The sequence below is a fragment of the Ambystoma mexicanum genome, chromosome 3q, assembly GCF_040938575.1.
Source record: "Ambystoma mexicanum isolate Mex_15411 chromosome 3q, UKY_AmexF1_1, whole genome shotgun sequence".
NCBI classification, from domain to species: domain Eukaryota; kingdom Metazoa; phylum Chordata; class Amphibia; order Caudata; family Ambystomatidae; genus Ambystoma; species Ambystoma mexicanum.
The window spans coordinates 1,132,102,459-1,132,174,547 of NC_090926.1; positions in this window are offsets into that span (position 1 = coordinate 1,132,102,459).

Here is a 72,089-nt window from a genome sequence, read left to right on the forward strand (position 1 = left end):
ATCATTAAGACAGAGTCCGTGTTGAGCCATCCACACTTGGATGGCATTGATAGCGAGGGCGTCAGCAGTGTAGTCACCTGAGATAGGGATTAGTATTGGGTGTCGTCAGCGTAGTTGGTGTAAGTGACACCCAGATAGTCCAAGATATCGAAAAGGGGCTTGGTGAACACGTTATACAACGTGGGTGAAACACAAGATCCTTGTGGCACGCCACAGGAGACAGGTGCTGGTGGGATGGCTGCAAGTGGAGAGAACACGCGCATTGATCTATTGTCTAAAAAGGAGCTAATCCAGGTTGTAGCTTTATCAGAGAAATATACAGCTGATTTAAGGTGGTGGCACAGAATTTCATGATTGACGAGATCAAAGGCCGCTGAGAGGTCCAAAAGGAGTAAAAGGGCAAGTTTGCCTTTGTCTTTTAGATCTTCAATCTGTGTTTTTAGATCTATGAGGGCAGTTTCAGTGCCGTGACGTGGCCGAAACCCAGATTGCCTAAGTCCCAGAAGTTTGTTGGATTCAAAGTAATCTTGAATTTGTAGATATGCTGCACGGTCGAGGATTTTTAGTAAACACGGGACCGTGGTGATTGGCCTGTAGTTTGTGGGAATGCTAGCGTCCAGGGTAGGTTTTTTCAATAGGGGGATGACCCACGCATCCTTTAGATTGTCAGGTACAATCCCAGAGCTAAAGAAAGAGTTGATGAGCGTAGTAATGAATGGCGCTAGGTCATGAAATGCTTCCTTGATTATGGGTACCGGGCAGAGGTCGCCTTGGCAATTGAACGGTTTATGGCTGGCAATGATCTTTTCCACTTCGGAAATGGAAAGTGGAGAGAAGCTGAAAGGAGTCAGAGAATCCAGGTTGGAGTGGTTGAGGGTGGGGATGGGTAGTGGGTTGGATTGTAGGCTCGTTTGTTTGTTATTGATTTTGATTTGGAGAGTGGCAATCTTACCTAGGAGAGCCTCTTGGATTTTGGTGCACCACGTGCTGTCTTTGATGCAGGTATCTGGTGCAGTGACAGGAGTTTCAAGTTCTTTTAGGATTCTAAACAATTCTTTAGTGTTGGATTTGGCTTGTTCGATACGTTTATTGTAAGTGTCTTTTTTTGCCTGTAATATGGCTTCCTTGTAATTAAGGGTGGCCAGGAAGAGACACAATTGGTTGGCTGCGGACTGGTTGCTTTTCCAATATGATTCCGCAATTCGTTTTTCTTTGCACAGGGTTCTGAGCTGGGGTGTGAACCAAGAGTTCAGGTGGGCTCGAGGTTTGGGTTTTCTCAGTGTAGACGGGGCGATGATGTCTAAGGCTTTTTGCATAGCGAGGTTAAAGGTGTCAACCATAGTCGTGGGGTCAGAGCATGAGCGAACCTGGTCATTGAGAGCAGGAAGGAGGAGGGGGAGGAGTCTGTCACAGGTGATGTCGCGTTTATTGCGGGTGGCAGTAGCCGGTGCAATGATAGGAGAGAGGCTGGCAGGTTTGGACTGAATGTTAAACGTAATTAAATTGTGGTCAGTCCATACATACTGTTGGTTAGAGATGATAAGGATGGGGCAATTGTGGGAGGCTAGCCAGTCGAGGGTTCTGCCCTTAGCGTGGGTGGGTTGGTTGATAAGCTGTATGAATCCTGCATTCATAAGCATATTATCAACAGTCGTGGCAGCAGTGTCATTGGGATCAGTAAGGCCAAGGTTAAAGTGCCCTAATATAGAGACTTGGGATTTGGTTTTGGTATTATAAGTGATGATGTAAGAGAGGTCATCAGCGAAGGCGGATAGTGGTCCTGGTGGCTGGTAGAGTAAATGGAAGGTGATGGAATGGTTGGGGGTGACGGCTAGTTTGGCTGTCAGTGCTTCCATAGAGGAGAAGTGATGCACAGTGGAGAAGTGGAAGTTTAGAGCATTCTTATGGATAATGGCAATGCCACCACCTTTGGACTGATTAGAGTTGCGATCATGTCTGATAATATTGCCCCTGGAGGGATGGCCAGGGAGAGTAGTGGGCCGGAGGCTGCGTGAAGCCAAGTTTCGGTGATAGCCATGAAGTCAAGGTAGAGAGTAAGGATAATGTCAGCAACTTCTAGAGCGTGTGCCATGAGTGATCTAACATTGATTAACACACCTTTAATATTGCTAGTGTTAGGGGGGTTGGGGTGAGGTGATGATGGGTTTTGCATGTGTGTGGACGAAGTGGAGGTCAGAAGCTATTTGTTAAGATGCACAGAGTGATGGGAGGCGTGCATGAGTCGCGAACCAAGTCTGGCATTTCTCAAGGTGGTGGAGCAAGGTTTGTTAGGTGAAGGTCTGGACGCAAAATGTTGGAGCCATAAGGCAGGGTTGTTAAGGTAGGGTTTGGTGTGGTGAGCGATGGAAGGCATAGTTATGGTGTTGTGAGGGTTGGGGTAGCGGGAGGAGGCGATGTAGTTGAGTGCGGTCCTACCGGGGTGCCGTGTGAGGTGTAGTAGGGTGGGCAGTATTCTTGCAAGGAGAATGGTGAGGGTGGAGGGCATGATGGCCTAATACAGTCTTAAAACAGGTGCCTACCAGAGCTACAAAGGGGTAGTTCGGGTAGAAGTACTGTCGGAGGCAATTATACACAGTGGCATGCACACAGTGTTAAACATCAATAACAATGACCACGGTAGATACAATGGTATGCACAGAAAGTAGGGCAGCAGTAATCATGGTAGCGGTGAATTAGGGTACAGATACCTAGGTAGCTGGATTCAATTATAGCAAAGGGAGCCAAAAGGCAATAGATTAAAAATGCAAAAGGGCAGAACTTCAATGCATAATCCAAAGATACCTAGATTCGATTTTAGCAGAGGGTGCCAAAAAGGCAATAGATTAAAGATGCAAAAGAGCACAATTTCAAATGTCATGACAACAAACACATAAGTGTGATTTTCGTTAGTGGAGAGAGCGTAGTAAGGATGTGTTTCAGATGGGTTTCCCTAACTCAACTCAAAAGGGTAAAGTTCAGGCTCAAACATCAACATTCCTTATTGTCCATAGCTGCTTGTTCACTATTGGGCTACTGGAGAATTCCTCCCTTCACCAGGTATTTTGTAAACTCAATTTCCCAGAGAGTGACTCCCTTCTGCAGGTGAATGACTTTCAGTATCTTTCGTCCATTCACAGCCAGAGGAAATGACTCCCTTCCCCTGGACTCTCTCTTCACTTGGCTTTACTTTTTCACAATGCCAGGGACATGATTCTGTCCCCTGGCCTTCCTTGGCTTTGTTCTCACACTCTCATGGATCTTTTCCCAGTTCACAACACCAGGGGGAATGACTCCCTTCCCCTGGCCTTTCACAGGCTTATTAATACAATTCACAACAGCTGGGTGAATGCCTCCCTTGCCATGGCCCTTCTCATGCTTCATGTTACAGTTCACAACCGTAGGTTGAATGTCTCCCTTCCCCTGGCCCTTTTCAGGCTTCTTGTTACAATTCACAACAGCCGGGGGGATGCCTCCCTTCCCCTGGAACTTCTCATTCATGCACTGCCAAGAAAAAGATAGTTTGCAAAATATCGTCTAGTCTTTAGCAGAGCTGGTTCACTATCCTGCCAGGGACTGTCACAAAGAAGATGAGTGACAAAAGTTCTTATGGTTTCTGGCACACCTAGCTCACACTCCTGCCAGGTACTGAAGAAGATGGCTTAGCTAATTCTTCTTGCTTTTTGGGTGCGGGTTCAAGACCTGTATTTGGGTTTCTTTCCCAGGGTTTCCCTACTTACCACTGCGTGGTACACCTGGAGTTGTCCACAACTGCCTTGCGCCCTCACCACCATCCCAGCAACCCAGATACCTTTTGGGATCTTGCTGGTTTCCTCCGGTTGGTCTGGGGCTCTCTGAATTCCAGCTTCGGTCTTCCCCTGGCTTCTCTGGCTCTCTGACAGGCTGCAGCGTTCCCACAGCATGTCTCATCCTTCCATGTGGGCATTAGGATTTCCGCGCACCCTCCAGGTTCTTCTTGCGCCTGGACCGTCTCCTGGCCAGGCTTTCATCCCGTTCCTCTCTGCTCCACCAAACAAGGACGTCCGGATTCCCTCTTTTCTGACGCACTTGCTTGCTTCTTCCCCATGCTCCGCTGACCCACTTCCTCGCTAGCAGTTTTGCCAGGAAGGGTTTCTCTCTTTGGTAAGTCCTTAGTTGATTTTTATTTTCGACTTATCAAAACAACTAGAATTCACATGTACGTTTGTTGAACCCTTTTAGGGTTACCCCCATTCCTTCCCATCCCAGTTAATCTTGGGTTCTCAGTCACAGAAACAAATGTAAGTATGCGCAACAGAGAGTTTAGTGAAAGGATAGGAAGATGAGTAGGAGGTGAGTGAAGGTGAAGAAGGTTTGTCATACTGTGTTTTCCTTGGATGGTCGTCCTTGTCCCCATGGGAGTGTCTCAACACAAGATCCTCCAGCTGAATACCACCCCCAGGCGGACTAGCAGTAGCGGCCTCACTTCCCTGGCCTCATGGGAAGGGGCTACCCCTCGGAAAGAAGTAACAACATCCAAGGATACGTCACAATAAATGTCTCATATAGTAAATAGAATAGTTTAGGAGTTTGTATAATATGGTAGGATAGCTCAGAGGCAATATGCTCGCCTTGGAAACAAGACGCCACGCAGCACCACAGGTTCGATCCCCAGGTCAGTGCTTAGAAACCTCTGGGTATTAAGCGCGTTATAAATAACTTATCATATCATGGTAGAGCTTTGTGTTTTGATTTTTTTTTAAGTTTTAAAAAGTAAGTTAAAAGTCAAACGTTACACATATTTCACATACACTTGCTCTCATTTATTCCCATCATATCCTGCTGTTGCAGGCCTAGGTTTCATAGTCTCATGTGCCTTCTTGCTGAATCTCCTGGAGCAATACAATTTTAGAGTTGCAGGAAAAATGCTGATAAAAGTGATGGAAATTCCAGCAGCGGCACTTTTCCTGCACCAGAAAAACACAGGTTTGCTGAAGGGGGCACTGATTTACCTCCAGCCCTGAGCTGCCTGTAAATTAGGCCCCACCGGCAAAACAATGCAGCAATTTCGGACTCCATGGAATATGGGGATTTCCTGCGGTTGTAGACACGTGAAATATCCCAGAAATACCGGGATATCAGGCGCCGGTAACAGTATGGCAGTTTCCCGGAATTACCGGCAGGATACTGGGAAACCTTTAATGAGGCCCCAGGCCTCATCTCTTTTTTTACCTCCTTGGCCAACAAAGTCTTTCTTACTGGATGGCCTGCACCACGCTCCAGCGATCTATGCATATATCGTGCCATTTAACAAATGAGACAAGCCACCTCCACCTCACTAAAGCAGGTGCTCCCAAGGGGCCATCTTCAAATAAAAGCAATGCAAAAAGTGCAGGTCAGAGACAGTCAGACTCAAGTGCTTACAGTGTATATGAACATCACCCTCCACCTATGGCATGCACACTAAGCATGAATACACTTTTGCAAATGTGTAAGTTTTGTTTTCTGCTAAATGTACTTTAGATAGTAATAAAGTCTCTACCTCTGTAAATAAGCATTTTATTTTCTGCTAAATGGAGATAGCAAGTATAAAAATGTGAACATGGAGTCATGTTTCTCACTCCTCACTTCGAAAAAATATATTTGTGCGAATTTCTTCACTGACCTATACGCGTGTGATAATTTTTAATTGTAGCAAAACTTAGTGGGGAAACTTGATCTGCTACATGAATAGTGCAGGGACACAGGCTTGTGGGAATAGTGGGGAAAAATTGAAAAGTTTGTACCTTGGCCTAGTTGCATAGTAGAAAACTTCACAAAATCCTAGCAACAGGAAATATATTGCCACACCCCTAATGCAACATCCTTGAAATCCCTCCATTGTCCACCAATTGAAAAATGCACAACATTCAGAATCCTTTGCCTTAGGTCTTTGCCATTCTCCCCCTGGAACAGCCTCCCTGCCTCTCTGAAACTTGAGGAGAACCATCTCTGGTTCCGGAAGCACCTCAGGAGGTTTCTCTTTGCTTCTGCCTTCTCTCTCCCTCTACCCTACCGATCTCTGTCTGTTTCTGTATCGGGCATCTGTCTACCCTCTGATTTCGGGCCCAGATCCCTTGCCCGCCCTGCGACTTACCTGCACTGCCACTGGCAATCCTTGCACTTGGATCTGTATCTGCAACCCTACAGTCCCCTCATCTGCACTTATTTGACACCCGTTGTCTGCGCTTAGGTCATGCACTTGTGACCCGATGGTCACACTACCTTTTGCTGTTTTGATCCTGTATTTTGCATTTTCCACTCCTCCCCTGCCCCTTGCACTGTCCCCTTCCCTCTCCCCTGCACTTGTGCGCTATCAATGTCACTGGGCCTAGTAAGATCGTTGTTTTATCCTCTACTGTACCCCCTCCCTTGCCTCGTCACGCCTTGAAACACTTGTGTATGGGCGCAATATAAATAAAATATTATATCATATCATATAGATCTGATGGGGGCAAGGCCCATAATACCTCCCAAGACTAGCACCTCCACTACATGCACTTCAAACAACCTTAGATCATGCAAGAGCAGCTCAACCAGCCAGGCCTCATTTAGATAGAAGGAGCATGGGTGGAAGAGTAATTGGTTCCAGGGCTCCAGCCTCTGGAACTCTCTGGTATCTATGGCTAATCCTCATGTCTGGGACTGGGAGATGGGAATGGAGGAGACCCAGGGGCTGGGCACCACTACCTTCTCAATGTTGAAGACGCAAGGGGAGATACACAGAGGATACCTGAAGCTCGCCTTCCATCACAATCCTTTGAAAATATGCCTTCATACTTAGATCCTGACATATCTTTTAATAGCTGAACAGGCATGTGTAGGGTGAGAGAAGGGGATCCCAGAACAGTGGACAGCCTGTGAGAAGTAAAGGACAGGCAGAAACAAGCCCCTGTCCTTCTCTTCTGATCGGAAACGAGTCCAAATTGGAAGTATTCTTCTGTAGTATGCGAGTCTTTGTCCCGCGTTCGGTAGGGATAATAATGAAATTTTGATCCGTGCAAGTTGAATTTTTATCTACTTCGATGGCACACGTGGCACTTGTAGGCTCAGTACTGGAATATCTCCGACATCTGGCCCGGGATCTGGAATCCTTCTGAACTCGTTTTGAGTCATATTTGGGGCTCCAACCATTGAGAGCATTTGACACTGGAAATCAGTTGTTATATTGCAATAATTGGTTTTCCTGATGAAGACGTTGGTTTAATTATCCTCAAACGTCGAAACCGGTAGAAGAACATCCGGGGATGGGATCTGTCATTTTTTGTTGAATGCACCCACTCCGCGGAATAGAGCACATTTTGGACAATTATTGTGCTAATACATACTGAATGTGGATGAAATGAAATGTCAAAGATTATGTGGGGCTAATCAATGAAGTGCTACTACACATATATATTGCACCAATTGTTTGGTCCAAATTTTTATTGTGAATGAATGAGGTTGATAGATTTGAGGTACAAATGATGGTTTGATTGTTGAAGAATGTTGGTTGTGTTAGGTTGTTTTAGAATCTGGTGTACCATGCTCTCCTGCAACATTTATGTAATTTAATGTGTATATTAATAGATGATTAATTCATTGAAAAAATAATGTATCTTAGTAAATAAAATTTGATACCTTTATAAAATAAAAAAAACCTCTGGACACATTTTTCAGTATACCCTTCTCTTCTGTAAAGACAGTATGCTAGGCTAACCCTTAGGTAATGTGCAAGAAAACTCAAATGTACTAAATCTGACCAACCTTTTGAGTGTAAAGACCCCCTTATTAGACAAGGAATCTGACACTACAGTAGTTCATGATAGATCCTAGGCTTCCCTTACACCAGCAGGCCAGCAGGAAAAGCAGAAGAACTTAGTGGACCTTAAAGTTGTGGAATGGAATAAACAGAAAACAAATGCACCCCAACATCAATGCACCGCAGTGGCTGTCCCAGATTAGGAACCCGCACTTGCATTCACCCTTGAAACTTAGCCAGAATTCTCGTTCATTATCAACTCACTGCCAAGGAGCCTGTTGGTATCAGCTTCACAATATCCCATGCATCACAGAACTTCCAACATTTATCCATTGTGCATCAGAAGCCATTTTAACTCACGCCACACTGTGCTGAACTCAGAACAATGTCATCGGATTCCAAGACGGAGCCTGAGTAACTGCCTGGGTAACTGCAACTTTAGGGAGTGAACCTCTGCAGGGCCCCACACATACATCAAACACCTGGTGGCCACATTGCAATTGTGCAAGCGAGTACCAATCCCCCCCTCATATATTAGGCATTGATCACTCAAACAAACCAGGCACTCCTGCAGGTGTATGAATTTGGGATGCACAAACAAAGGAGTATGGGAATTAAGGGTTGAAGGTGAATGGATTAGGCAGTGTATGGAGAAGCAGCAGGAGGAAAGAGACTGTAAGGAGGAGGTGGAGGGAAATAAGGATGATTAGGTAGCAGCCTGGAGGGACAGGGGAGATAATCAGGCGAAAATGAAGGACAGGAAATGTTTAGGGGTGAGAGGAGGCATCTAGAAAAAAGGAGAAGATCACCAGGAGAAAAGAATGGAGAGGGCGTGAGTAAGCAGGCAAGGAGCTGTAGGGAAGTGGTGGGAAATCAACCGAGGGAGGTGGAGGAGGCGTGAAACAGAAAGAGGAGGGATTACATCTAAGAGCCTCTGTGCTTTCTGCAATACTGCAAAAGATCTCACAAAGTCTAGTGCCTGCCCCGATTCAGACGATCAAAGACATTAGAAGACGTGCTGCCAATATCTTCTGTGGACAGAGTATTATATCTTGGGATCTACGACAGCCAAGACATCGTCAGATAACTCCAGGAAAGAAGTGCAGCGCTATAGTGACTTTTTGTGTTTCCACTAAGATATGGGCACTTAAGGGAGAGAGGGAAGTACTGATGATTCTGGACAAAGGTTACTGTCTTCTGTTATGGTGAACACTAATTTGACAAACCCATTTAAGACCTTTTTCCTTATTTTTTCAGTTTTTAAGGTGAAGAATGGTGGTGAGGAACCTCCAAGCATACTTGTCTTCTTAAAAGCTACTATTTAAAGAATCATCTCTGGATCATCAGACCCTCCTCTTGGGATTCAAGGGGGGCTGTGCCCACTCTATGTGCCAGAATGTCACACAAATGAAAGGCCGCTCAATTTTCTGCAAACCATATCACTTGACTTTTGAAACATTCCTACAAAGAGCACCCAAAGGCAAGATATACAATGCTCAACAAAATAAATGAATACATAAATAAATAAATGACACATCGAGCTGCAAGATAAGCCCTCTAAGCACATCAATGAATTTCCTTTTGTTATCTTATGTTATCTGTATTTCATAAGCACAGATTATGCTTCAGCATGGGCACCATGCTGCAGAGATACAAGAAAACTCTATGTGGCAGGTTTGGCGGAGAAACAGATAGGGTAGGAAACAGGTATGTTTTTATTTGGTGTCGAAAGACCATATGCCGACTGATGCTATGAAGATATTCTGAGCTCCTGTTCCACAGCTTTATTGGTTGGCCCATGAAGGTCCTTCCTCAAATTTACTTATATGAGAGTAGCAGGAACAGTCAGAAGATATTTTCTTTCAGATCTTAAGGTTCAGGTAGGATGATGGTTCTTAAAGGTCTTTTAAATAAAGCACAGGCTCTCAGAGTAGTAGTCCTGGTGCATGCATGGTGCCTTCAATTTGATATTCCTGGCCACCGACAGCCAGGCAAATTGGGGCAAGGTTGGAGAAATATGTTCTCAATGTGGTCATAGTTGCATTCTGAATATGTTGCAGTGTATTAAAGGCATAGCTGGGTAGACACAGGAAGACAGAATTACCCTAATCTAGTTGTGTGGCAGTATAAGCATTCACAATGGATTTGTGATGGGGTGATCATCTTAAACAATGTGCTGCTGCTGGAGTAAAACAATTTCCAGAGGTAAAAAAAAATGGAAAAATGTAAGGCAGTAAAAAATAACCCAGAGCTATAGTCCAAAGCATGTTCTTCCATCTCCATCTTGTGACTTTGTCTAGGTTTTGAAAAGTGTATGTTAATTTGTACAATTAAACAGAGAACATTGGAAGGTACTGATTTATTCTCCTTCACATTAGTTCCTCACCATCTTTTTCCTGCTGCCCAGGTAGTTCAAGAGGAAATTCGTTCTTGTTTGGATACAAGGGAGTAATCATCTGGATTAGTTCAAGTGGTAATTTCAAAGCTGATGTGTTCCTTTTTTGGGAGCAGACTAGTATGGCGTTTCTTGTACACACAAGCATAATAACCTGTACTTGTTACATGTACTTAGCACAGAACATGTCTCCATCATGAACCCTCTCAAAAACACAGCTAACCTTCTTAATTGTACTTTCTTCAGAGAGGAGCTCTTTCTCCTTCTTCACTATTGTGGTTGATCTGATCCAGTGAGGAAACTGGAAGCATTGAATAAGTCTGGTATGCACATTGGTGTGGCGTACATCATTTCATAAGACATTTTACCATTACATGGTGTCTGGCACTGTAAATAATGTTTACTTCCCATTACCAAAGGCAAGTGCTCTACCAATTACCCCTAGGGGAAGGGATGCACTAACTCAGAGCCTGTTTAATAATTGTATTCACTCTCCCAAGACCCCCTGTATTCTGGGTGAAATTGGTTGCAAGAATGTCAAGATATATCTCCAGCATGACAGGGATTCTCTTAAGGTTTTGCCTCATTATCAGCTTGGTGTGTTTTAGGTGCTATCATAGCTACAAGGAATCACAAATCCCCATTGACTTCTTCACAAGCATCTTTCCTCTGGGAATGATCCAGTTGACTTTAGTAGGTAAGTTTACTACTATTTACAATTAACCACTCACAAGCAGGGACGCAGGGTATGGGAACAGACATCTATGCTAAAAGTCTTTATACCGCCAATTGGACTTCCTAAAAATCTGCCCACCAGCAGCCCCTGGGAAATTCAAAAGTCAGCTCTCCTGCTCACAAGGGACCAATGTAGTCCATGTACACATTTACAAATGGTACTGTTGCCATGATGAGCAATTAGCAATATACATATTTGGATCTTATCTCAGCAGTGTCCCCCGTATCTGTCCAGTAAAAGCTGAGCTGTTGCTTCTATCCTAAAGTGTGCAGTAGCCATTCCGGCATGAGTACTGGTTATTCATTTTACCCTGTAATGACCGTTTACCCTTTCAACAAGGCCTACAAATTGTGTGGGAATTGTGACTATTATTGTGTTGTATTTAAGAAAATAGGGATATGTGTTGGGGAATCCTTTTGGATTAGAACAGCTTGCTTCTCAGAAAGGTTTTATGATCTTATCAACGTGTGCAGTGAAACATGACGAAGCTGCAATCACAAATCGTGCAGTCTGATATCTAATGCAAATGTCTGCTGGTACATTAACAGCACTCTGCACAAAATCTATTCTGTGGCTTTAGTGAGTGTTACCTTAACAATAGAATTTACCTATCTGAGTTTCCAAATCTTTGTCAAAGCTATTCAAATTATATTGGTTTCCGTTTAAAATCTTTAAAATCGTTTTGAACCACCATTGTAAGTCCAAATTGTATCCACTGACCACATATTCTGCAATATGTGTGGGTTTGCCTGGGAATTGTTGGAGCACATGAGAAATCCTTGTAACTATGCTGACTGGCATGATGTGTCCCCTAAATGCTTTGTTTTGGTGTGTAGGCATTCCAAGACATTATTTTGGTTGAAATGGCCTTTAATAGAATGACATGCAGCTGAGCATGTAGATCCTGTACCAATGGCTGAAATTGTTGAACCATCAATGTAAAATACTTCTGAAAACATCCAAAGCAAGATGTTGGGAACAGCTACTTCAACTTCTGTTTGTAAGGACCCCTCAAGATCACACATTTGCTTTAACTATGGTTTGAAATTGTACTGCGCTTCAGGTGCTTCCTGTGTAGCAGCCCATTGATTCAATTCAGTGTCTAGTGCTGTACAATTCAAGACACTTGAGCGTGCAGCTGTTTCTAAATGATATAGTGCAGTATTCGGGTGTATGGTTTCATTGGCTGCTAGAGTCCTTTCTTTCTGTACAATAACCTCTGTTCCTGTTAAGATCTTCTCTTCTCTTCTGCAGTGAACGTTTGCTCTGGTATCATGTAACAATATGAAGAACACCCTATTATTTTGGTCTGACCATAATTACAAACTGTTTATGTAAACATATTTTAAGCAGGAAGTAATATTACTTCTAAATCTTTATCAGAGTTCCTGTCTTAAAGAGGAGTTCTTAGGTCATTTGATTGTAAATATGTTGCAAAATATGTATGTGTGTTCTGCTTTTCAATGCAATGGACGGAACTTCGGTTTCAAAAATGTAAATGACACATAGTTAGCTTTGCAAATGCACCCATAATTAAGCGCACCAAGTAATATTTGAAGCTGACTGAGTGTGTGAGGATATTGCAAGTGTGTACTTCTGTTTAAATTTTGTGGAGAACCCCCTCCCTTCATCTGACAATGAAACACCCAAAAATGTAAACTCACTTTGTGATTTTTTGATTGTTTGAAATTGAATATATAACATTTAGATGCCAATTGCATTACGATAAAAATGTTCACGTACGTATTAAAATATTCATCTGTACAATACATGTCATCGACTTACTGTCAACAATTTTAAATGAATTTCAATAGGTTCTGGATTCTACTTGAGAATGCTCCTGGACTGTTTTTGTAGCCCTGAGAAATTCTTGTGAAACAGTATTGTATTGTATTTTATTGTATTGTATTTTATTGTTGGTTTAATGCTTCACAAGGTGATTTCAGTGTATGTGGAACTCTCTGGGTTTAATGGCTGTGTGAAGAAATTGTTAAACAGGTCTAACACTGTTTTATGTTTGCACCTCTGTATAATACATGTGTGTGTGAGTATTTAACAAGTCACCTATTCTTGTCACTTCTTCCCAGAGGACAGCCCCTTTCCATGAGGCTGTGGTGTGTGGCCACTGCCCAATTGCTCCCCTAGGGGTGGTAACATGTCGGGGGACAAGGACATTTATCTGGAGAATGGCCCCTCTAAACCCCAATCCACAAGGCTAATGATAACATCAAATACCTCTGGGGTTAAAGACTTTCATCCCATGAGTGAACTCTCTCACCCTTTCATCATTGAGGCCCCAAAACCTGTAAGATCTACGGAGGGTTATGTTAAAAATGCCATTGTATGCTATTGTGACCTCCCATTCTCTTATGTAGTAATAGCTAATAACAGGCAGACCTAGTAACTGATGCTAACCCTTCTTTAAACAGGTCTAGGAAGAGGATGATTAGAGAAATAACACCAACCACTCTCTGTTACATGGAGAACATGTCAGGATGAAGAAGATCATCAGAAACACAAAGATTTCATACTCTTCAAGTACTGGTACGAGGTGGCTCAAAGGAGGTGTGAAGATTGTGCCATTAACAAAGACAAAGGACTTTTGTGATCTGCTGGGGATGACAAGACGCTTTGTAAAAAAGGGAACACAGACTTGCTCCAAGAAGAAGCACACCTGTGGCAGGCACAGTGGTATCCAGTCATGTTGAGGAAACAAGCCGGCATCCGAATTCTCCAACGCGGGTGATTCAAACACAGACCAGTGACTTGGGAGAAGCGGAGAGCGTCAAGAAGATGCCAAAGAAGTCCTCTGCCTGCCGAGTGGAGGTGGGCGAATCCCAAAGCCTTGAAGATGCCGCTTGTACAGAGGAGAGAAGCCCAGAGAGACAGAGAGGTGTACCCTGGTCCCAGAAAGTCCCAGTGACGGGAGGTAAGGGGAGGTACCGGAGAACTGGAATGGGATACAGAGGTTGACACAGAGGCTAAGGTGGCTTATCATCAGCCCAATAATAGCAAAGAGGGAAGAGTCCGGGACACTGAAGAGAATAACTTGAGACTAAGAGGAAATATTCCTCGTCAGAGTGGGGAGACAAAACCCATTGACATCCAGAAAAGGGTCTGGGACACAAAAACAGATATTGAGAGCCTTAGAGGAAATCTTCCTCATCAAGGTAAAAAAGAGAGTACCACTGGCCAACAGAGACCCGGGAGCTGATACTGAGAATATTAGAGTAAATCTTGCTCATCACAGTGGGAAAGAGAGAACCACTGACCACCAAAGAATGGTCTGGAACCCCAACAATATTTGCTAACAGCAAACCAGTGGCAAAGTGTACATCAAGTTGAAAGCAGTAAGAAAGGACTGCACCAAACAATACCAGGAGAAGGGAGTCATTCTCCTGGTACAGAATCCGGAGTTGTGTTAGAAACGCCAGGGGAAGGGAGTCATGTTCCCTGGCCTTGGAGTCATGTTCCCTGGCCTTGTCGTGAACTGTACCAAGCCCTACCAGGAGAAGGGAGTCATTCTCCTAATACAGAACCAGAAGTTGTGTTAAAGATGCCAGGGTAAGTGAATCATTCCCCATGTTGTGAACTGTGCCAAGGCATTCTCTTGGATCTGAGCAGAGAGTTGTGTTGAGACATCAGGGGTGTCATTCGCCCTGTTTTCATTGGAAACGATATAGATAAACAGCAGGAGAAGGGAGCCATTCTCCTGGACATGAACTTGTGTGAAGACTGGGTGAAACCCATAAGCCAGTAGAAGGGAGTGATTCCCACTAGCACTTTTGTTGTAAGAGAACATTATTTTTGGACACTATCAGAGAAGCAGGAGAAGGGAGCCAGTCTCCTGAAGAAGGAACTTTCTGTTAATGTATCCTTTAGTTGTAATCTGAGGATGGAAGTATGTTGTGACAGAGGATGGTGGATATTAATTTGACAGGCATTCTGACAGACCCTTTTTAGTATTCATTTCAGACAGTGAAACCCCTCCTAGCAGATAGGGATAGTGAGGTCCTTTTATTATTTACACAAATTAAAGGCTACAACCAAAAGCATGGCACCTTTGTGTCAGCTTCCTTCTTCGATGACCCTCTTGCAGCATCCAGTACTCTGCATTCTAAAAGGGAATGGTAAGTACTACCTGGTTTGCGTACTGGGAGAATTGATATATGTTGTATTAGAGTCCTTCATCTAATGTTTGGCCTAATATACCTTTTATGAAAGGGATAGTGTGTGTTTTAATGGGATATTATTTTCGGGGGACTATATGTAGAGTGCACAAGTGTTATGTTTGGTGGTCCTGGTTCTTGAATAGCTGCTCCTAGAACAGCCAAAGATACTGTGTATACATTTATTAAGTGTTCTACAACTTCTTTTAAAAATCTGGTTTAATAACATATTTTCCCCTTTGACCTCTCTAATATAAAGTGGGAGCTAGTCTTTAGCTTCTAAAAGGACATCCTATTGTAAATGTAGATTGGGGCATAAAAGGGCCTTGCTCCCTATTGGTTGTACCCCCCACTAGGTGAATTGTAACTAGATTAATGCCATTGTTTGTGACAACCTGTTCTGTGGGAGTAGCTACTTGCTTGTGTGTTGGTATACTAATTAAATGATGTATGTGTATTCCCCAAATATGGAAATGTCGTAAACACAATCTAAAAGGATTTCTCATTTTCTCTACCATTCTCTTGTCATCCTCTGTAACTGTACTCTCACTCCAGTCTTCTAATCATCATTATTTGTTTTCTTTCATCGTTTCCCTTCATCCACAGTGAGGACCTCCTACGCCCTCTTCCTATGGCTGGAATTTTCACTCATCCAACATTGCTTCCTTCTGGAGTGCTCTCACTTCTGTTGTTCCTTCTCTTGACTTCTTTTCATCTCTGTCAGCTGATTCCGCCACCCTTCTCTCTAACAGCTTGACTAATACTCTTGATCTGCTATACCATTCTTCTCTTTTCTTTCCTTCACACAAACCATCTCAAACTTGACTGGCCCCCTCCTTCTGGTAGTCCCAGCAGGCTTTATGCCATGTTGGGAAATGTTGGTATAAGACCTGGCCTGCCTCTGACTTGGCCTATATGTCCTCTCTCCACACTTCCTACTATGCTCTTCTCCTCTCTGCTAAGCGACTTTACTTTAATTCTCTTTTTGATTTCCGCTCGTTCCATCCTCACCCCTCTTTATAAATCTAAAGCGTGTTCTCCCTCCCTAGCCCCTTGCTTGCTCTTCTTCTCACTCTGTCTTGACTTCGCTAACTACTTTTATCCAAGATTTCTCTTCTTCGGTCCTCTATTTCTTTGTCCTCACGTTCTACACCCTCACCTCTCACCCTGCCTCTGCCCTGCTGTTACTATGCCTTTTTTCCAAATACTCTCTGAACCCGCAATCACTTCTTGTCTTGCTCATCCTACTGCTGCCCCAGGCGATTCTCTCCCCTCGTTTCTGATTCTTATTGTCTGCCCATCCCTTGTGAATTATCTCACTTCTCTCTTAAATCGCTCGCTTTCTTTCTTCCATTTTTCCCATATCCTTCATGCATGCCTCCATTCTCCTGATTCTAAAGAAACCCTCATTTGACCCTTCTGTGTGCTCTCTTTCCCGATTTCTCTTCTTCCTTTCCTTTCTAAGCTACTTGTGGGAATTGTTTGCATTAAAGTATCTTCCTTCGGTAACCTTCACTCACTCCTCCCTTCCCTTCAATCGGGTTTCAGGCCCTCTAACACCACTGGGACTGCACTTCAGGCTGTATGAGTGGATTGAATATCTTCTTTTCCACTCGCTACAAAAAGCTATCCTCTCTTCTTGTGCTTCTTTATCTGTTGGCCGCCTAGTATACAGTCAACCACTCTATTCTTCTTTCCTCTCTTTTTCGCCTTACTTTTAGCGACTGTGTTTTGGATTGGATCCAGCCTTATCTCACCATCAGCACTCTCTGTTTCCTGGTCTGGTCAGTCCTCCTAGATTTTCACTCTTCGACACGTTGTGCCCCAAGGTTCTGTGCTTGGCCCTCTTCTCTTCTCTCTCTATATTTATCCAACTAGGGCTGCCATCTCTGCACATTATTTTTCAAACCATTTGTATGCCGATGACTCCCACATTTTCCTCTCTTTCTCCTCTTTCCCTGATTCCATCCAGTAGTGTTGCTAGGGTATGGCCAGGGGGGGCAGTGGGGCTCCACTTAAAATGTTGTGTGCCCCCTTAATGACTCACTTCCCTGGCCGGCAGTTGCAGAACTGCCCTGTGAGTGTTGCCAAGTCTGCTGAAAGTGGGCTTGTTGACTTTGAAACAAAGCCCATTACACCTTGAGGTTGAACAAAGGCTCACTGTCTCCAGAGACCTGGTTATCTCTAGGCTAGACTACTGCAACAGCCTCTTTCTAAATCTTCCTACTTCTACTCTCCGTCCGCTACAAATCATCCAGAACAGAACCGCAAGACTTATCTTTGGCCTCAAGCCTAGGGAACGCATCTCTCCGGCACTGAAATCCCTTCACTGGCTCCCCATGGCTGCTAGTATCAAGGCTTTCTGGGGCCGGGGCCCGCACTATCTACAACGCTCTCTTCCTAAATACTCCCTTTCTAGAACCCTCCTCTCGTCTTCCTCCAACTTTTTGCGGGTGAGCCATTTTTTTCTAAGCAGAGCCTTGGGGTTAGATCCTAATCCTCTGCAGGTGCCTCCCTCTGACAGAGTGTCCCTGCCTCTCTCTGCCTTGAGCCAGAGCTCCTTACATTCCGGAAACTCCACAAGTCCTTCCTCTTCGCTTCCTCCTCTCTCCCTATACCCTGCTAACCTCATATTTCTTTTTCACCCCTGCCTCACTGCTCCTTCCCTTTCCTAACTCTGTTCAGTTTTTACTAACTGGTTGCCTGGTTCACCTTCAGAGCCTCACAGGTCCCAGGCTCCCCGCCTGTCTTTGCACTTGCCTCTGAGCCTCTGCACTATGTTCAGACAACTGCACTTTCAGCATATGCTCCATGAGAGGTGTAACCTCTCTGCTCTTAACCTGGGCCCTGCTGGACGGGGCGCACCTAACCCCCCCTCGCATGTCCGTCTGTACACTTGCATGGCCCGAATTTACTAGGACTAGTAAGCTTGTCCCCCTTTTGTCATCTTTCCCTAGTTTGGTTGCACCTGAAACACTACCCGCACTTGCAGTAGGAGAAATGCTGCCATGCCTAGTACGCTTGTTACATTTTTGTTAGATCATTCGTAAACTTCAAGGCCTAACCATGACTACTGTATTCCTTTGCTCCCCTCCCACCTTGAAGCGCTTTGAAGCACTTCACTTGTGTATAAGTGCTGTACAAATAAAAAATAAATAAATAATAGAGCCCCTTATCTGGCCTGCAGGCAGCTTTTTAACAACCTGCAATGGCCGCCTTAATTACTCCCTTCTCTTATTAATTTGTCCATAATTTTTCATACGTTTAAGCTTTTGCAAATGATTGGTTCTTTATTCCATCTGAGATACTCCCCACAGCTAATATACCTAGTACATGGGTGTGAACTTAAAAGATATATAAAGTTACACAAGAAACCTTCCTTTTCCAAATTAGTAATCAAGTCTACTACTTTAACATGGAAAAATCGGATTGCTTTATAGGGATAGCCAAATGTTATTAATAAGTTGCGCAGCAACACGATGGCAGTATGTGACAAATGTAATCTTTATCGTAGTGACTTTACTACAAAACATTTTAGTGATTCTTAAAATGATAAAAGTACAATTGTGGAACAATGTATTATTATGAGGGTTGCATTATTTTGCATTCTGCGACTTCTATTTTTCCTTTCAGAATGTGGAAAATAAAACTACAACAATATGCTTTGGCTTAAAATGTTTCACTAAGGATTTAAATTCTGTAAGGCTACTTGAATTTGAGATATGTGTATTTTGCAAGTTAACTATTAGAAATCTCAAGTTTCCAGTTCCAGGTGTGAGAAGAACATCTAGTTCTGTTTTCCCCCCTTTGGATTCGGGGACTTGTATTGTTTTCTTTCCCATTCGAAATTTAGGAAAACTACATGTCTCAGAATTATTCAAAAAAGGTAGCTGGCGCTCCTCTCCAGAAAGAACAAGGCATGATAACCTGTGCTGAGGTGAAAGTTTGCAGCACACGCTTTTTGCTCACTATGCCTTTCACAGATGGGAAATATCCATTTGCACATCAGTCTTTGTCCCGCCCACATGGGCAGTCCAGCACCTAAATACTATGGCAATTCCTCTCTGAACAAGAGTACCACCAGCAACCCCATACACGTGTTTCAGCCTTGTTGGGCCTCATCAGTGAGGTGAAGCTTTGACTCACTGAGCACAGTGAGCAGGGAGTCCACGTCTGGTTGCCTCCAGGTAACTCAGGGTGACCAACCCCAAGTTCCTTTCAAATATTTCAAAAAAGGTAGCTGGCGCTCCTCTCCAGAAAGAACAAGGCATGATAACCTGTTCTGAGGTGAGAGTTTGCAGCACACGCTTTTTGCTCACTATGCCTTTCACAGATGGGAAATATCCATTTGCATATCAGTCTTTGTCCCGCCCACATGGGCAGTCCAGCACCGAAATACTATGGCAATTCCTCTCTGAACAAGATGTCTCAGAATTACAAGCATTCACAGGAGTTATCTCCTTTTCATGCATGGCCACCGGAAAGTTGTGCACTCTGCTCCATAAGGCAGCATTATTATATTTGAAATCCAAAATGTACCCATTTGTACCAAGCTGATCTTGAAATTTCAATGCCTAAACTGTAGATTGAGTTAAAACAACTGTTTTACTGTTTTAACACAAGTGTGCTAACCTGAGAAAATAATCTCTTCATTTGAGCACTGACCTCAGCCGAGCCAAAAATAATGTCCTCCTCTAAAGCTGCCAGTTACTGAAATGGCGTGGGCAGTCCATAGCATGGCACCACAGGAGAATAAGGGGAAACGTTTTGCTATGTCCTGTTATGCTATGTTATTGAGTCTTGTATAGCACACAGTCTACCATTTCAAGGTTTCTTGGGGTTTCAGGATCTTCAAGAGATGGGGTAGGAGACTAATGCTGACGCTTGTCAAGGTTGCTTTGTTGCAATGTTGATGGCTGCATGATCTGAAAAGGGAGGGTGTTCTGTGGAGGGCAAGTTTTATATATTTTGGGAGTTGTCTGGAGCAGTGTTTAATGTGCGCTACAGTTTGGTAACGTAAATTGTTATGTGATTATGGTGTACGTCGTTGTGGTGTTTAAGGAGTGTGGGAGCCGTATTTTTGTATATGTGGTGGGTTAGTCAATGTGTAATCCCTATTGATTCAGTGGGGAGGTCTATGCGAAGATGTGAAGCTTGTTAGGGGGGTGCAGAATACTCTTCAGGTAATCACTGTTATTGCCATATATTGCTCAAGTGACCGCCTGATAAAAACTGTATGCAACCTTTTTCAATTTGGAAACATTGCAGTTGGCAATAATATTTTGCTAATATCAATGGAAAACATTATTATGGGGCTTGGGCTCTGGTGGTGGGGAGGTAGGATTTCTGGCATGGGGCTTGGGTTATCTGTGTTGTGCGGGAAGGACGCCAGGTTTGGGGCTTGCATTCTGGTTTCTGGATTTTATGGAGGCAGGATGCCAGGTATAGAGCTTGGGTTCCGGTGCTGGGGAGGCAGAAATGGGTCCTGGACTATGGTGGTGGGGAAGCAGGAGGCCAGGTATGGGGCTTGGGCTCTGGTGGTGGGAGGCAAGATGCCACGTTTGGGGCTTGCGTTCTTGCCTCTGGCTGTTGCGCAGTAGGATGCCAGGTGTGGGGCTTTGGCCCTGGTGGTGGGGAGGCAGGTGTTTTATATCATATGCTGGTTGTCTGTTGTCACATGAAATGTTCTCAAGATCAATGTGAATGATGCAACAGAATATGGAATGGGCTTGGGGATTCTAGAATGTGGTAGTTCGATATGTTCAGTTACAATATAGGATTAAAGGAATAAGGACACCTATCAAAGGCTCCTGTGTATTACTTTAAGAGGTATACAGGCATAGAACAATGGTAACGAGGGGAAACGTAAACAGAATCGGTAAAGAGGAACAGAAGTTATAATACAGAAAGAAAGGAAACAAAATACAGAAAAGTAGCAATAGTACGGAACAGAATAACTGCTTAACAAGGAAAAGAGAAACGGTAAGGAAAGGAAAGTGTGCACGCATGAGATGGTCGCCGTCTGGATAGTTCTGGGAATCCAAGGATCAAAATGCCTCCACCTATCGAAAGATGGGGAATACGTTTGCAGGAGTATGATTATGTCATTGTACATGAGCCAGGAAAAGAGACTAATCCTGCGGACTATCTGTCCCGACATCCGAGAGAGGAGCCTGATGCTGAGATGCAAACAGAGACGCAAGATTATGTGTCATATTTGTCTCGCAATGCTTTACCACCAACAGTATCAAAGGAAATGTTTATGCAAAGAGTAAAAATGATTCTACATTTCAGGTCGCAGTATGGTTCACCATGACTGGCAAGTGGAAGTGGCTGGACAGAGAGCAAAATGCAGAAGGAGGGGTGGATATGAAGGATCTTCAAAAGTTGGCGAGAAGAAGTAGTGAATTAACAGCAACAGATGATGGAATACTCCTGAGAGGAACTTGTGGCACCCAGAAGTTTGAGGAAAGTCCTTGTGATGCTTGCACATGAAGGGCATCGTGGAGTGGTAAATACCAAGAAAATATTAAGGAATCAAGTATGGTTCCCTTGCATGGATATGATTATTGAGGACATTCTAAAGAATTGTGTTGCGTGCCAAATGTCTGTCTCGACTAGTAATGGAACTCCTCTTCAGATCTTACTGTTACCTAATGGTCCATGGAACAGGGTGGCTCTTGATTTTTATGGACCCCTGGAAGAGGGAGGATATCTGTTGGTAGCACTGGATGAGTACTTCTAATTTCCTCTGGTGAAGCATGTGATGTCGACTGCGTTTCATCATGTAGCTGTGGTTTTGGATGAACTTTTCAGTGAATGGGGTATTCCCAAGGTAGTCAAAACTGATAATGGCCCACCATTTCAAGGTCATCAATTTGGAAGATTTGCGGCACACCTGGGTTTCAAACATTAAAAAATGACACTGCTGTGGCCTCAAGCAAATGGCATGGTTGAGAGATTTATGCTTAATTCAAAACTTGTATGGGGCTTGGGTTCTGGTGGTGGGGAGGTAGGAAGCCAGGTTTGGGACATGTACTCTGGTGGTGGGGAGGCAGGATGCCAAGTATGAGGCCTGGGCTCTGGTGTGGGGACTCAGGATGCAAAGTGTGGGGCCTGGGCCATGGTGGAGGGAGGCAGGATGCCAGGTATAGGGTTTGCGTTCTATCCTCTGTCTATTGAGGAGGCAGGATGTCTGGTATGGGGCTTGGGTTGTGGGTGGTGGGTGTGAAAGAAAGCCAGGTATAGTGGTGCGGGTGGAAGGATGCCAGGTTTGATGCCATGGTTGACGCCATGAGCCATATATGGTAGGCTTACATTGTTCTGCCTTCCCCTTTTGCACTGATTTTAAAATGTGTTCTGGCTCTAGCAAATTTACTTCAGATGTCACCCCTTTTTCATGTTTTTTGTATGTTGGTTACTTTCTAGAAACACCTCCTGGGCATCTACCGAGGTGATCTCTATCTAGAAATGTAGATGTGGCTGACAATATGTCTCCAAAGCGAAGCTTCCTTTCTTGTTCATTGGGATTTAAATCCAGATTTCTTGCAACATCTACTCTAGTAAATTCTCCTTTGAGGATTGGCATTATTGTCTCTTCTACTATGGGGTAGATTCTTGAGCTATAGCTAATCCTAAGGTCATTGTTGCAGGTGGCCCTTGCGTGTTTATTTCCACAAGGATTTTGGTTAATGCTGTGATTGATGGAGTGCCTATTAATTACAAATATAACCAACTAAAGTCTGAAATCCAGCAATCACTGTTATCCATTCTTGCATCTTGCTGGCATGGTTATGGCGGGTGATCGGGGTTGAAAGCCTGCAATCCAAATGTTCGAGGGAGAAAAGACTGAAGAATATCTTCCCAAAATAATCTTCAGTCTTTCCTACCGTGAACATTTAAAACTTGGCCTCCGCCCCCACCCAGACCCCCATCACACACACACCTCCACCACAGCCCCACACCCTTACTTACCTTGTGTTCCTGAAACACCCTGTCCCATTTCACTTCTGTGATCGTGAACCGGCACTCCAGGGTCCTTTTCTTTATTAAAAAATGTCTTTTTTTATTTTTAGGATGGCTGCGGGGGACACCACCGTAACCCCCGCTCACAATATAGTAAGCACGGGTGCGGGGGGACACCCCTGCAGCCCTTTTCTTTTTAAAAGAAAAAGGCTTTTTGGGATGGCCGCGGGGTCACCTTTGCAACCCCTGCTTACAATATAGGGAGCGAGGTTGCGGGGGACACCCCTGCAGCCCCCAGCACTGAATGCGTGATTTGGTCAAACTTTTCAGCCGCTCAGAATTTTCAAACGGCCGAAATTCACCAAAATCACGCATTCAGGCTTTTAAGCTTGCTCATTTTGGCCTGTTCCGGTGATCTATGTCTTTGTGGTAGAGTAACCTGAGGTAATGCTGCCTCAAGTAGACACAATGTAGTGAAGTACCCTTTGGGTACCTCATCTGGCTTTGTTAAGCTTACCATCTAAAGCTGGATCAGCTCCTAGAGATGTTTTCTCCATAGCTCAGTCTCTGACTTTGCCAAAGATTCTAATAAGATTATATTGTGTTCTCATTTTTCAGCATCTGTTAACTTTCTGTTTGGGTGAAATCTAAGTGTTCTGTGGCTAACCCTTCTTATGTGAAGGGCTGATGTCCAGCAGAATTTGCTGGAAATCTTAAATTTCCCCAAATCAATTTTGATGCTCATTATCTTCTAAGGCTAATTCGGAATACCTATCATGTGGGCATGCTACTGGGTCTATATCAAATTTGGCTTATATCATTCCTTATCATAAGGGTTTCAAATAAACTGTGATGAACCTGGAATGAGACCTGGAATGAGACACGGACAGAGAGGACTCATAGTGTTTGCTATTGACTTTTATTGAAATAATAAAAAGGGTTGAAAAATACCTGACTGTCCCTGCGTTAGGAGGTATTTCTGTACCTCAACCAAAACTAACAGTCTTTTTGTTTGTTTGTCTGGTACTTTAGGACTGTGCACTCCCAGTGCTATATTGAAACAAATGTCATTTCAAAAACCACATATATGCTTAGTTTGAGTGTTTTGAATCAGATGTATTCGATTTGTCATCTGCAAACCACGAGGAGCTCGGCCCCTCCAAAATGGCCGCCTATGCTGCCATAGCAACCATCAACAACAGAGATGGCCGCCGCATCATCACTGCCGCGGCCCGAGCATCCAATAGGCCCGTGGAGCCTACCAGCCCCTCCCCTACTGCTTTAAAAGTAGGTGGAGGCGACCGACAGGCGAAGCCACAGGGCGAAGGCCCAGGGAAAAGGCCACATCCAGAGCTCTTGTCTGCTCTCTGCTGCTCGAAGGTGTGGATACCGACCAAAGGTAAGACCCCCCCCTTTAATTGGTCCCCCGCACCGCTAATAAGCAGGCTATCACGCCTACGAGCCCGCACAGCAGCCCCGCCCGCCTGCATGGTCCCCCTGTCCTATCTCTGCAGAAACGACCGCCTCCGCATCTCTCCCTTCAGCCGCACTGCATATCCCAACCACCCTCTGGTCACCGCCCCGGTACTGCCAGCCTGTCTTCTCCGCTGTGCACGCAATGTAATACAGGCATAAACCATGCCCCCCTGCAGATCGCCGGTTTTCAGAAGCAACCCCCATTACGGAACCCACCACCCCCATCCTGGCCAAAACTGTACCTGCTGTCATCAAGATCACTGCTGCTGTATCCGTCGGTGCCATTTGCGATATGAACGCAAGGCACGCCTCATGTACTGCCTCCACTGAATGTAACTCGAGGCGTGATGCATACACCAACACACCTGTTATGTATGCTACAGCCATGGCCACTGATGCTACTGTGATCCCATTTGCTATGTGTGATTTAGGTGCGCCCAACACTGCCTCTGCTGCTGCCACTGATGCTACTGTGATACCATTTGCTATGTGTGATTTAGGTGCGCCCAGCACTGCCTCTGCTGCTGCCACTGATGCTACTGGGATCCCATTTGCTATGTGTAAATTAGGTGCGCCCAGCACTGCCTCTGCTGCTGCCACTGATGCTACTGTGATGCCATTTGCTATGTGTGATTTAGGTGCGCCCAGCACTGCCTCTGCTGCCGCCACTGACGATATTGTTGAACCACTTCGTATGTGTGCCCCCACCACTGCTAGCGAATCGACTCTAAGCAAACCATCAATACGCAAATGCACCCTCATCAATGCGCGCTCCCTCCCGGCACACGCCCTAGATATCCACGACCACATATGCAACTCCAACCTTGATCTACTATTTGTCTGCGAAACATGGCTCCATGAAGCCGCAGGCCCTGCTCTAGCCATTGCCTTGCCCGATGGTTATACAATTTTCAGGCAAGACCGCAATACACAAAAAGGAGGGGGGGTCGCATTGATATCCAAACAATCCATCCCTATCAGAAAGATACAAGGAGACCCATCACGCAGTTGTGACTACATGCTCGTCAAAATCAACCCCTCACCTAGCTGCTCCATCACCGCCCACCTCACATACCGCCCACCAGTACCTGCCAACTGTATAACCGCTGTAACGTCAAACGTCCTTTTTCCTAGGCTAGGGGTAGATACGATGTTGCTGTAACCTCCTCGATCTACCCCTCCTTGCACTGCAACTAAGTCATTATCTTGCAACAGCGCCCCAATGCCTCTGGGCTGTGTGGCGCTTTACAAATGTAAAAATAAATAAATAAATAAATATGTTGTATTATTTTTCATACAATATCCTTCCTTTCAGTTTTTTATTTATATTGATTGAATAGACTTATTTCAGTCTTTTCTTATTGTATTAATGTCATACAACAACATTTTCTTGAATTTTTCATTCAGTTATACAATCATCCCCCATTGGTCGGTATTATTTCAAACAATTTTACTTTCTTCCCTCAACATGTGTTTCCCCATAGTGATGTCTATGGTTCATCAGGAGAAATATTACAAAAAAAAGTTCAATAGGCATCAACAAATATCGATACAATGTGAATAAAGATTAAAGATAGAATTATAGAAAAGGTGTAGATTGAGTGGGAGAGTTTGGGGGGTACATTTTTAACCTTTCTTGGGTTTTAGGTGTACTCACTCTTAGATTTGTATAAGCATCTTGTTTGAATTTTGAAGAATTGTCTTCAGTGTGCTTCTTAAACTCCTGTTGATTATCCTCTATATGGGGTTGCCTAGAGGGGCAAATCTGTGAAATGAGAGAAGGTCAAATTTGATTCATACCCTCTTTAGCCTTTTTAGTTACAGCGTGAATCCTATATTGCAATTGCTCATTGATCTGGCTACTTTTACTTCATTTCCAACATTCCTCAATTGTTTTAAAGTTTGCAAATTTAGTCTACAGCTTTCTGAGATAATAGTCCAAAAACAGGTATATTTACAAAAACCAAAAAAGTGTTCCAATTAAAGTCTTAAAATCTGCTAGTCTAGTTAGTAACTTACCTATTGATCTTTTTCCAGTATTTCCGGGAGCGAAGATCCGATTTCCTTCTATTCAGCACCAGGATCAGCGTTGTGATCCGCTTTAATTTTCACTTCCGGTTTTATAGCTGGTTTCGTGACATCATCACGTTTTTTAACGTGATGACGCAATATGTAAAAAAAGGTTAAAAAAAGTCAGGTATCCATTTGGGAAAATCTTTTTGCCGTGTTTTTAGGGAGAATTAAAAAATGTAAAAAAAGTCAGGTGGCCATTTTGGAAAATATTTTTTGCCACAATTGTCATTAAAATAGTGATTGCCACGGTTTACTTTAGACTGCATGATTAGATTAACATGTTAGTGTTATTGAGTGGAATGAGATATTACTCACTTTGTCATTACAATTTTACACAAGTTGTTTAGACTATATGAGCCTGAATAGTACATTATATACTTACACATTTTAGAATGAACAGTTCATTGTCTTCTTAAGGTATACATGTTCTGAAATGAGGATGAAGATAGTTAGAATGATGTTGTTAGAGAAGGACAGAAATAACACAAAGCATTGTTTTAAACCATAAATTGCTCATACTTTCAGATACCATATTTTCTTCTATATGTGTACAATTGTGAATTCTAGTGCTGAAATATCTTAAATATTTAACACAAAATAATTGGCCATTCTTTTACAATAATGGTTCAAGGCCAATATGCCATCTCATGTTCACAATTAAGTCCAGATTGGCATCTATCCATAGAACAGATCCATTTGGCTTCTCTTCTGCGTAGCAGTGACTCTGTTTCCTCCTCTTTCTGGTAGACCTAAAAATGAGATGTCTTTGATTTGTGTCAATTGATATTCTTGACAGAAGTGTGTGGCCAGTTGGTATCTCAAGTCACCATTTTTTATTGCTCGTAGGTGTCCCATAAGGCGTATTTTCATTGCCCTTATGGTACACCCTATGTACATTTTGCTGCAGACACAAATGATGCCATATATAACAAATTTACTGTTACAGTTTATAAACTGCTTGTTTCTTTGAGAATTTCTACTAGGTAGAATTTATTGTTTGACTCCAATGAGAATGTGTGAACAGTTGCCACATTTATAGGTTTCCGTTGGTGCCGGCACATTCATAAACAAACTGAGATTGTTGACTGATTCTTCTTTGAGGTGACTTGGGCTTACTCTTTATTTTAAAGTAGGTGCTTTCCAAAATATCATCATTGGATTTTCTTCTAAATGTTTTTTTAGTGTCTCATCAGTGTTTCTTCAAGATTTGTTTTAGAATATATGATTCGCTGCTGTATGTGGTAATGAAGTTGGTTTTAGTTTGCTTATTGATTTCTTTCCATTTTTTTATGAGTAGAGTGTTCCTAGGGATTTTTTCTGCCCTCTGTATTGCTCGATCTAAGTCTTCCTGTTGGTAACCACTTAATACAAATTTCTCCTTTAATTCCAATGCATGAGTTTGAAATCTCTATTCTGTACTACAGTTCCTTTTGACTCTTAATAATTCCCCATAGAGGATATTCTTTATGATATGTTGAACATGGTTACTTTGTGCATGTAGTACATTGTTTACCACCATCGGTTTTATGTACAGATCTGTGAGTATCTTGTCTCCATCTGTATATAATTTCAGGTCTAGAAATACTATTTCCACTGAGCTGATGTTCTCTGTAAATTGTATGTTGTAGTTATTAGTATTAGGTGCTTGATGTATTCTAAAAGGTATGATTTTTCTCTGTTCCAGATCATGAGTATATCGTCTATGTACCGCTCCCAATAAATTATGTTATGTCCTTCATTGAAGGCGAAATGTCGCCAGGCGTGATTGAGCTCGAAGTGTCCCATGAATACATTTGCATAGGACGGCGCAAATTCTGCGCCCATTGCGGTGCCCTGCTGTTGTTTATAGATGACTTTGTTGAACAGATAAATGTTGTTATTGAGCACAAAGTTTAACATTTCCAGAATCATGTTGTTTTGGTTAAGGAATGAAATAGATCTTGTTTTAAGGAAGAATTCTGTTGTTTCCATTCCTTTGATGTGTTGGTTACTGGTGTACAATGAAACCACATCTAATGTAACAAATAGGTATTCTTTTTCCCAGGGTATTAGTTCCAGCTGCTGGGTGACATGTTTTGTGTCCCTTAGATATGATGTTAATCCTGTTGTTAAAGGCTGTAAGTGTAGATCAATGAACTGCGAAATCCTCTCTGTAAGTGAACCTATCCCATTATTGATTGGACGACAACGTGGAAAAACGTCATATTTTTTATTAATTTTTGTAGAAAATAAATTATGGACATCACTGGTTGCGTGATGTCCATACAAGCGAATTCTTCATCCGTTAGTAGACCAGTTTCATGCCAATTTTTTATCATTTCATGCCATTGTTCCTGAAGTTCCATTAATGGGTTATTCTGTAGTTTTAAGTAACATTTAGTTTCATTTAGATGTTTATTTCCTTCTGATATGTAGTCTGTTCTTCTCATATGCACAATATTGCCTCCTTTGTCTGCCATCTTGGTTACTATTTGTTGATTGTTTGCTAGATCTTCAATTGCTCTTTTTTCTTTGAGGGAGTGATTATGCGTATTTTAACTGTTTTGTGTCAAGATAGTTCTGTCTTAATTCCTTGCTCACAGACTTTTGGAAGATGTCTATGATGTTCGTTTTCTGATAATATCAGTCGAAATTTTGATTTTTGTTTGAGATTTGTTTCTTCTGTTTGGAATGGGTCAATATTCTGTTCTTCCATGAATTTGTCTGTTGTATAAGTTTCCTCAGGCAAGTTCAATAAGTTCACTGTACTTCCTACTAGATTTCATAGGTGTTTCATCAAAGAATTTCTTCAACTTTAATTTTCTACAGAATTTAAACAAATCTACTTGTGAGTGGAAATAATCAGCTTTGTTGTTTGGACTAAAGTTTAATCCTTTATTCAATCCTGTAATCAATGTTTTATCTATTGGATGGCCTGATAGATTTAGAACAAGATTCAATTGTTCCCTTTTCTTTGAGACCGATTTAGCATTCCTGTTTGGCTTCCGGCTTTGCTTTTTCGATCCTCCTCTCTTTCCCCTCTTGCTTTTGTGTATGTTGTTGATGTATTTCCCTTTACTGATGGTCTTGTTGCCAATTTAGTTGGGGCCAATTGTTGAAAATGTTGTCGTCCACTTATTTTGTCATGTCGAAATTCTACTAAAAAAGAAAATTCTTGAGGGCTTATAGAGACACTTGGTTCCTCTATGGGTTCTTTCTCTGGTTCGCTATTGGTTTCTGTATCTGATGATTAAGTAGGTGTGCTAAGATTTGTTGCTGCAGTAGATTTGGGTTTTGCTTTGCCTTTTTATCATATTTTCTTTGATAGGTATAAACTCTTCCTATTTTGTAGTCTATTTAATCTCTGATGAAAGTCTTCTGTTTTGTTGTTTTTAGTTCTTCTGTGAAATTCGCCAAATACTCATCAAGGATCTAGTAATTTTTGAAAATTAACTCCGGAAGATTTCATTTTTTAGTTTTTCTATCTTCTCTTTCAATTCTTTGATCTCTTCTAAAGTTTTTTTCATGTACTTGTGCCGCCTGGTTAATTATTCTGATCATCATTTCCTTATGCATAAGTCTGTCTGTTTTAACACATTTCGCTTCACTTTCTGTACTTTCAATTACTTTGTTTCCTTTTCTTACATATGGGGCTAGCGACCCGTTCATATGGTGTGATTCAAAGCCCCTTTAAACTCTTTACAGGCTTCACTTTGCATCTCTTTGGTTATTGGCATGGAGCGGCCTTCTCCCTCAAGCAACCTGGTAACCAGTTCTCCTCCAGGCTTACCGGATGCTTTAGTGGTCTCTTGTGGTTCTCTGTTCTCTTAACTTTCAGGTTGCCCGTCCAGCGTGCAGTCCATCAGTTCCTTTCCTTTGCCATGTCATTTGCTCCCCCTCACATCAGCACGATTTTCTCCAGCACCACTCTCCCCAGAATGCAGAGATGCAGCCTGCTTACCCACGTCTCTCCAGTTTGTGGCGTCCCCTGCTCAGGCACTTTTCCTTCCTGTTCTCCTTCTCGTACACCTCGGTCAGCAGGGGTGAATTTGAACTTCCTAGGCTAGATATAGCATCTGTCAGAGACTAGAGTGTTGCATTGGCTTCTTGGAGTCTTAGTCACAGTCATTGCTCTTGCCCTCTTCCTCATCCCAATACCTACATAAATATGGGATTGAAAAACAATTCTGGGCATATTACTTTGACAGATATTATCAGTAGGGTTTATAGGTGACTGATGGGAGATAGCACAATACGCCATAAAGGCATGAGACATGGTGGGAATATCCCTAAAATGAAAAGGGGACTATGCTGTTTCATTCGATGATGCCATGCTATCTCCCTGAGGGTCGCCCCCTCCATGTGGTCTTCTCTCATATAACCGCCCCCAGGGTCAGGATCAGGTAATAGCTGCCATCCCCATGCCACATGGGGGGATACTATCTCTGGGAAAAATGATGACATCATCAGATTCATCAGCAAGAGTTTTGCTAAGAGTGAAAAGTGTTTCCGAGGGCACATCTAGTGGTCATGCCACAGCCACAGTAAAACATGTGTTAGGATTAATAACATCTCCATCTGTCAATTGCTTATTTAATGCTTGACGGCATTCATCAGCTATTGAAACATCAATATATCGTGTTGGGTTTTCTATTCCCATATCTCTCCACTAGATGTATTTCTCTTTTATTGTCAAGCTTGAAAACCTAGTAGTCCTTTTTCAGTGACTAAATAGGAAGAGGTTACAATGCCAGCCCACAGTAAAATGCTTTTTGGGATGGAACAACTGTCTTTCTTTAATTTTACAGAGGTTCTAGATTTTAAGTTCTAGATTTAATAGCACCAACTGTCATGATTTACATCGTACCTTGCTCTCAGAACCTATCCTATCCTGCACCCCCAAGACAGTTGTAACACCCACGCAGGGCTGTTGCACATTTTGTGCTGAGAACAGTACTGTACCCGACACAAGACTCTGTAGTTAAACAGAAACCACTACCTCCTGAGCAACAGGCAGACTTACAATTGGAGAGCAATATTGTGTGTCTATCTTTAGAGTATTTCTGTACCAATGCTTATTACCTTTATTTGTGTGATAAATATAACATGTTATAAATAAATTCCCTGCACGGTTCTATCATTAAATCACCCATGCTCAACTGGGTGCTTACCCACAACATCAAAATAGGGGAGGTGGAAATTAGCCCAGGTCCCTGGTCAGACCTCTCATCTGTTCAATGGAATCTGAACATACCAGCTTACATCAGAAACAAAGGGCCTCATTACGGCCCTGGCATTCCCGTAATGAACGGTGCCGGTACGGGACCGGCACCTTTCATTACGGGATGCCCTATTACGAGGTTCCCTTGCGGGACCTGCTCAGAACATCTGGTCAGACCAGATGTCCTTGGAGGGTCCCGCAAGGGGACGAGGGAGCTAATAACGGGACCGTTATTAACAGGCCCGTTATTAGCTCCATCCCCATTCTCATTGAGCCCTATGGGGTCTCAAATGGGAATGGGGATGCGTTTTTTTCAATGAGGAATTACCGGGTCTTCCAAGCTTGGAATGGCCTGGTAATTCCTCATTGAAGGAACCCGGACCTGGAACCCGGTATGGAGGCAGCCAGGCCCTTTTTAAGGGCATGGCTGCCTCCATACTCGTAATGAGGCCCAAAGTCTAGAAACAATGGGCTTCCATTAGGAATTACCGTAAACTCACGCCATCAACGATGATCCCCATAAATCTCGGCTGTTACGGATAATTTATCGAAGCTTAACTCGGATGAAGTTTTGGCAGGCGCATATCAGAACCTCCTCGATATGCAGTGGACAGTTTATCTCCAGTTCGGACCCACCTAGTGAGAACACTGCCAAAAAACGAGTTTGGTTCTCGGCAGATATTAGGAACCTAAACAAATTAAGAATAAAACACTGAAACAGTGGATAAAAAACAAATCCCCCCAGGATAACATAAGCTACTCCCAATGCAAAACAATCATACTATAATCAAAGGATCTTAGGTGGTGCATCCAACTCAAGGGAGTTGTTCAAAATCCCCAAGGTGCTGGAGGATCCACACCCTTGCCCATATAAGGTGACTAAAGACGCTGGATGGTGTATGGCTATACAAAATGCCTTTTTAGACAACCTTAAAAACATACAGATGGATTAAGCAGCCAGCATTTAACAATTGTAATAGGGAACATGAACAAGTTCCCTCAAGGACTATGAATACATCCACCAAATTTGAATTTCAGTTGGTTAACGAAGATCATATGACGGAAATCCTCAAGAATCTTAAACCTACTAATCCCCTTAGCATTGTAGTTCTCTGCGGGATATATTTGCATTTCAGGCGTGAGAGTGCCAGCGCGAGAGGGACCAGCCGGTCTGTGGCAGTCTGTTTAAAGAAGTCTGACTCTCGCCACATATATGTCTCTATTGTCAAGAATAGGTTTATATTTTGTATACCAATGAATGCGTGATTAGCTTTTTAATTAGCTTCATTATTGCACACATTGAACTGTTGCTTGTATTTTATTCTGTGTATTTCAAAGAGCTTTATTTTGCACAACTGGCATTGCTGCTAGTATTTTAGCTTGTAATTTTTAACTGTTTTAAAACTAGAGAATGTTTTTAAACTTACGCTTTTCATTGTGTTTGCGTGTTTAGCCTGTTCAATGAGGGAAGAACTCTCTTCAGTGTTTACAGTGTTGCAAGGTGGGTCACGTTCTCAAATTGCCTGCAGCACGGCATAAGATTAAACTACAAATCCCCTTAGCATTGTAGTTCTTTGGGGGATATATTTGCATTTCAGAAGCGAGAGGGATCATCCCTGTGATGCTCAGTGGGGCCTTCTCCTCCCGATCTGGCTGTCGTGTATACGGCTGCAGTAAGCTGTCTTTTTTGTGAAGTATGCAGGCCAGGGCTAAGTTAGCCACAAAAGCTGCACAGGAGGGTGCTTTTCTATTAGTTAGAGCACACAGCATCCATAGTGGCGCGATACCTCGATGAGGCTGAAACTATTTCCCTATCTTGAGCTGCCATTTTACAGCCCCCTAAAGCGGCAACAACCACAAAATCCGGTACCCAAGCAGTAGTTCTTTGAAAACGTGCTCTTTGTTACATACAGCTTGCAAACCTGATCTTACTGAACGACAGGCAGATGAAAGAAATAAGTTAGACCAGATAGTTACACTCACTATGAAGGAGAAAGACAAAGATGGGATGAAGGGAGTCACTGCAAATGTTACTACCAATTCTCCAGAACTCAGGCTACTAGACAGCAAAGACACATATGTGAAGATTAACACCAGTATTCGATTAAAGTTACTTTTATCGAATACCAGGTCACTCTTGAAACATGCTCTATATTGTTGAGCAAGATATTGATGTGTGTGCTCTTACTGAGACCTGGTGTCATGCCGCAGCAGGACCTATGCTGACTATGGCCATTCCTTCCGGCTATGACAGTCTGCGTCAGGATAGACTGGATGGAAGAGGCGGTGGAATTGCCTTTATTTTTAAAAGCACACAGGAGGTTCTGAGGATATCCGATGTTAATGAAAGTGCGGTGAAGCAGATTAAAATTAAGACCAATGCAGAAACCACTTATAACATGTTTCTAGTTTACAGACCTCCATCCTCCATGCCAGACTTCTCTACACATCTGTGCCACACGCCACTTCCCACCTTGAAATAAATTGAACACTAAGGTTGTGGTCTTGGGGGATTTTGACCTCTGGTGGGGAAATAAGTCAGACTCCTATGCCAAATGCCTGGAGGATGCTCTGGGGCATCTTGGCTTTGCTGAACACATTAAAATGTCCACGCACATTAAAGGGAATACCCTAGATTGTGATGCCACATACAACACTGCTATTACAGATCCTACAACTTACCCATGTCCTTGGTCGGATCATTATTTCAAACACTTCAGTATACTGTGTGATGGGCCCTTAAAAAGAAGGTTGCTGAAAAAAGCTACAATAATATCTAGGAACCTAAAAAAACGTACTCCTGAGGCAATAGAACATTGGTTGAGACCATTGGTAGAGAAGGTGAAAGAACGTGATCAGGAAGATGACATTGTCTGTGCCTATCAGCAAACATTAGAAAAAGTCACTAACACTCTTGCGCTGCTGAGAAGTAAGCAGGTGGTAGAAAGACATGGAAATGCTTGGTTTACCCCAGACCTGCAAATCCTCAAGACTGCTAAAATGAAGTGTCTCTACCTATGGAAACTCACGTATGATGAGTGTCACAAAAAAAGTTTAAAGAAGCAGCTATACTGGCGAAAAAAAAACACCTTTGACTCTAGGATAGATAAAGCCCAGACAGAGTCCAAGGAGCGTTTTAGGATCATGAAGGAACTGGAAAATCCAGGACCGATTAAATCAGACATTATTAATACGGATGTTGATTGGTGTACCTCGATACAGGAAGCAATGTGCGGAAAATGTAAGCACATTTATTTATTTATTTGTACATTTATTGCTGCGCGCAAAGCCCATGGGCATCAAGGCACTAGTTACAGGGAGAACAGACATAAGTCAGTGGAGGCAGGGCATGGCGGAGGAAAGTCAGTTGAACAGCAGAGTTTTAAGGTGCTTTCTGAAAACATTGTAGGAAGGTTCTCCACACAGGTGTGGGGGCAGCTTGTGCCAGAGAGACGGTGCCCGGACTGTGAAACTGGAGCCCACGCCGTAGCACGTTTGAACCTTGGGGTGACATGGTGGTGACTGCAGGTGGCCCTAGTAGGTCTTTCTGAGGCGTATTTTCTTGAATTTCAGCTAGGTAGCCTGGTGCATCATTCGAGAGGCAGCGGTGGGAGAGGGATAGGATTTTGAAGTTGATTCTATCCTTTTTTTAAAAAATAATTTTTATTTTTTATAACCAACACACCAAACATTACAACTTAGAGGACGTTTACATTCAAGTCTGTTGCGATATAGTCATACATCAAACATTACAGTCCTCCCCCTCCCTACCCATTACCTCGAGCCCCTATTTCCATGCCGCCCGCCAAAATATCTCAATGTGCTCTCACATCTCCTGCGTGGAGTCCCCATCAGGACCCGCCTTGGGGGTGCCTGCTAGTGTGGACACCAGTTGCCTCCATTCAATCAAGGGTCCCACTTCTTGCTCCCCACCCCGGTTGACTGCTTCATACCAGACCATCGTTTCAGCATCCGCCCATTTTAGGAGGTCCGTCCACCACGCCTCTATTCTGGGGCCCTGGGCGGCCTTCCAGCACATCGCAATTCTACGTTTGGCCAGAATGTAGGCCAGGTACTTCATTTTGCTAACATGCTTCAGGTTACGCGGTGTGGCGAACACCCCCAGAAAACATGGCCACACTGATTCCACCTTCAATGTGATCCCTTTCTCCGCCAGGCACAACTTGATCTCTGACCAGAATCTGCCCACCTCCGGGCAAGCCCAGAACATATGTACTAGCCCCGCACCCACCTCTCCACATCATGGACACTTTTGCGCCGCTGGGTTCCCAAACTGGGCAATCCTACCGGGGGTCATATATGCCCTATGGGTGACATAGAGCTGTATCTGCTGAAACCTTGCGTTGCGAGACACCTTCTTGTGGTACCTCTGAACTCTGTCCCATTGTCCATCTAGTAGGGGTTCTCCCACCTCATCCTCCCAATCCCGTCTCAATTGCAACACCTCGTTACCCACCCTGGACATCAGTAATTCGTATATGCGGGACACTTCATGCCCAGCCTCAGAGATATCATACATTGTCTCTTTGGCCATATCTGGTTCCTCTGATAACTCTTCCACAGACCATTTGTCCAAAACCAGTTCATTAATTCTAGTATGGGTAATGTGTTGGCCTGCATCAACACCGGTGTCTTCCATCAGCCTACTGAAATCTAGGGCCTCGCCCTCTTGCCATACATCCCTGAAGGTCACAAGTCCCGTTGATTCCCAATATTTACGGACCGCCATTATCAATTGCGGGTCCTCTCCGCAGTGCGCTACCAGTGGCACCTGCGGGGAGCACGGAATCGGGATCCCCACCAGCTGCCACATTTTGTTCCAGATTTCCCAGCGCATTGTTAGGAGCTTTGCCCTTCCCTGCACCTTAGCTTTGGGTAACCACACCACCTCCCTCAAAAAATAAGGGGCAGAGTCCTTATACTGCAGCCTGATCTCAGCGGACTCTTCCTCGCACAGCCACCTGGTCACGTACTGAAGTTGTCCTGCCAAATAATACAGCTCAGAGTTCGGTAAATTTATGCCCCCTTTGTCGCTCGGGTTTTGGAACTTCCATAAAGCCACCCTGTTTCTGGTATTGTGCCAGATGAAGCCCCTACATAAACTGTGGCGCTTTAAAAAAAATCGTCTGGGGAGCATACATGGAATATTCACAAAGAAGTGCAACAGTCTCGGCAGGACCACCATCTTAAGCAGCGCCGCCCTACCCATCATGGCCAAGGGGAGCCTAGACCAGAACCCCATGCTGTTCTTAATACCTGCTACTGCCCGTTCCGTGTTGTGTTTGTGTTCGTCTTCCACTGAGTGATATATATCTTTGCCTAGATACCTAAAGGTCCGGATCTGCCAGGGTATTAGTGAGACCAGCAAGTTTTCCACTGGGACCCTTCTAAATCTTCCCAAAGGGAACAAGTTTGATTTCCTAGGGTTCACGAGAGGGTGGCATAATGTAAAATTCACTCGGGAGCCCATCTGACCCTGGGGCCTTACACGTGGATAGGTGCTGTACCACCATCTCTAGTTCGTCAAGAGTGTTTGGGGTGTCTAAGTCCTCCCGCTCCTGATCACTAAGCTTGGGCAGTCCTATATCCTCCAGGGTTTCCTGGGTCTCTCTTCCCATCTCCTCCCTGTGTCCTCGTATAAACGCCTGTAGAATCTGAGAAATCCCTCATTGACTCCTTCTTCGGTATCCCAGGTCTGGCCATCTTCGTCCTTTATCTCCCTGATCACTGGGCGCAGCGTTTCGTTCTTGCAAAGCCACGCTAGCAACCTACCCGGTTTATCTCCTCCCACATGTTGCCTCTCAATGTACTTTTTGTAATTTAACTTACAGAGCCTGTCCCAGTGCCCATTGCTAGCCTGCTGCAGTAGGGCCACCCTCGCTGTGTCTTCCTGTGAGGGGCCTCCCATCTGTATTATCTCTTCAAGCTCCCTCTCTGTCTCTTGTAGCTCCCGCTCTATACCCCCTTGGAGCCCTCTACACTTAGATATGGCCACGCCCTGCACTACTACTTTAAACGCCTCCCATAAGGTGCCCTCCGACTGCACACTGCCAGTGTTAATATCAAAATATTCAGTTATGGCCTCCCTTAGGTCTTCTCAAAATCCCGAATCCTGCAAGGCCTCAACTCTGAGTTTCCACGTCGGGATTCTCGCCCTGGGTGGCGATGCCTCCACTCCACCACTATGGGGGAGTGGTCCGAGAGCACTCTGGCCTTGTATTCCGAACGTGTCATTTCCCTGGCTATTCCCGGGGACACAAACATGTAGTCCAATCTGGTGTACGAGTCATGAGGGGCCGAATAATGCGAGTACTGCCTGTCACCCGGGTGCAGCAACCTCCAAATATCATCTAGATCAAAATCCCGCAGTAGGGCCGTTAGTGCCTTCGCCGCAGGGGTTGGTTTCTCGAATTTCTTATCGGACCTGTCCATCTTGGGATCTATTGTACAGTTAAAGTCGCCTCCCCAGATGGTAGCGCTGCCCATTAGGAGGCTAATTTTGTCATATAGGGCCCTGTAATAGGCCGCTGTGTCCTGATTGGGAGCATATGTATTCACGATGTTGACCTCCCTATTCTCCAACATCCCCCACACCACTAGCATTCTCCCATCCGGGTCTGGCGTGGATTGGAGTAGCTGTAAAGGTACATGAGGTGCTACCCACGTGACCACCCCCCTTATATATGCCGAGTATGTAGCTCCTGAGTTGGTTCCCTTCCAATTTCTCTTGACCACCTCTAATTTGTCCCTAGTAAGATGGGTCTCCTGAAGTAATGCTATATCGACTTTCAGCCCTCTCAGATACATCATTACTTTGTTCCTTTTCAGGTAGCTGTTGAGACCTCTTACATTCCAGGTTACAATCCGGAGGCTATCCATAGCCATGTGAAAAATGTACTGCCTCCCCCCTGGGTCACCGTTCCAGTCCGAGCCAGCATGAAATTGGGCTTGTTCCCCACCCTCCCCCAACTTGGGCTCTCCAACTAGCCCGCTCCCCACCCCCCACTCAACTATTCCCCACTGCCCACTTCCCCTTCCCTCCCACCCCCCAACCCCACCCAAACTAATGCCCAGCTCCATCCATGGATCTCAGGCTCCCTCGCTTTTGGTCCCACCTCGAAATGACGAGGTCGGGAACCCGGCATGGTGTCACCAATATTAGATGACCTAACTAATATACTAACTATTGGGGTCAAGAGTGCTTTCCACTCGTCTCCTGATGATTACCGTGGTACATTGTGCATCCCTCGTAACGCAATAAAGTACTTCGCCCCTGAGAGTCAACAAATCGCTACACTATATTATAATAAAGTCCCAGAGTCACAATATGTACAGCACCTCGATCCCATGATCGAGCCTCACCCGTCCGTATCGTCCTTCTTGCGGCCGTTGGCGCCCTCCGGGCAATTCTGGCCATCCAACCATTCCAATGCATCCTCCGGACTCTCGAAAAACAAAGCTTTGGTTTTGTGGAATACTTTCAGTTTAGCTGGGTACATCAACATGTATCGCAACCCAGTGGCTCGTAATCTCCTTTTCGCCGTCCCATAGTTCAGCCGCCGCCTCTGCATTTGAAGTGTGTAGTCAGGATATGCCGAGATGGTCGCTGAGGCCCTTTGTATGGTGCCCCCCTTTTTGAAATACTCCAGTATCTTCTCCCGGTCCCGATAGTTTAGAATGTTGGCGATGATCGGCCTTGGGGGGGTACCCAACGGGGGCTTCCTCGTAAGCGCTCTGTGTGCGCGCTCCTCCGCGAAGCCTTGCGTGAAGATCTCAGCCCCTATTTCCTGAATCAACATGTTCTCAACATAGTCCGTCGGGTTAGGGCCCTCTTCCCCCTCTGGAAGGCCCACTATACGCACATTGTTCCATCGGGCACGTCCTTCAGCCTCTTCTGCTCTATTCTCCAGGTTGATCTCCTGCTGTCACAGGATATGGATCTCCGAGGCGTGCGAGGTCCGGGCAGTCGTGTTTATGGTCACTTCTTTCTCTAGTTCATCTGTGCGTTCCGCCATTTTCCGCACGTCCAACCTGAGCAAGTTGACCTCCTCCTGCACTGTGCCGATTTTGAGCTCCAGCGCTGCCTTAAGCTCGGCAGTGGCTGCCTCTAGCTTGCTTTCCCGCGATGCCTTAAGGTCTGCGATTGCCTCCAGGATTGCCGGTCGACACGTGTAGGAGTGATGTCCACTGGTAAATTCTTGTCTTTAAGTCTCGCCCCCTCTGCCTGTTGCGGGGTCTTGGTGAAATCTTCCATTGTAGGCTGCTTCATCTTGGATTTGAGCAGTTTGGACGCCGTCCTGCCGCCTACTGGCCCCCTGTCGCGGTGCCACAGTCTCGCCGGCCGGCCGGCCGTATATTGGGGGCCCGATATTGGCCTCTCTCCAGTCCCAGTGGATGCCGCCGCTGTATGTGCAACCGCTCTCAGGGCCCCTCGGGAGTATCCTATGTCGACTGCTTCAGGTCTACAGGGTTCTTGTGCACCACCAGTTCTGTGGAGCGCACGTGCACTCCCGTTTCCGATGACCGCCTATATAATCAGCGCAGCTTGGGCTCTTCACGATTATCCTCTAAGCCACCATCTCGGCCAACCAGGGACGCTGTCCCCCAGGATGCCCAGCAAAGCCTCCTCCTCAGTCCTTCCGTATCATTGTTCGGAGAGCCCGTACGGCTGCCATCTTTGATTCCGGGCACTGTCCTCCACCGCCAGCACAATTTTCTGCGGTAGCCACACTAATACTTGATTAATTTTGAGCGGAGTGCCATCATTCGAAGCAGCTAGCGTTCCCACCGACTCTGGTCTGTCTTTGGTAGCAAATATTCAGGATTACAGTGCAGATGCACCCAAGGATCATTCTGGATCTGCAGGAGACGGTGTGAAGCGCGTCTTATGCCATGGCCGCCTAGCCACGCCCCCCAAGTTGATTCTATCCTTGACTGGGAGCCAGTGGACTGTTTCCTGGCATCTGATAAGTGGTCCTGTTTGCTAATGTCAAGAGCAGCTCTGAGCGCGTTGTTCTGGGTTGTTTGAAGTTTGCAACAGTTTTTTCAGAGGTGCCGCAAAGTAGGGAGAGCATATTAGTGCTTGTGCAACTTCCAGTCCAGACATTTAATGGTAGTAAGGAAAGGTTTGCTGGCGTTGATTAGTTTGATCGCATAGCCGGATGTTGAAGCAATATGGTTGACATGGCGGGACATAGAGAAAGAAGAGTCGAGGTAGACCCCAAGGGTCTTGATAGATGGTGCAACAAGGATCTTGTGGGGTCGATGGGGGAGACATTTCAAATGTGTAGAGGGCCCAATGAGGAGTTCTGTTTTTTCATCGTTGAGGCAAAGGCTGTTTGTGGCCATCCAAGATTGGATTGTTTCGTACATTTCATTAATTCTGAGGGTGTCTTTCAGGTGGTCGCCGGAGAGGGGGATAAGGATTTTGGTATTGTCAGCGTAGTTAGTATACGAAATTCGCTGGGCATCAAGATGGTTGAACAGTGGCTTAGTGTATACGTGTACAAGGCGGGTGAGACACAGGAACCTCCCTGCAAATACTCTGGAGGATCTGTTAGACAAGAAGGAGGTGATCCAGTTAGTGGCTTCGGGGGAGAAGTGGGCAGCAGAAGTTAGGGCTTGGCAGATGATCTTATGGTCTACAAGGTCGAATGCAGCAGAGAGATTGAGAAGGAGAAGCAAGGATAAGGAGCCCCTGTCGTTTGCGGTGTGAAGCTTGAGACTGCGTTAGCAATTCTTTCATTGTACGTGGAGGCTTTGGAGGTGGGGATAAGCTGTTTGTATTGGTGCGAGAGTGAAAAGAGGTGGCTCTTGTTCGTGGGAGTAGGGGTTTTAAGCCAGGTGGCTTCTGCTGTTCGTTTCGCAGCCCTGATGGTGTACAGGGACTAGGGTGAACCAAGAGTTATGATGGCTAGGGTTCTTGGATTTCTTAGCTTTGAGAGGTGCAAGTTGGTTGACAGTATTTCAGAGCAAGGTGTTATAATGGTCCACTAAAACCGTGGAGTCTTGTTTGGTGGGGAGAGGTGAGTTGATGAGAGGAATAATGTTAGAGCTAGTCAGGTTGCGTGAACTGCGAGCCATGGTGATGCTGTTGGCAAGGACTGGCTTAGAGAGTTTGCTAACAGCTGGAATGGTGAAGGTGATAGTGTGGTGGTCTGACCAGTGGCAGGGTCGGTTAGATGAAATGGTAATGTTGAACTTGTGGTCTAGCAACCAATCAAGGATGCTGCCTTGAAAGTGCATGGGTTCTGTGATGATTTGGGATACATCCAAAGGCTGCAAGGGTGGTGGCTATGGCAGTAGCGTATGTGTTATTGGCTTCATTGAAGCCCAGGTTGAGATTGCTTATTACTAGGAGTTGAGTAGGAGGTTTGAGGTTGGTGGTGGTGAGTTGGGGGAGGCCATCTTCATACTATGCAATGGGTCTGGGGGGATGGTATATGAGATATAGGATGAGTGTGTTGTTTTGTGAACACTTGTGTTTGGCTGACAAGGATTTACAGTTGGGGATCAATGTTGTGGAAGAGGCGTGTAATGGGGGAGATTCTTTGTAGATGAAGGCTACTCCTCCGCCTTTTCTTTCTTGCCTGTCGTAACGGAGGATGGCATAGCCTGAGGGGACGGCAATGGAGAGGCTTGGGACTGCTGAAGCGGAGAGCCAGGTCTCGTTTAGGGCTAGGATGTCAAGGTCTTTCATGGTGATGTAGTCCAAAATTTCGTGGGGGTGAGCAGTGATAGATCCTGTGTTGAGGAGGGCGCAGTGCAGGGGTAGGTTTTGTGACTGTATAGTGTCGGTAGTGGGGTATGTTGTGAGTGGTTGGTGGGGGGGCTGTGTAGCTGTGTAAATATGCAGCGTTAGAGGCACTTGGTGTGATAACCTGGGGGCAGTGAATGCATGGAGCAGTGGTTCTGTATTGCAGGTTCACATTCCGTACTCTGATGTCAGGTGGGTGTGAGTTACAGGGTGTTAAGGCGGAGATGATGGCAGGTTGTGTCTCGTGGTCTGGCCTAAGGCTATGGCTGGAGGGTTGGTGGTGCCAAAGTGGGGTGAAGAGTTGTGGTGCAGGTGGAATGTCGTAGGTAGAGGCATCCCTATTAGGGAGCTCGGTTTGGGCAGGTTGTGTCTTGACTATTTTGTGAGGCGGCTGAGTTTTCAATGCGGTAGGTGTAGTTTGGGGAGAGGGGCACCCTGGGTACTTGGCATTCTGTGTATTGCCTGTGGCAATCTGCGGGGGTGTGGACTATATACCGGCGGGCGGGAGAGTGTGGGTGATAGTAGGGCTATGTTGCAGGGCGGGAATATCTGGCTCATGCGTTGCATAGTGGTAGTGGTCTTGATCGTGCCGGCAGGGGAACTATTTAGTGACCATGCCATGTTGTTGACTGCGCTGGTTGTGTTCATGGCCGTTTGTAAGTGGCAGTAGGAATGTGGTAGGGGGAGGCAAAGTGAGCGCTGATGAGGCACAGAGGGTGGTCGACCCAGCGAGTGGCCGAGCCTGTGCATGTGCGTGATTAGGCATAGAGGTGGCGCCTATGAAGGTGGGCCAAACAGAACTTATGGGTAGCAGGGGAGGGCCGTAGAACTGGGTTGGTATTCTGACTGTATGCCAGCAGGCATTGGTAGGGGTCAGAGCCCTAGGTAGTTCAACACGCAAAGCTGTACTTGGCGGATGCAGGTGCTGTTTGGAGGCTTGGAATGGAGTAGGGGTGGCATGTGGGAGGGTAAGTGGTGAGGGTAGTGGGGTAAGGCAGTTGGAACTCGGTGGGATAGTACCGGGAATGCAAGACAAGATCTTGCCATACGCATGTACATATACCATCGGCTTACCTTCTGCAGAGCTATCTCCAGGATGGATACAGCAAAATTCTAAGACACGCAGCACGTGCGGTGAGCAGCGGAGAGGAGAGAGCTGTGATGGCCTTGTAACACATCCTTCTAATGCGTCCGGCTTCACCTTCCGGCTAGCTGGCTGCATGCCCATAGGATGAGACAGATAAAACATAATATCAAATTAAACAAAAAGACTGTCGGCCATATAGCAGACAGAGTTTCCCCAGCAACATACACAAATTTGATACCACAAAATCAGTTCCATTTTAAACCTATATCAGAATCAGATCTCACAGTACTTATTAGCAACCTAGAACCACCAATGTGCAAAGGGGATGTGTGCCTTGCAATAGTCATAAAAGCGTGCTGTCGCTTACTGATTAGCATGTTGTACAAATTCATCAATGCCTCATTTAGAGAAAGCAATGTTCCTACTTGTATTAGGAATGCCTGGCTCACGCCCCTATTAAAAGCTTGGCCTGTGTCGGGATACACCTACCAATTACAGGCCTATTACTAACGTGCCCTTTCTGATGAATATCTTGGATTGTGTAGCATACACACAACTAGGGATCTATCTGAAGACACATGGGATTTTAAACAAGTGGCAGTCAGGTTTTAGGGAGGACCATGGCACAGAAACAACCCTATTAGATTTGAAATCGGGATTGTTCCAAATCATGGCTAAGGGTCAAGCTGCACTACTTATGTTATTGGATCATTCCGCTGTCTTCGACCTGGTGGACTTTGCTTTATTAGTCACCAGGCTAAGGCAGGTGGCAGGCTTTTCAGAGAGTGCAGGGCAATGGGTCAACTTTTTGGTAATGTTGCACTTGGGTCTAGCAACCAATCAAGGATGCAGCCATTAGAGTGTGTGGGTTCTGTGATGATTTGGGCACATCCAAAGGCTGCCAGGGCGGTGGCTATGACAGTAGCGTCTGTGTCACAGGCGTCATTGAAGCCCAGGTTGAGGAGGCCTAATACTAAGAGCTGAGTCGAAGGTTTGAGGTTGGTGGTGATGAGTTGGGTGAGGTCATCTTCGAAGGACGCAATGGGGGCGGCGGAATGGTATGTGAGATGTAGGGTAAGTGTGTTCTTTTGTGACCACTTGAGTTTGGCTGACAAGGATTCACAGTTTGGGATCAATGTTGTGGAGGAGGCGTGTAATGGGAGAGATTCTATGTAGATGAAGGCTACTCCTCCGCCATTTTTCTTTCTTGCCTGTTGCAATGGAGGATGAAATAGCCTGAGGGAATGGCAATGGAGAGGGTTGGGCCTGCTGAAGGGGAGAGCCAGGTCCTGGATATGGCTAGGATGTCAAGGTTGTTCGTGGTGAGGAGGTCCAAGATTTTGTGTGGGTGAGCAGTGATAGATCTGGTGTTGAGGAGGGCGCAATGCAGGGGTAGGTTTTGTGGCAGTGTAGTGTCGGTAGTGGGGTATTTTGTGAGTGGTTGGTGGGGGGCAGTGTAGCTGTGTAAAGATGCAGCGTTAGAGGCACGTGGCATGATAACCTGGAGGAAGTGAACGCATGGAGCAGTGGTTCTGTATTGCAAGTTGGCATTCCGGACTCTGATGTTGGGTGGGTGTGAGTGACAGGGTGTTACGATGCGGATGATGGCAGGTTGTGTCTCGTGGTCTGGCCTGAGGCTATGGCTGGAGGGTTGGCAGTGCCAAAGTGGGGGTAAGGGTTGTGGTGCAGGTGGAATGGCATAAGTAGAGGCATCCCTATTAGAAAGCTCGGTTTGGGCAGGTTGTGTCTTGACTATTTTGTGGGGCCGCTGAGTTTTCAATGTGGTAGGTGTAGTTCGGAGACAGTGGCACCCTTGGTACTTAGCATTCTGTGTATTGCCAGTGGCAATCTGTGGTGGTGCGGACTGTGTACAGAAGGGCCGGAGTGTGTGGGTGATAGTAGGGCTATGTGGCAGGACGGGAAGCTGGCTCATGCGTTGCATAGTGGTAGTGATCGGTTCATAGTGAAAAGACCGAAAAAAAAATATCGAAAAAAAGGTCGAACCAAAAAATCTCGAAAAAAAAAAATCGCAGTTTTTTTTCAATACGTTTTTTTTCGAAATGGGGGGTTCCCCCCACAACCCCCCTTTTTTCATTTTTTTTATTGTACCCCTTTTTTTTACTTACCTGACCCCAAAAATAAATATAAATAAATAAATAAATAATTCGATTGGTTTTTTTTTCGATATTTTTTTTTCAATATTTTTGGCATTCGATATTGTTTTTTCTGCCTTTTGACTGACCACCGTAGTGATCTTGATCGTGCCAGCAGGGGAACTAGGTAGCGCTAGTTTCGAGGTGCCAGAGTGACGCATAGTAGAAACAGCTGTTGAGAGAGGAGCTTGTGTTGGTAGGTTTGGCTGAGGGCTAATCTCTGACAGGTCTGGTAGGAACGGGGTGGGTGGTGTTAGTTTGGGTGCAAGGGCGTGCTTAGTGTACATGCCGTGTTGTGGACTGCGCTGGTTGTGTTCATCGCCGTTTGTAAGTGGCAGTAGGAATGTGTAGGGGGAGGCAGAGTGAGCTGTGGTGAGGCATAGAGGGTGGTCGATCCAGCGAGGGGCCGAGTTTCGCGTCTACGTGATTAGGCACTGAGGGTGCACCTATGAAGGCGGGCAGAACAGAACTTGTGGGTAGCAGTGGAGGGCCGTAGAACTGGGAGCTCTAGGTAGTTCAACACGTAATGTTGTACTTAGCTGTAACAGGTGCTGTTTGGAGGCTCAGAATGGAGTAGGAGTGGGATGTTGGAAGGTTAGGGGTGAGTCTAGTGTAGTAAGGCAGTTGGCACTCAGTGGGATAGTACCGGGGATGCAAGACAGGATGTTGCCATACGCATGTACATATGACATAGGCTTACGTTCTGCAGAGCTATCTCCGGGCTGGATACAGTAAATTTCTAAGACATGCAGCACTTGCAGCGAGCAACGGAGAGAAGAGAGCTTCTTCTAATGCATCCGGCTCCGCCTTCCAGCTAGCTGGCTGCATGCCCATATGATGGGGCACATAAAACATAATATCAAATTAAACAAAAAGACTGTCTGCCATATAGCAGACAGCATAGCCCCTGCAACATACACAAATCTGATACTGCAAAATCAGTTCGATTTTAAACCTATATCAGAATCGGACCTCACAGTACTTATTACCAACCTAGAACCACCAATGTGCAAAGGGGATGTGTGCCCGGCAATAGTCCTAAAAGCGTGCTATCCCTTACTGATTAGCATGTTGTGCAAATGTATCAATGCCTCATTCAGAGAAAGCAATGTTCCTACTTGTATTAAGAATGCCTGGATCATGCCCCTATTAAAAAAGCCTGGCATGTGTCCGGATACACCTACCAATTACAAGCATATTACTAATGTGCCCTTTCTGATGAAGATCCTGGATCGTGTAGCATACACACAACTAGGGATCTATCTGAAGACACATGGGATTTTAAACAAGTGGCAGTCAGGTTTTAGGGAGAACCATGGCACAGAAACAACCCTATTAGATTTGAAATTGAGATACAAATCATGGCTAAGGACCAAGCTGCACAATTTATGTTATTGGACCTTTCCGCTACCTTCCTGGTGGACCATGCTTTATTGGTCACCAGGCTACGGGAGCGGCAGACTTTTCGGAGAGTGCAGCGCAATGCATCAACTCTTTTCTGAGTAATAGATGGTGTAGAGTCTGCAGTAAAGCTGCGGAGGCTCAACCTGTTCTTCTGACATATAGTGCGCCTCGCGGGGCTTCACTCTCCCCCTTGCTTTATGATATTTTTACTGTGCCACTTTTTAGCCTTCTGATGGAAAATAATGTTGCTTTTACCAATCATGCGGATGACATGCAATGTGTCATCCCATTGACTGGTAAGCAGAAAGATGATGAGGAAACCATTAATAAAATATATGGACTTATGCAGGGGTGGATGATCAACAATTTATTTTATTTTATTTAATTTTATTACATTTGTTACACGCCCAGACCTGGGGGTATCAAGGCGTAGTTACAGACAGTGGGTAAATGCTATCTTAAAAGTAAAAACAGAGACACACAGGAACAGTCAAGTATATACAATTCAGACAAATATGTACAATTGGAGGTGATGGTCTAGTCAGGGCAAGTACGTGCTCTAGGTTCAGTTAGTACTTGTTGAATAGCCAAGTTTTCAAAGATTTTTTGAATTTTGGGAAGGATGTTTCATTCATGAGGTTAGCGGGTAGTGAATTCCAGTGACTGGGAGCCAGGATTTTAAAACTACTACCCCCCGCTTTCTCTCTTCTGTATCTTGGGATTTCGAGGTATGCGTTGTTATTGGATCTGAGAAGTCTGGTCTGGGCTTTCTTCGTGACTTTATTGTTGAGGTATTTGGGAGCTTTATTGGCCATGCATTTATGCGTAATGCTCAGGGTTTTGAATAGGATCCTAGCTTGGATGGGGAGCCAGTGGTGGTCTCTTCAGATGTTGGAGATATGTTCAGATTTTGTGATGCCTAGGGCCGCTCTGAGGGCTTTGTTCTGCATAAGTTGAAGTTTGGCTAAATTGGATTTGGAGGTGCCAAGGAAGAGGATGTTACAATAGTCTAGCTTGGAGAGTATGAGAGCTCTGGCTAGTGTGACACAGTTGTTGGCTGAGAGGAATTTGCAACTAAGGGTGATGAGTTTGGAGGTGTAAGATGTGGATGAGACTAGTGTGTTTACTTGTTTTGACATAGTTAAGGTGGCATCTAAGTAGACGCCAGGAGTCTTGACTTGTTTGAGTACGGGGATCGTGGTGCCATCAATGATGAATGATTTGAAGACAGGCTCAAGGGCGTCAATTTTGTTGGAGGAACCTAATATGAGGAGCTCTGTTTTGTCATCATTGAGACAGAGGCTATTGTTGGCCATCCAGTTTTGTATGAGAGAGTAGATTTGGTTGACCAACAGTAAGTCTTGTTCGTAGTTACCTGTAAGTGGGATGAGGATCTGGGTGTCATCAGCAAAGTTGGTGTAGATGATACCCATGGCATCCAAGGCTGTGAAGAGCAACTTAGTATAGGCATTGTACAGTGTGGGGGATAGGCAAGAACCTTGCGGAATGCCTGCGGGGACTGGCAAAGGGTCTGTTGATTCTTTGCCGATGGATACTCTAGAAGTCCTATCTGCTAAGAATGATTTGATCAAGTCAGTGGCGTTCTTAGCTAGGTTGAAATTGTTGGCTAGTGTGTTGCAGAGTTTGTCATGGTCGACCAAATCAAAGGCCGCTGAGAGATCCAGTAGCATTAGTAGGCAGAGTTTACCTGCTTCTCTGGTGGCATCCATTTGGATCTTCAAATCAAGAAGGGCTGTCTCTGTGCTATGGTTAGGGCGGAAACCTGACTGTCAGTCCCCTAGCAGTTGGTAATGTTCCAGATGGTTTTGTATTTGGGAGTAGGCTATTTTATCTATTATTTTCAGGAGAAATGGGACAGTTGTAATGGGTCGGTAGTTAGTGGGTATAGTTGGATCCAAGGTTGTTTTTGTCAGAAGGAGTTTCATCCAAGCTTTTTTGATGCTAGTGGGGACTGTGTTAGTGAGGAATGAGGCGTTAACAAATTTGGTGATGATCAGCGTTAGGGTGGGGGTGCAGAGTTTGACTAGGTGGAAAGGGAATTGGTCTTCTTTACAGTTGGAGGCTTTGAGTTTAGTTACGGTGTCTAGCACTTCTTTGTGAGAAACTGGCGTGAAATGAAATGGGGGACCAAGAGTGGTGTTCGTTGGGGTCACTGCGATGATGGGTGGAGTTTTGTCTGCTAGGAGTGTTTTTTTGCTATCGATTTTATTTTGCAGCAGTATGATTTTGGATGATAGGGCGTCTTGTATGGTGGTGCACCAGTCTTTGCTAGTGTTGGTGGGTGCTGAAGTTTGACAAGGGTTTTCGAGCTCTCTAAGGATGGTGAACAATTCTTTGCTGTGGACGCATTGGTAATACGAAGGTTAAAAGCATTCGCTTTTTGGGTGATTATTGCTGTTTTGTATTTTTTATTGGCTTCATCAAAGGCTAATGACTTGGCATTGAATAAGGACAAAACATAGCTTATGGTGGTTGGCAATGAAGGGAAGTTTCGCACATTGGGCATGGACTACGCTTGTTGTCCATGCCTGACAGGATGCAGTATCTCAACAAAAGAAAAAGTTTAAACATTGGGGGTGTACTTGGACCAGAAATTGAATATGATGGCTCAGGTGAGTAGCTTGGTCTCCTCTACTGCATACTACAGTAAGCTGCTAGTTCAGCTATATCCATTTATCTCAAAGGTCAATTGTAAAACCATGGCAAGAGCCATAATTGGGTCAAAAATGTACTATTGTTGCAGCTTGCTTGTGGATGTAGCCAAAAAAGAATGTACTCGACTGCAAATTATTCCGAATAGTGCGGTGAGAGTAATCACTGGTTTGCAGAGAAGGGATCATATATCAGATGCTAGGCGTCATTTACACTGGCTGCCCGTAGAGGCAAGTATCAACTTTCACCTGCTGGTGATTACCCATAAATGTCTCAATGGGTTTATCCATTTGTATCTGAATCAGGCATTAGTGCGTAAATCTAGTAGGACATTAAGATCAAACAAGGCCAGCCAACTCAAAATCCCAGTCTGCAGACTGACCCATGTGATGAAATGTGTTTTCTTCATGGCAGCCCGAGAGCCTGGAATGCTATTCTGCTTGATCTGAGGGAGCTAAGCTCAACAGTGGGGTGGAGGAGGAGCCAAGTCCCCACCCCTATTTTGCCTATATGTTGGCAGCCGGAAATTGTGACATGCGCAACACCAGAGATGGTACCTATACCGCAAAGAGCCCTTGAAACGAGGTATCCATTGAGAAAACCCTATATTATGTGTCCGCGAAGGAATGACGGTTTTCTGAAGAAAGTTCCGGAAAGAAGTGTGAAGATGAGTGAAAGAGAAGACTGGTGACATCACATGAAGCAGAAATGACACACCCAGAAGAGATGCCAATGAAAAATGCGAACAGACCTTATAGAATCTGATGGCGAAGTAAAGAAGTGAGCAATGTTTTGTGAGCAAAATGAAAATTGCACGTGCGAAGAGCACTGAAGAAAATGCAAAGCCGTTTTATAATTGTGTAGATGCAGTAACGCAAGCCGACTAAGTAATCATAAGGTTGGCTATACGTAGTGAATAGACTGCAGGCAGTGCCTCCAATATATATATAAGGGTGCATAGAATCTGGATGTTCCACAACGCATTTTAGAAAACTTGGATCCCGTGAATTGAAGGGCTGAAAGTGTGGCGCAGTTGAATAAAACAGCTGTCAGCGAAGGAAGATTCGAGAAGGCTTGTCTGGCCCAGTGTCAAGAGTTGGGGCAGCCAAAAAACTGGTCACCTATTCGAGAAGATACAATGAACGTGAGAAGCATGCCAAGCTTATGTTGAGGTGTAATGGAAAAACACCAGAAATGCCAAGTTTTTTTCATTTAATCGTATTAAACACAAGGAAGGAGCTCATAAAGCGGTCTCATGTCACATGGTCAAGATGAGAATAGACTTTGGGAGAGCTACACCGAGAACAGAAGATAAGGCCACGCTCATACTGCCTTTTTTCTCAGGCACAGTAATAATTGAAATGCCAAGCTCAAAGGACTAATTGAATGGCAGACAGTAGGAGTGATGATGGATGTTGGGCTAATTGGGTGGGGAGGCATGACCAAGCCAACCCTCAGCACCTGGGGTAACAGCTTGCGTGCTGCTAGCGAGTGGAATATTCCAGAAGGGTACAAGCGTGCCCTCGAATTGTAGAGGACCTCGTAGCAAAGAGCCTTATAGTTTGAAAGCTAATGAAACGTTGTTTGTTTTTATGATGCAGAAAATGACTTGCACTAGGACCTTAGATACCCAATCCCAGTCCAGTCCCCCATAGAAAGTATAGTTAGATGTTCCCTTTAAGCCTACCAGTTTTTGCTATAAAAGAATGCTTTTTTATGAAAAGTATTGAGAAAACTTGTGCAGTGTCTGTTGATGTCCGTTGTACTCACTGTTATAGACAATTGTAATTAAAAACAGTTGTGTTTTGCCCAACCTCCTAAGTCAGCCTTATTATTGATGTAAGAGTGAGATCTGCATCCCTATCCATCTCAGATACTGTTACCTCGTCTTAAAGGGCCTACGGGTTCAGTGGTGTTTAGGAAAAGATTGAAAATATTACTGTTTAGATAATGCTATCGTAATGGTTAGACTGTAGTATGATTGCAGCCCTGCATGCTATGTGCGGTATGTTTGAGACTTAGGCCTGTCTGATTGTTTCAGTGTTACATGTTGTCTGCACCCATGAGCCCCCGGTATCTGTGGTGCACATTGCAAATATTGTTAAAGTTACATTTTATGTCCCGCTCTCACAGTGAAGTCGTGCTCCCCAGCTAATTCCACGTATTACCAAGTTCATTAATGCTTCCTTTAAAGAAAATAGTGTTCGCCTCTGCATTAAAAAGGCATGGGTCTCGCTCCTGATCAAAAAGCCATTGTTAGATCCCAATGTGGCAGGCAATTATTGACCTAATACAAACATGTCCTATCTTTAAAAAATCCTTGATAAGGTGACCAATATACAAATCAAGGAGTTTCTCTTGAAACATAAAATCCTGGGAGACAATCAATCAGGTTTCAGGCGCGCTTATAGCACAGAGTCAATCTTGCTTGATCTGAAGGCTAACATCTTTAAAGCCTTCAAGAAGAGCAATAGAACACTGCTCATACTGCTGGACCTCTCCGCGGTGGATCATGCCATTCTCACAGATAGATTACAGCAGTCGGATACCTTTTCACCATCAGCAACCAAATTACTTAAATTATGTCTTTTGATTCGCAAGGCCATGGTCTTCTTTAAAGGTGTCATGGCTGAGGAGTACCCAGTAAACTGTGGGGTAGCACAGGAGTTGTGCTAGTCATCCACACTATTTAATATCTTCATGTTACCCCTGTTCGAAACAACTGGACATGGAAGGCATCATGTATGCCAACTACGCAGATGACACGCTGTGCCTGATTCCCACTTACTGGGAACCATGCTATGGACTCACTGACCATTTATGGCCAGTTTCAAACCTGGCTGTGCAGAAATGGTCTGGCCCTTAACGATGCCAACACCGAGCTTATGATTATGGGGAACTCCGCGCAGCACCGGAAGTTAGGCCCACAGTATCAGAGCTTCAACAGCGCTTGTAACATGAACACACAAACCTAAGCCCCAACGCTAAGTATCATTTTTGACCAAAAGCTGAACACGAAGGTCCAGGTTAGCAGTCTTGTTTCAGGAACTTCATATCATCTTAAACTGTTAGCCCAACTAAGACCATTTCCAAACCACACCAATTGCGCAAGCCATAATCAGAGCTAAACATGACTATTGCTCTAGCCTTCTGATGGGTATTGCCAAGGGCGTACTGATGTGGCTACTGGTCATTCAGAATAATGCTGTGCGCATCATTGAGGAACTTCATAGAACAGACCATGACTCTGCAGCTCGCATTGCCCTACAATGTCTCCCAATCAGCAGCAGAATCTCCTTTAGAGTTCATCGTATTAGACACAAATGCCTTTATGGTGAAAGCCCTAAGTACCTACAGAACTGCATTGTGTGGTTACCTGAGGGTCTTAGGATCCAACAACTCTTGCCTCTTGGACACACCGTGGGCTAGACTTACCACCGTTGCCCGAGGGTCTTTTCTGTATGGAGCACCAAAAACCTGGAATGCACTACCGCTGAGAGCATGTCCCTCTCTGGCTGCCTTTAAACGAGGTGTAAAAACCTTCTTATTCCAGTAGATTTTCCCATGACTGACAATCTCTAGCCCAACCCTTTCTGCCCTGATCTGCCTTGCTTCTTGTTTTTTGTTTGTATGTTTGCCCAGGCACTCCTATGCCCGACGGCCTTGTCCCGTGCCAATATAAATGAAACAAATAAATAATATAAAAAAGTACTGTGAGAAACCTGATGATATTCTCACTCCTATTCCCCATGGATCCCCTGCGTAGATGGCCAGGGAAAGACCATTGCTTTTGAATCCTGACCCTGGGGGTGGACAAGCGAGGGAGGATCACCTGGATGGAGGGTCTTTGGGGACTGGGACTGGTATGTCCTTGGGAGAGACATTGTATCCTACTGACAACCAACCCAACTCTTCCCCCGCTTTCATGGGCTATTATGAGTCAACTCCCATGACTTCCTCATATATAACCACTAAAAATACTGTGACGAGGATGAGGCAACCAGGAGTAATGAAGACTAGGTGCTTTTACCACTCTGGTATTGGGACGCAGAAGAGGCCTGCTGAGAGTTGTAGAAGTCAGGCATGACCCCTCAATGATGGTCAGGCAGGACTAATTGCACCTTCGCACCTGCAGCCTGTTAAAGGGCAGCAGGTGTATAAAAAGCCCAACCAGAGAGAAGCAGTGGCAGCCCAGGAGCTGGGGCTCAGTGGAACCGAACGAACGCTGAAAGGGGAGCCGTGCTCGGAGGCTGCCTCTTTTTCTGGTGTTCGCAGTGCTCCTTCTCCTGGGGTCGGAAGTTGACCCAGGAGTGCCTGAGGGCAGGAGGTGGAGCCCTGGGGCGGAGAACAGGTGGCTGAGAGATCTGCACTGCAGGACCGCCGAGAGAAGCAACCAATGAATTTCTATGAGAGAGGAAACACGGTATGCGAGTATATGAACTAACACAAAAGATTACTTTGTATCGGAATGGTCGCAGGTATGATAAAACACGTTTTCCAAGGTCTCCGATCTAAATCCTCATTAACTGTTGAACAATTGAGTATACTTTGTAACGGAGTGGTCGCATGTACATGAAGGCAAGTGTTCCAAAAGTCTCAAGGTGCGGGGCACATAATTAAAAGCATTCTATAAAGCTATTTAACATTGAGATGAATTGCATGAAGGCGTTAAAACTTATTGAATTCCGAACTGAATGAAAAGCTTAAAAAACACATCTTCATACTTATTTCATACCGAACTGAAAGAAAACTATTACCTATGAAGATTATAAATGAATTGAGCTTTTGAAAATCAAGTAAACCCATTTTGTGCCAAGCTCTAAAGTGAATGAAATAGAATAGAAGGAAGGGTAGAGGGAGGAGGAAGTGTGTTAGAAGGAAAGAATAAGACTTCCGTCTTATCAGTGTTAAGAGAGAGATAGTGAGATGGCATCCAGTTTTTAATGGCAGTAAGACAGGAAGAGAGATTGAGGTTTAGATCAGAGGTGAAGGAAGAGAAGGAGAGGAACAGTTGGATGTCATCAGCGTAGAAATGGTGACAAATGCCAAAGGAGGAGATGATAGGAGCAAGGAGTAAGGTGTAAAGAGAGAATAAGAAGGGTCCAAGAACATAGTCTTGGGGAACGCCGTACTCAAGAGGCAAGGAAGTAGAGGTTTGTCCGCCCCAAGAAACGGCAAAAGAACAGTGGGAGAGGTAATAGGAAAACCAGGTAAGGACAGAACCTTTGACTCCAAGGGAGGAAAGAGTGTTGAGAAGTAAGGGGTGATCGACAGTGTTGAATGCAGCAGAGAAGTCAAGGAGGATGAGGATAGAGGATTGCTTAGAGTAGCGAGCAGTAAGGAGAGAGTTAAGGACACAGGTAAGAGCAGACTCAGTGGAGTGTTTGGGGTGGAAACCAGATTGGGAAGGGGGAAAGAGAGAGTGGGTAGTGACAAAAGTTGAGAGCTGAGAGTATACTAAGCGTTCAAGCATTTTAGAGAGAAAAGGTAGAAGTGAGATTGGGCGGAAGTTACAAGCAAGAAGAGGATTAGCAGAAGGCTTCTTCAAAATAGGGATGATAGTGGCATGCTTGAAGGCAGAAGGGACGGTGGCCATAGAGAGACAAGTATTGAAGGAGGTTAGATAGGATATGAGAGGGGGGTAGATTTTAGGAATAAGAAGGTTTGGGATAGGATCGGAAGGCGCGGCGGTGGGGTGAGGTTTAGTTAAGAGGAGAGAGACATCTGAAGGGGTGATAGGAGAGAATATGGACATGCTACCTGAGGGGGGGTGTATGGAGGGGAGAGGAGAGGAGTAAGGAGGAGAACAGACCATTTTTTGGCGCTGAGAAATAATTTGTTTAGAGAAGAATTTAGCAAAGTCAGAAGGAGAAAGAGGAGAAGTGGAAGAGATGTCAGAAGCGGGAGGGGAGAGGAGACGAGAGAGGGTTTGAAAGATACGACCAGGATGAGAGGCTTGGGAGTGAAGGAGGTTAGAAAAGTATGCACGTTTTGCAGAGTTAAGGCAGGAATCATATAGGTAGTGATAGGAGAAGTAGGAGGTTTGGTTAGCAAGAGTAGGGGATTTGATCCAACAACGCTCAATGTGACGGAGGAGACGCATGGATAGGAGGTGGGGAGAGAGCCAAGTTTGGAAAGGCTTACGAGTAGGGCGGAAAGAAGAGAGGGATTAGAGTTGATCAAGACTAGTGGAGATAGAGGAGGAAAGGGAGGATAAGGCAAGATCAGCTGGGAGAGAAGAGAAATCAGAAAGGGGAGGAAGAGAAGAAGAGCAGGTTTCAAGGAAGAGTGAAGGGCTAAAGTTCTGGAGGTCACGTCGAGTAAAAGAAGTGGAGGAGGGTAGAGTAGAGGAAGGTGTAATGCTGGGAGTAAGGGAGAAAGAGAGCAGAGCATGATCAGATAGATAGATGGCTAAAGAGGAGACAGGAGAGGAGGAGTAGGTGGAATTAAAGATGAGGTCAATAGTGGAACCAGAAGAGTGAGTTGGAGAAGAGGGGAGAGGAGAGAGAAAGTAGGAGTCGAGGGTAGAGAGAATATATATTGGACTCCAAAGTGAATGGAACTTAGGAGAGGAACTTTAACAAGTAAATAAACTACGATTTCCAGTAAAGTCATTTTTGTACAAAGACCAACCATTTACAGAGAGTGCAAGTGTGGCACAGAACTTTAAGAAAACTGGAAAATATCCTTATGATGTTCAAAGTGAATCTTGGGGAAGGGAACCCGGAGGTTTAACCTGCTTATTGACTTGAGGGCAGCATCTCAAGACATTATGTGCTTAGAACTGTGTTTTGAAACTTTGGGGAAGGGAAACAGAGTGTTGGTCAACTTTATATCATCATGAACTTAAGACAATACTGAGATGTTTTCTTGGAACTGCTTTATACTTCGGGACGGGAGCTGAAAGAAAGCTGCAAGCTGAACAGCGCTCCGAACTTTGTGTTAAACACTGTTTTGTTGGTTGATGACATCCCTACCCATTATATAGATTAGTTGTGAGGGCAAGTTTAGGTTTTGGACACAGACAGATCCCTAAGTTGAACTCTTGGACTTTGACTTGCTTTAGTTTTGGTTTGGTAGGGACAATCCCTTATAGTGATTGGCAACATAGGCTTTTTTCCATCCTGACATTTAGGTTAATAAAGTTTTATTGTTAATTCAGAATCTGTTGTCTGTGTCTTACTCCACGATGACATCACAGTACCTATACTTGCAATATGGCGTCTTTTATACTCAAATAGAAACACTTACGAATGCTCTTACTCTTGCTTAGCTTATATGTATATTTATTCTCTTGTAGAGATAATATATGATAATTAGTAGTAGCATAAACAACATACAGTTCTCAATATTAGCAAAAAATAGTTGAATAGTATCCTAGCATTTTACTCTTCTCTTCCTAATTTCTAAAATTTTTAAACTACCCAGAACCACTCAGCAAATGCTTTGTAGCCATTGTGCCATTGCAGCGCAGTACCTCTTATAATTACACCCGCTAAACTGCTGTCAGGATTGGCAATTTAGAGGGCAGATGAGCTAATGCGTACAAACCCACTACTGACCCATCACATGGAAAGGGTTAAAATAACACTGTCAATTGTCCATGGCTTCTGAGGGCAGTGTGAGGAGTCAGAAATGTGAGACAGACAAGTAGATAGAGTTTTCTCACAGGTAGCCATTTATTTAAATAATAAGGGTTAGAAAAACACCTCGCTTTTCCTAACCTAACGGAGATTACCTTCTTGTAAAACCAAGACTAAGGGAAAACACTCTAAAAAGGTATCTGTCCCTCACATTTATACATACAACAGAAATCATACAGGTATCATATGGCTGTTCAAACTCAACAAGATTAACAGTGGTATTCAAACATACACTTCTACACATGTATCCTTGTAACCAGGGTCAGATCCCCTTACCAAGGATTAACTCAGGATTTTCAAGAATCAAGAAAGTTTTTTTCAATAGCCAAGCTCCATTCCGAATTCAACACAAAGTTATCTTCACTTCATAAGTCTTCCACTTGACACTTGAATTGTATTATTGCTAAACAGAACTTATCACTCTTCAAAATTATTGTCAATGTTTTTGCTTGATAAACCAAAAGACTGTGTCCCCACACTTCCAGTCAATATTCAATATAATTTCTCCTCTTTGAAGAACAACCACTTTTCACAGAAACGTTTTGTCAGAATGGTTTTTCCACAGTTCATCACAATGCATTAATGGACTTGCCACTTTCTTCCCTGCACAGCCTTCTACCACATTGCAGTACTTCAATAATCTTCTTCCTGGTCCACTAATGTGCCAGGGCTAACCACTAATAGTCCGTTTCCTGGTATACTCGCCTGCCAGGATATCACTCCTACCACTACTACAAGTACTCTGTGGTGAGGCTGCTTCAAACGCTAAAATCTTCAATGGGGAAAAGTTAGATCAACAACGGTTTCATCAATAAGTCACAACACATTGACAATGTCTCTCACTCAGATTCATTTGCCCCAGTCAAAGCCGATTATATTCCTCTCCCCCGTGATAATTGTTACAAGGGGGTCTTCTCTTCTTCCATCTTTGTTTTCCCTTAATTGACTTACTTTGGCTTTTGCTTTGGCAATATTGGTTTTCCATAATTTCCTTTCTTTGTCTTCAGCAATATTGGTTATAATATTCTCCTACAAATGATCTTTCTACCACACCGCATTCACTTTGTTTGAATATTCTTCCCTTTTGACTTTGGCAAAAGTGGTCACAATATTTTTTTCTACTTTGGCCATATGTTATCCCCTTTTGGCTTTGACAATAGTGGATAAAATTTTCCTCAACTCTGTCTCACAATATAAGAGTTGCGCCTACTTGGCTTCCATTCAATAGTTCGATATTCAAAAACTTCATCTGTACTCAGTGGTCTGTTCCAGAGTGCCCCAGGGTTAAATGATAAAGGCCAACTCACTGGTTCTTCCGTGAGCCTCCAGAGGACTCGCTGCTCCTTCTGCCTTCATTGGATTTGTATAGGCGTCTGACAGCTCTGGTAGCGTTTCTTTCGCTCACGCACGCCTCTTGTAGCTGGTGCTTTCGCTGCTCTGACAGCACTCCGGTAAACACTACACACCAGTGTCACACGCAGCATCAGGAGAGTTCCTATCTCCCACGCGACTAGCCATTCTTCATACCGCTTCCCGCTGTGCGTCCTCTGTACTCTACAGGGCTTCCGACCTCTGCTACTTCCACGACACAGCATCCCACTTCCACAACTGTATCGGCTCTGTCTTGTTCCTTCTGTCTCTGCTGCTCCCACGGCATCTCCAACTGCTTCTCCAACTACTTCTCCTCTTGCTTCCCCTCCTGAATGGCCGGCAACTGAGGGGGTTTTAAATGTGTAAAAGTCCTGCACAGGTGTGGGTCATTAGGACCACTAGACACCACACTACAGTTCCACACCTCTGAGCACCTCTTCCTCGTTCATCGTTCCAGTACCTAGAGCATTATGAGACTTGGGGCCTCATTACGACCCAGGCGGTAAGGTGTTTACGGCAGCGTAAACAGCGCCGACCCTTACCGCCTGAGTACGAGGTCCCTTAGCGCCATGGCGGATTTAACACCTGCTTTTAGCAGGTGTTAAAATCCATGGCGCTAAGGGACCATGGAGTTAATTACGCCACCGTAATTTACGGTGGCGTAATTAACGCCTTCCCCACTCCCATTATGCCCTATGGGGCAAAAATGGGAATGGGGAAGGGTAAATGGGGATTGGGGACTTACCGCCCCGCCAAGGTCGGAATGGGGCGGTAAGTCCGCCAACCACCATGGCGTAAACGTAGTTTACGCCATGGTGGTAAAGTCACGGCCCAGGCGGTAACTTACCGCCTGGGTCGTAATGAGGCCCTTGAAGTCCCTAATGTTCTCATTTCTTTTTTCATTATTTAATTAACTTTTATTAACTGCCATGGGGTCCCCCCCCACCAGTGCCTAGGCCTTTTTTGGTGATTTCATTATTTCACCATGCAAAGCCTTCTAACATTTTCTCCTTCATTAACCCCTTAAGTGCCAAGGACGCGCTATCTCGTCCTTGGTACAGGGGAGGTAATCCCAAGGACGAGATATCTCGTCCTTGGCACTTAAAGGGTTAATGATTTGTAAAATTTGCTTCAAGAGAAGTTTTTAAAGGAATTAATGGTTGACTCTTAGTTTTATACCGCAAACCTAAGGCGAAATTAGAACTGTCAAAAGTGGTGGCATTGGTTCCCTGATTCTTACGTGTATCATTCCCATGGTAACCATAAGGGTGTTCATACTTTATGCTTTTGGAAAATCTGGGAAAGGAAGCCTTACTATGGTAACAAGCCATCAAATATTCAGGCATTAGGGAACCTTGACCCTCAGAAGAGAAAAAATACTGTGTTTCCCCTCACGGAGTCCTCACATTCCCCCGATGGCCTTCTCCTCCCATGTGATCCACCCGGCTAATACCACCGCCGGGTCAGGATCAGGTAGCGGCTGAATTTCCTTGGCCACAGGGGAGGTGACTTTAGGCTGGGATTCTGTGAGGAATCCACAGGATTCCTCACAGCAGTTAACTAAGAACAACCTATAAGCAATCAAAAGCCATGTGTTAAAAAGAATGATAGGTAAAACATGTTAAATCCCCCTGAAGGTATTCCTCTTTTCTGTCCTTTGTGCTTTGATGGATCCACTTATCCTGACCAAAGAAATCCGAGGGGCAGCACAGGATGGTATCGTGCGCTGTCTGAAACTTAGTACCACGATAAACTCAGTATGTCACCAGCAGAGGGAAAGAGAAAACCTTACTTTAAAAAACATCATGATGTCTCTTAATGTTGTAAACATATAAAAGAAAGATATATTGCAATTAAAGGGTCAAAATGGCATATTTCAGCCCCCAGACTATTGAAACAGTCAAAAAATGTGAAGTTAGAAAAATTGGCTAAGTTCCATATTGTAGGCCTGTGAACAGAATTACAGTCTCATGAAAAGGAAGCTGAAAACTGTTTACTTCTGCTTTTTTTGAATATAACTCTTTTTATTGATTTACAACAGGAAAAGAACGGGCATACCCAACCACTCGAGTGATGCTCAGTAGATCGACAAGTCGGTCCAAACAAAGGACGTAGAATTAAATCAGGTGCAAACAAACAAACAAAACAAAGTAAATAAGACAGTCAGGTTGGGTCCGATTATACTACAAAACTGTTCAGTTCATGTGGGAGTACAGTTCATGATAGCAAGAAGCGGGGAGCACCCATGAGGGACGGGGACCCGGGAGGGCAGCTGTGACCAAGTAGTTACCCAAATTTTCACAGGTCATGCATCACCAGTTCATTTACCCCACACCTTCATAAATTTACCAGGGCAGCCCCTAGCAGAGTATATACGTTTCTCCATGGATGCACACCTATTCATTTCATAGGCTCCCCTACCCCCAGATCCCCAGTAATGCGACCTTAGGTTCCAACTGAACCGGAGTGTCCAGAACCACATTAATTTAGTGAATACACTTATGCCAGAACTCGTGTATGACCTTGCATTCCCACACCGAATGGTAAAAGGTGCCTGGCGCCCTGCAGCATTTTAGACAGCCAGCATCTACCCCCAGTACCCATTTGGCCATCGCAAACCGCGAATGGTAGACATGATGAAGTATTTTATATTGTATGAGTCTAAGTTTGGCGTCTATGCCTATTTTGCGTGGGATTATTCCTCCGACCCCAAGGGGCCTACCAATCTCTCCCACTTCTCCCGCAGACGGGTTAAGTCTCGGGCCCCAAATGCAGTGATCACTTGGTATAGTGTTGATGTGGGTTTTGCCAGGATCCTCGCATGAAGGACATTCACCTCAAGGAGAGAACTGATGTCTGAGAGCACAGGACATTGGGCACCTAAAGCGTGTGTCAGTTGTGTGTATCTGTAAATGTCTCCGGGAGGAAGACCAACCTCCTCTCGCATTGCCTCAAACGGCTTCAGGTGGCTGTGCTGCACGTCCCCTGTCAAGGTGAGTATCCCTCGATCCTCCCAGCTAGGGAAGTGGCCCATTGTCATGGCCTCTGGTACATACCCATTGTCCCACATAGGTTGGCCCAACGTGAGCCGTCTCCCCCACCCAATGTGTTGGAGCGCCTCCTCCCACACTAATCATATTTGCTGTATCATCCCTGGGCGATCAGCCACTGTGGTGTCTGGTCCGAAGAGGACCCGGAGGGGGGGTCTCTCTCCCATGTTTCTAATCTCGTATTAGAGATATGTGGAAGAACAGGATCTGCGTGGAGCCAGTCGTTCAAGACGCCCAGCTGTGATGCCAAAGTAGTAAGCCATAAAACAGGGTATGCCCAAGACGCCTTCGCAGACTGGCCGCTGCAGCGTGGTCAGAGCGATGCAGTGTTTCCTTCTTCTTAGCAAAATCAGCAACATTGTGATTTAGTTTTACTACTCAATTATTAAAACAATTGTCAAAAAACAGAATTTGAAATAACTGGCAAATTGCCAACTCTGGGCCCATAGACATAACTACTGTCATGGCCCATGCATTTAATTAGCTCCTGGCTTTCTTTTACCCAGGCAGTTGAGCTTTCAAATCAGCTAGAACTCTCACTCGGACCCTAGCTGGCTTCTTCAGGAACTTGTCCACTGGATTAAGTGCCACTGCTGTTCTGAGCATCCTAACCCAGAACAAGTTTTTTATTTCAATATAGTCAGGGACGTCATTTCACCAAAATGCCAGGGGTAGTGGAAGTGACATCCCATGACCCCACAGGAAGTGATAGCATTTGACCCTGCCCCCAAATGACCTCACAAGAAGTTGTGTCTTCTGCCCTCACCCCCCAAGTGACATTGCAGGAAGTTATGGCACATGACCTTTCAGGGGTCGAAATTAATATTAGATAAGCAGGAGCTAAATGCATTAACCAGCATTAACCAGTAAGCAGGAGCAACCACTGGGGAACCAGGAGCTACTAAATAGCATTATGTAATTCTAACTTCAACCTAAGATGCAAACTTAACAGTTTGTTTATTTTGTGAGACCCTCTTATGCTTTAAATGTTATATGCATGTGTCCTACTGCTAATTTAAAGATTGTTCCAAATGCACACAATTACATTCTCATAGATGTGTTTGTTTGGCATCATTTTGCATGGGGAGCCAAAAGTAGCTCCTAGTAGCTGTTGATGCCAAGCTAACCAGGCTCGTCTTGGCTACAAGCAGGAGCTAAATAGCTCTCAGATCTCCTCAATTTCAAACCCTGCCTTTCACCCTTTGTCAAAACATGAGGTGGCATCACATAGCATTGTTCCAGTACACTAAGAAAAATATGGTTACAATATCACTCCACATGTTTTCATACAAAATGGTATGTTACATGCACTACCAGAGTGTGATGGAAGAGGGTAAGGTTGACTGCTTTTCGGAGAATTGGATGGTTGCATGTGGAATGCAAAGCATCAAATCTGCTGATATGTGTAGAATGGGAAAACATTGTATGTCTTAAATGTTCTTCTTGACCCATTCCCTTGTCCACCCTCAATGCTCCTGTACCTGATGAGCACAATACTATCTCTCACAGTGCATCCTCCCACCTGCCATGAATCCTCTCTCGCTAACCTACCCATCGCACCCATGCCATGTCAACCCAGCTTTCCCCATTATATGGTTTTTCCTCTGTTGATGGTAGCTGAGTGTGGAATGCTGTGATGCATGTCCTTGGTATGTGAGCTGAGTGACTGTTCCAGGAGTGCCAGTTAACACCTCAATGGATGATGAAAGGCAGGAGCAGTGGACGGAGAGCCTTGATACGTACAACCTGTCACCTCATGACTACATACAAGAATCAAAAATATAACCAAATCATCTTTTTCAATGTTGCTGCAGTGCCATCTTTGTATGCAAGAAGATAGAATAACATAATTCTGTCTTCAAATACCTGCCCGTGTGAGACCCATCAGAAAACTGACAGGTGTGCTCGGTCCTTCATTGAACCAGCAGTGCATCAATGCTTGATGAAAGAGCATGGCCTTATCAGTATTGACATTCTCTAGCAAAAAAAAACTTTTCTCATCTATACCCGTTTTCGATCATTATGCTGCCAACACATTCATGTCATTTTAACGGTGGGAAAAAATGGCTGGACCAACAGTATTTTTTTCTCCTAATAAACAGCAATCCTAACATATTCTAGGAGTGGTATAGAAACACACTCCCGTCCTAGAATATCTGGGGAAATTGCTGAATAGTGGGAGAAAAAAATATTGTTTTCCCAACACCATTTATTTATGGGCAATATTATGACCTGACAAAGGACAATCTTGCTTGGCTGGCATGTTCGCAATAAACAAACGCAGCAGACCTGTTGAATTCAAAAACAATAAAATGATAATACAAATAAGAAACCTGTTGGGCTGACTTAGTGGGCTGTCAAGGAGTTGGTTTCGAGGTGAGTGGAAGAGAGCTATATGTTGCTGCAATGTCAACGTCAGGCATGCACATGTCTTAACACATGTCTTAACACAATAATTTCACACTCAATAAAGTGTTGCAACATTCTTCTATCTATCTATCTAGCTATCTATATTTGTTTTTATGTAGTGCTGTTCGCCCACAGGCCTCAGAGCGCTCAAAAAGACGGACACATAGTACACAAGACATTGGTACAGCAAAGTTCTGGTATCCTAAGAACAGATGAAGTTACCAATTAGTTAGGCTGTTCCTTCATCGAACATCCAAATCTTTAAGTTGTTTTTTAAACATGATAAGAGACCCATAGTTCTTAAGGAGTGGGTGCAAGAGAATTCCAGACCATAGGTGCCCAGAAATTAAAGTTACAAATAATCATTACTATTTGATCGAAGATTTCTTCTGATGGGTGCTTTCTTTAACTTATCAGCTAGGTAGTTGGGTGCAGTACCTTCTAGGAATTTATAAATCATAACTGCACCCTTAAATCTTATCCGTTGTTCAACCGGGAGCCAACGTAGCTTTCTCCTTGCTGATGAGATCTTGAAGCGTCATCTAAAACCAAAGACAAAAGAAGAGAAAACACATAAAATTACCCTGTTTTTAAAAATAAGAATACAGACTTAAAATACAATGTTAAAATATGCACAGAAAACATCAGTATAAGCACTTACATCTCACTATGTAAACAAACCTGGACTAAGTGGCCTTCATCTTTAGACATTACTTTGAACTTTTTTGGCTATCTACCTGTAACATTGTGCTTTGCATTACTTAACATTGGCGATGTATTTCATGTTTAAGATTGCAGATGATCGAATTCATGGGGAGTTTTGTGGGGAGTTTTGTTGAATACATATGGGATCTGCATCCACCACAAATGAAAAAAGGTACTCGAATGAAAATCCATGCACACACTTTCGATCAGATAACTCATATTCACAAAATACACCTAAAAAAAAATCTCTGAGACTTAAATGTAAAGAAACTTGAGTTAAATACTTACATCATAGAAACATCCAAATTACAAAACACCTATAAATATTGGTCCCGATTGGCCATCGACAGCTGTGTCACATCAATGATGGGCAAACCATGCTAAAAACACTATTATCTTCCCAATCAAAAAACATTTTGGGCCCTAATTAGCAATCAGCAAGCATTCCAAAGTGCTTGTCAAACTTGTATCATATCGGCAACTGTCTGTGAGACTTACTTTAAAGATCAAATGGTAAAGGGTGTACCTTTTCAGTCTCTCATGGTCAACACTTTAATCTGGACTCTGAATCTAGATGAAGACGAGATTTTGAACTTAATTGTGTTGGCTTCTAAATCTCATGCTGCCGGTCCTAATGGCATTACTAATGAGATGTTAAGATCGGATCCTCATACTTGGTCTGTAACATTAACAAATCTTTTTAAGAAGATTGTGCTCACTAAAGTAATACTCACTTCTTGGAAAAAGGCCATAGTAATCCCTATTTACAAAAAGGGCGATAAATTGGATCCCGTAAACTATCGCCCGATTGCTTTGATGGACTGCGACAGCAAGATTTATTCCTGTTTGGTCCTACATGATCTTTGAAAATGGACCTCTAGTCAACATATACTATCTAAATTTCAATAAGGCTTTGGAAAAGGAAACTCAACTATTCTGAATGGGTTAACTTTAAACATCTTGCAAGCTCAAAGTCAGAAAAGCATTCCCTTCCAACATATATCGCACTAATCAACCTAGCCAAGGCATTTGATTTAGTCAACAGGTCAAAGTTATGGATGAAATTAAAATTATGGAATATACCCGATGGGTTGTTGCAAATAATGATTGTACTTCATGAACATACATTGATTCAAGTCAGATTGAATCTACAAGGCAACCTTTCTGCGACCATACCCACCAATAAAGGCGTTAGACAAGGTTGCATTCTTGCAACCCTACTTTTCACTTTATATCTTGCTGATTTGGTTCCCTTCCTGAAAAATGACACCTTTGCTTCTCCTGCATTAGGAAAATGTAAAATCCATCTATTAGCTTATGCTGATGATATAGCCCTTATTGACAATACTCCAATAGGGCTAAAACACCTACTCTCAGCAATGGAGGTATATGCGAAGAGATGATCTAATAATTAATCCTATAAAATCGAACATAATTCTGTTTGGGAAACCACCTAATAGGATCGCTAAACAACATTGGAGAATGGCCAACAATAAATCCCTATAGTAAATAAAAAGTTCAATATCTCGGCCTCACTTTTCGAGCAAACAGTTGTTGCAGGACTTAACCTTAGAACTGGAGAGCAAGATAAACCAATATATGTGCCAGTTAAAAAAACGTTTACACTTGGATTGTATTGTAGATTCTCTTTGATGCCTTTAATACATTTATATAAAGGCAAAACAGGATGTGTATTGGAACCCATATTATATAGTTTGTACACAGCTGAACTTGCCCCAGTCTTGAACAATGTATGTAATTTCCCCCCCAAAAATGAACAACACCAAAGTCGTCAGCATTTCTTATGCTGATGACATAATCATTTTTTAGCAGACTCCAATTGGCCTGGAGCAGTCACTTGCAGCTCTTGCTTTGTATGCAATGGCCAAAAATATGGTTATTAAAAAGAATAAGACTAGAACAATGTGCTTCGTTGGAAAACAAAAATCAAAGGCTACAGCCAAATGGCACATTGACAATATCCTGTTGAATGATGTGCAGGAATTTTTATACCTGGGCTTTCCTGTAAAAGTGGATGCACCGGCATCCTTTTATGAAGAACTTGTCAAAGGGAAAATATGGAAGAGATGGATGGTAACAAAGAATTTTATAGAACATAGCGGGGGATAAAACATCAGTGGTTTTGTTGAGATTCATAAGACTAGCATTATACCTGCTTTATTATACGCCCTTGAGGTTCTACCTGCTCAGTGGTTGAGGAATCTTGAAGTAAAAATATTGCGTTCCATCATAAATCTACCACACACTGTGCCTGTAGAAACTTTGCGATTAGAATATAGCTTATCCTCTTTGCACTCACTGTGGAGCATTCGGAGAGTACTACTATACGCAAAATTGGACAAGCATAATCGCAGTTCAAATCCTTTATTGAAGCTGCTGGGTGCAAGATCTTCATCACTCGCATCTAATCCTTTTTTCACCGAATCACAAAGTTTTAGTATGGCTCATTTGCGAACTGTGGGCCTAGACAGTAATATATTGGTAAATTTGCCGGATTGCGAAAAGATTGTCAAGCAAAAATCTCGTCAATGGGATTTGATTTCTATTATCGAGCAATTGCATCAACATACTCAATATAAAGTATACTCATAGCAGAGTTTACTAGGCAACACGCCTTGCAGCTACTTAACAAAATGCTGCAGCATCTATTAAAAGCGATTTATTTTATAATTGCGCTTCAATATTCAATATTCTCCCTAGAAAGAATATACATTTCCCCCGAAATGACCTCTGTAGATGTTGTAATCTCGAGAGTGATGCACAGCTAGGACTGAGATTTATAGGAGAGGATACGGTCACTTTGTAAATGCAATAGAAAGCATTAGAGAAGACCAATTCTGGTCTACTTTGATGGCCGCTCAATCTGTAGTAATAACTTCAGCTGAATTTGAAATTTGGAATAGGGCCACTAACATTTAGGGAAAATTAGATTGTTTTTAATTTATTATTGGGGTTCGGACATATTGTACGCTATTTGTAACTGTATTGCAGATATTTACTACACATATGTAGATTATTTGTTTTTTTGTACTCTAGGTGATTGTTTATAACTGCCATTATGAAATTGATTTTTACTGTTATTATGTTTTCTTTTGATATGATTAAAGTTTATATGTAGCTAAACTAATGCATTACATATTTCTTTTTTAAAAAGGCCAAATTATTCCTACCCTTTTATATGGAATGGAATGCACTCCATGTGGCCGCAACATCAATTGGGACCGTCTGAAATGTTGATTATGGAAACAAACTCTATGTTTACGGCAGTCTTTACCCATCGCAAGGCTGCAATATGAACTTGCCTTACATTCTCTACAGTCTCACTGTTTTTGGAAAGTGTTGGCTCTTTATAGATTGATTCTAATTCCGCCTGATCACTGTTTGTATGTGGATATTCCACATACACATATTTGATTATTTAAACACAAGAAAGACGATGCTAAAATGATATTAGAACAATGTGAATGTACACAACAGATGCTCATAGAAAATCCTGATAAGGTTAAACGTGCCCTAATACGGACCGATTAGATCAAAACAAGAGCTGCGCTCAGAAACTTTAAAAATGTCAGTCTGTGTGGAAAATCCAGTTCCCATGTTCTCCCTTACATTAGAAGATTTCCAAATCCCATTTGGCGTATGGAGTTATTACGTTTTCGTCTTAACCTGATAAAAACAAAGGAGACCAATCGGATCTGCCATAAATTAGAACCCGCAGCAGGGAATCCACCTTGTGTGGTGAAGGATTTCTTCAAGACCTGAGACATGTATTGGTATCCTGTGCATTTACTCTGACTCTCAGAGAGAAATATTTTTCATGTTGTGTTCATGATATAGCTTGGATCTCTACACAAGAGTTTTGGCATAGGCTTTCAGCAGGAAAGGAGATTCCGTTGTCCATTGCATTATTAACATTTTTGAATGAACTGAATTTGATGAAAATTGATTTTAAATTGTAGCAAGGCTAATATGTATTGTGTTTTACTCCATTTTTTCTTTTAGTTGGTGTTTTGATTAGGCTCTGGACATTATGTATTTCTTGTTACTTTTATAACTGTCATTTTTACTGCTTGAGTTTTTTTTGCTGGGGTTTTGTTTGTTTGTAAAGTTGTACTTTCTAACTTTGTTTTATGATAGAGCTGACAAATGCAATTTAAAATGATTAACTGTGTTAAAAGTCTTTTTTTGTGACTATATGCACAGTAAAAAAATAAAACAATAATTCATGCTTAACAGAACATCATTGCCACTTCAGCCCTTGGACCATTAACCGAAATGCAATCCAAAATCACACCCTGCTGACCTAAGAACCAATTTCTGAAAAGCAGCGCTATAACATTTATTAAACTTGTTCCGGAAGCAAGGTGGATGGAGGGAACTCCAGTAGCCAGTTGTGAAACTGAGCCTCTAGCTCAACTGATATGATATGGCATTTGTAATGCGCCTATACCCATTTCTCTGGAGGAAGAGAGGAGGAGGACGGCGACAGTGATCGTGGTTCCCACCACTCAGCCCCAGAGAGTGGGTAGTGTCCCACCTGTGTCAGACCTCAGTTAGGTCCCACGCTTCTATATGGTGCAAAACATCTGTTAGGTCCTGAGTCAGCCACATTAGGGACATGCTAGCTGACACAAACGTCCTTCTTGCAGAAAGGAAGTTGGCCTTAGAGGAGCAGAAGCAGAGGGACGGTAGGGAGGGACAAAAGGCTGACCAGCGTTAGCAGTGATGAAGCCGTTGAAAGCTATTTGGGCAACATGAAACTAGAAAATCTGCAGGAGCACAGAACTTTAAGTGGGGAGGGAAGTAGCTCCAGTGGTTGCTCCCAATGTGAGCCTAGGTGTCACATCCCCAAGGACCTGGTTCAACCTTATGAGCTGGGGAGAGAGATCTGTGATTGGTTTGAGGGACTGAAACTCACCTTCCGCTTCCATGAGGTGGAAGAAGAGTTGTAGGTAGAAGCCTTTATGAGCCCTCTTCAGATGGCTGGAACTGATGTTATCATTTAATTAACTCCTGTGGAGAGGCCCATTTATGAGAACATGAAAGCCGCTGTTCCCTGGAAGTTCTGGAAGACTGCCGAGCAGTACTTCAGTAGCTTTGGGGAGCTCACATAGAAAGGAGGTCAAACTTTTGAGGTGTTTACACATCAATCGTTGAAATATCTGAATAGGTGGGTCAAAGTTACACTTTTAAGGGCATGTACAATTTAGTTGCATGTAGGAATATCCTTATGACTTCTGAGATGGAGTTACACCAGCATGTAGTGGACAAAGGTATCACAGACCCTTTGTAGCTTGCAAAGGCTGCCAACAGGTATACGAGCACTCAAGCCCAGAAAAGGCTCAGGCAACCTCATCTAAGCAAGATGAGACAGCAATTGCAAATCAAAGGAGGGTAAGGACATTGGCTCTCACCCTCCTGCCAAGTAAGGGAAGCAAAAGCATGATGGGAAATCTCTGACACATGGTTCATAAGCTCCCACAGAAAGGAGTGAAGGGGCTCCTGACACAGGGGAACTCGCATCCACAGCCCCTAAAGGCTGCTTTCTATGTGGAGACATGACACATAGGAGAGGCAATCCAGCCTTCAAGAGGGGACCCAAGCAGGCCATAGTTAGTGCTGCCCTCATGGAGGATGAAGTAATAGTCAGTGTGGGCATCATAGATGATTAATTCTCTCTAGGCCAGAGGCTGGCTGAATGTAGCATGGTGTCTCTGAGTGAGAAAGGTACTGGGTCTCCAACAGAGGCACTGGTTCCTGCTAACACTGAGATCTTTTTGTCTCATGCATTTTTATAATTATTAAAGCCATACCAAATTGGTATCATACATGTGTCAACAGTGTGAGTGTCTACCCTAGAGACTGGCTGTCTATGCTGTACCCAGCAAGACAACCCATGGGGGCTGCCTCTCTTTGATACTTTGTGAGCTAGGGTAACACCTCCCTCCAGTATGAAAGCCTCTCAGCAGGAGCTGTCCTAATGAACAGGAAGCAAAAGGAAACACTCAACACAAAAGGACTACGCACGCAACACGCAACAGGCATTTGATGCTGTGGGAAAGGGTTGGAGCAGGTTTTAGTTTCTCTCTGCATCTCTCTTTCCTTCCCTGTCCCATGCACTTCCTTTAGCACAAAGCACTTTGGATAGATGTCAGAACGCAAAGGCCACTTGTCACAAGAACAGGGCTTGCTTTTGTCCAATCACCTTTGGACTTTTGCATATTAAAGAGGCCGTCTCCCACTCCTCCCATTCAAGAAGAATTTGTTTGGACCCTGCTGGGAGAGCAGTCCTTTCCTGAGTCCTCAATTGGAGAGGTAAAACGAGGGTGATCCCAGGCAGAAGCAAATTCTGCTCCCTGAACAATGCAGGGCACATAGGGGGATCTACTGCTGGAGCGAGACATGCCTCTCTGCCATTGTTACCAGTATCAAGTGCCTTACTGCTGGTGAAGGACTCCTGCAGGTGTCTGCCAACCTCCCCCATGTTTGGGAGAACAAGAACAACAACTTGTCTTGTTCTAGAGCCACTGGATTCGGGCTCAGTGCATCCTGTGGGACAGAACAGCCAGGATCTCTGTGTTTTGCTTTCAATCTTCTTAGAGCCATCTACGACTGCCGTACGACACTGTTTTAACCAACAGGACCCTCTGGTGCTGCTTTTGGCCCTTGCTTGATCTTCGAACAACTTTGCAGTGCATGTTCGATCCGGTTCGGCACTGCACAGCACCGGCTGAACGCAATGTTGCCTCGGCTCAACTAGAATCTCATCACTGCAACAGCCACATTCAGGCCACCTTTTGGAACCACCATCATCTTCGTTGCTGATCCAGTCAACCGTCAAACTGACCCAGGTGGCATCATCAAACAGTAAGCCTCGATGCTGCATCGAACAGACACTTCTAGACCTGTATATCCAGAAAGTAGCATATTTTCTGTTGAACCTTCCATTGACTGCTGAACCGACCCTGGTGGCCCTCACGATACGCGCTTTTTGAAAGCGGCTTCGAGCCGCAGTAAACTTATCTT